The following is a 72,089-nucleotide window of genomic DNA, read 5'->3' as shown; positions in this document are numbered from 1 at the left end:
TACTTGTTTTTAATGGATCTAACACATGGCCTGGACACTGAGTATGCTCATCCCCCGAAGTTAGCAGAAACACATACATCAAATGTACGATATGCTGATGATGTCATTCTGATAAGCCAAACAAAGATAGGATCACAACGCCTTATGAACAAAATATCAAATTACTCCCTGGCAAATGGCATGGTAATAAATGAGACAAAAACAAAAGTGATTGAAGTCAATAATAAGACAGAGAAAATACAAATGGTTTCTACAAAACCATAAACTGGAGCAAGTAAAAATTTACAGGTACCTGGGAGCACTATTTGATTATGAAGGTTCATTTCAGCAACACAAGATTGACCTTCAAAGGAGAGCTAACACCTTACTTGTCGCATTCCATACCTTGCAGAGGTCCATGGGAGGACCTAAATATCTCCCCCTGTTAAATGTAATAAACCCAAAATGAATGCCTACTATTACCTACGGAAGTGAGGCACTTTGTTGTAGGGATTCAAGAACCTTAAACAATGTTACAAAAATATTTAAGTTTCTTCACCGTCTCCCTTGCAATGCATCGTCAGCCTAAATTGGGTTAGAATTTGGGACACTCAATCAGCTCATTGTATGGAAAGGTCAAGATATAAAGGTATGGAAAAGAATAAAAACAAATATTTCCAGCCCAATGTGTCAATCGCTAGTAAATCAAAATTCACATTTCTGGAAGTACCTACGAATAGCCCTAGAAGAGTTCGCAGCACATTCAATGTGGGACATGTCTGTTAAGCCAGCATCTTTCAAAAAAGCCATCAATAAAATGATCTTCAATGCTGAAAGACTAAGTCGCCTTTTGAAAAAGAGCGCACGCATGGATGGTGTTGAACGAGAACAAAACATCTAAATCATAGTCTTACTCAGAAACAACTTGGTCTCTAAATTTAAAAATGCTTTTATTTAAGCACTATTTGGCCTTCTTCCGGGATCACCTTATGTGGAGCCATGGCTGTACACAACAAAACCCATGTTATTTCGACTATGTAAAAAAGGAGAAGAAAACATTATCCATCTGATCTGTGTATGTCTAGAACTGATGAAAGAAAGAAGGGACCTATTAAGGAGGAAACATTTTAATATTCGGGGATGCGCTCCTGCAGACACTCACTTATATTTGTACTAGTTTGGGTCATGGAGAATTTGGAGTAGAGCACCTATGCACAGACTAGAAGGAACCTTTGGTCCTACCCAGCGTGTAAAAAAATCTCAGAAAAGGATTCCAGATTTCACTTGATGGCTTGGTTCATAATAGTGCTGTTGAATTAGATGTTGGTATTGTGCTTCATGTGGAGAGAAACGTTTCCAAAAGAAACAGGTTTACAGCCCCAATGGATTACTGCATTCTTTGAGGTGCTAGGTTTAAATGTCTCTTGCACATCTCAGGATTGTGAGTGAAAAAAATCTTTCACAATGATGTTTTTTTAGTTTGCCCATTTATCTGCGACAAGGGTCTTTGCAAATGATTTCATTGTGGTGTATATGAAATATTTCTTTACATTCATCAAAGAAGGGGGTGCCTTGAAGATGAGTGATACACAATCAAGAGTGTTTCTAAGCCCTTATTTGGCTGACTTGTGCATCCATTATGAGATGGTTTGTGTTAACAACAAGGATGATAGCGACTAATATGAGAACTTGAATCAGATTAATGGATGTTTTAGCCTTGTAATGAATATGAGGACCTAGGACTTGGATTCTGTGCTTGGTTGTCCCATTGATAAGCCCTTGCTGGTCAGCAAATGATCAAACATTCCCAGTGCATGAATTCTAGGTTATTTTTTTAACTATTTCTTAGACTCTTGAGATCCTTAGGTTTCGCTCCACAAGTATTTCAACGCATAACATTTCTTGGATTTTTTTTTAGAAACACGACCTTCAACAGGCCACAACGACAAGTATAATAATTTAAAATTAATGTTATCTGTAAATTACAGTTCCCCTCAAAGCATTTTAAGCAACTTTAATGAAAATGTCATAGAAGCAATTTTCAAAAAGGTTGCTTTGTTAGAAATGTCAAAGATTTTAAAAGAGACCCCCTGTCGTCGGGCTAGCAGAATACAGTGACCTGCTCTATGCTTAATGTATAATGTGTAGACTGTGTTCTGTGGCATTAGTCCATACTGGCTGATGGAAACTCAACCTTTTGCTACCTTACAAGAAATCACTGTCCTTAAAACTGGAGGTTATAATGTATGTAATGAATAGGCAGAAATGATATATAATTGAAAATAAAAAATAAGCACATGCCTGTAATATCACGGAACAAACTCAAGCCGATAATTCCAAACATTTGAATTATGAAAATGAATGAATATGTATTTGTGTTTTATACTGCTAGAACGGGTATAGCAGATGTAATTTTAGTGCTGTAGAAATTGTAGAATTTTGCAATATCAATATTACATCACAGAAAAACTCTTTTAAGTTAACATAAGTGCCAGAAACTGGGTTATTTAATTTGGGCATGGGTAACCCTATTAACATAATAAACACAATTTAACTATATAAAAACCCATCTCTAGGAGCCTCAACCCCTGGTAGCTATGGCAAAAAAAGATTATCACCATAGAGGTTTGCATTAAGTAGTACAATTCAATTCAAAAGCATTTCTTAAGCTCATGGTTACCTGGTGGTCTTCCCAGAGATAAAAGATCTGCCAGACTCCTAGGAAATTATGATTACACAAACAAGTATGTTTGACGCTGTTTGCTGAAATTGAGTGAATTGTCATTATGCCTGGGCACTAGGGGAAGGGAATTCCATAATTTGGAAACCAAGTGTGCAAACTAGTGCTGCCACTTTTGACTTTATTCGCCCTTGGGACGACCAGTAAATTTAGGTTCCTGGATCCTAAATCTCTCGTGGGACGGAAGGGGAGAATCAAATGATTTAGAATTTGCAGCCACTTCCTATAAAAAGCATGGTGAGCAAGGCACAACGCTTTAAACTGAATAATTTTTCTATTTGCATTCAATGTAGCAGGGCTGGTACAGGCAAAGCTTTCTGATGCTTTGGGATTCCCAAGGGACTCTGGGCAGCAGCATTTTGGATCACTTAGAGTTTCTTAATCACAGATTTTGGACAGCCTAAATATAGGGAGTTTCCATAGTCCAACATGATAGTATCGAGCCCTGAACAACTACTCTTCATACAGGACTTGGCAACCACGAGATCAGCTTCCTGAGGGTTCTCAGAAGACCAAAGCAGGCTGATGACAACTTTCTAGTCTGGGCTTCCATGTTAAGTTTGCTGTCAATGATGATGGTCAGACTTTTGATTTCCTTCGTGGAAGACAGGGAATCTCCTAAGGACTTGGGCCAGCTGAGGTCGCCCTCCCAAGGAGAGATTATTCCCAACTATTAGTACCTTTTCTTATCGCATTTAAGTTTTGGGCAACTGGCAGCCATCCAATCTGCACCTTCAGTTAGAAAGGAATTGAGTTGGTGTGATGTTGCCTTGGAATTGGGAGAGAAGAAAATAATGATCTGTGTGTCATATGCATATGACACCATTGAGAAACCATGGGAGCATATAATGTCTGCAAGTGGGCGGGTATAAAGATTAAAAAGTGTGGGACACAGTGAAGATCCCTGTGGAACCCCACATTTTAGGTGATGGGAGGCTGAATAAAAAGGTGCTTTAATGACTTGAAAACGTCTGGTGCTAAGTAAGGAGATGAGCCATTTGTGTGCTACACCAACAATTCCCACTTCTTCTAGTCTTTTAAGCAAAATTGGATGGGAAATCGTATCAAATGCTGCACTCAAGTCGATCAAATGATAGCAGCTGATCCCATTTGGTCGAGAATCCCTTTTAACTCCTCTGTGACCGTTAAAAGAACTGTTTCTGTGCTGCATCCAGGCCAAAAGCCTGTTTGAGTAGGGTGCAGTAGGTTGTGGGTTTCCATGAAACCGGAGAGAGGTTTATTAATACATTTCTCCAAAAATATACTGATGCCAGGAAGTAGTGATATTGGCCAGTAGTTCTCTGCAAACCCTAGGTCCATGGAAAGTTTCTTTAGCAGAGGTCTACTAATGGCATGTTTCCAGGCCTCCAGAACCATTCTACTCTCCAGGGCAGGGTTGTAAATATCAGTCAGCACTGGAAATATTATATCTCCTCCTTTCAATAGGACATCAGGAGGTGCCAGGTCAAGCGGGAAGCCTGATTTCACAAATTTAGCAAGGACAATTATGTCTTCCCTTCCTATTGGAGGGAACAAGGCTAATTCTGCTTTTGTCGGGACCGCCTGTGAGGATCTGCTGAGTGTGCCCCGGTGGCTTGGCTCCCATGCCAAGGGATCGTAGATGCTGCTAACCTTACCAAGAAAGTAGCCGACAAGCTATTGCAGCGGGACTCAGAAGGAGGAGGGCCAGAGCCCATGTTGGCTGGTTTCATAAAAGAGTTGACTATATTGTAAACCTCCTTATATTAACTGAATAAATTATCAATCCTCAAACTGAAGTCTTGGCATTTTTTAATTCCTTTCTTTTAAAATACTGTGCCACTAGTGTAATAGCTTTACATTGAAAAGTAGAGAAAAAGTACATGTGCAAAATGCCACCAAGGTCATCAAAATATGATAAGGGGAAAAGAGATATGAATTTTGTATGTTTCAAGGCAAAACGAGCTTAGAAAAATGTAAAGAGCTGTTGAAAAACACAAATTTGTGGTTGACTGAGACATTTGCAAGAGTTCACACCAACCATGATGGAATGGAGGTCAGACACAGCAAGCAGGTTGCAATGGATAACCTTTTAGCTCCTGACTCAGTCTTGAAATGAAAGTAAAAATCTTGCAGCTGGGCAATGTCCAAAGCTGTGGCCTGAGAAGGATATATTGCTATTGAATTGCTGCTGAATCTGTTGGTTTTGATGCCAGTAGCTCAGAGCAGGACTTTGTTGGATTTTATGTGGAGTGTGCAAAATTCGCATAATTTTCTTTTGTGGAATTACATGAATTAATAACACATTTATGTGTAACTACATAAAATGCAAATCCCTCAATTTGTGTTGTTATATTTTAGCACAAAATGGATTGCTGTGTCAATTTTTACTGTGAAGCTGGATTGAAACAAGAGCCTTACGAATAAAAGCCACTGGCGTTCTTTTATTCCAGTGTGTTTGCAGTAAATCTTTAATGTGACTTACCATGAATTGCACCATTTACTGTAAACTTTTACAGCAAATGGTAAATGTTTTCACAAAGTTGTGAAATGACTTAATTTTGGGAATTTCGCTTGACAAACATAACACAAAATTCCTGGAATTGTGCAATTAGAAACCACACAAATTGTACTTCACTCAAGTCTAATTTCATGGCTGCTGGGGGTGCTTTGTGTGTTGGACAGATTTTCTGTTAAATCCTCCAGTGGGGCAAGGCTGGAAGTTGTGGTCAAGCAGGGCTCTACCAAGCCAGGTATCTTTACAACAAGGTTCTGTTGAAACTCTTTTCTGCACACCGAAACACTCTGCATCTGGTTTTGTTGCCACCTTGGGTGTAACTTTTCTAGGCAAAACTCAGCACCCAGACTCCGTTTTCTAGAACTGGAAAAATTACTATGTGTGCCTTTTCTCAAACTGCTGGTGAGTCCTGCAGGCCTTAGCTCCTCAGGGGAGGCTTCAAAGCATCAGGTTTCTCTCCAGCCAGGTCTCCTGCAGGGCCTAGTCCTCTGTGGTCAGCTGTAGCCAGGGATCCCCTTACTTTGTGTGCCCCTCAAAGCAGGCACATTATATTGTATCCATTGACCCTTGTGTAGCAGTTCCAACACCTGCATGGCAGCAGGTGTAACAAGTCTTTGAGTCAATGACTCATCTTCCAGGAGGATTCTGGAGCCTTATTTCAGCAGGGCCTTTTTCTTCGGGTGAAGTCTTCCCAGGAATGTTCTGAGGAGTGGATGGTTGAGGTGCAAGATTTGCCCTGTGCAATAGCCAGTGATTGGAGAAATTCAGTCCCCCACTTGCAGCACTTCCTCTTTGTCTTAATTGTATCAATATGGCAGAACCTTTTGGTCATCAAGAAGGTCTATCTTCAGCTCCTTAGGCACTCCCCTATTTAGAGGATCTCTCCACCCACGTGACAGGTTCCAAACTAGTTCTCTTCCCCTCTGTATTCAGGCTTGGCTGTCTAGGAAGATTCTGAGAATGTATAGGAAAAGCCCTCCCTCACATTTACAAGTCAAAAATAGTTATTGCTAAGGTTGTCTTTCCTTTCTGTCAGCTCTTCTTATCTACTTCAAAATACCTAATTCCTGCTAAATTAGCACCGCTTCACCCTTCTTGATTTCAGAGTTAAGCAACTGTCTTCTGAGTCAGTGTTGTTATCTCTCCCAGCCAATGATGTGTATTCCCACTCTAGTCATGCAATGAGTGTTGGAACTGTTTTTAAGTTAGTTCTGACTCAGGTAGTCTAAAGTACATTTTTGTAAAGTTACTTTCCACTCATGTTACAAAAATTCTGATTTCACCATCAAATCAGATTTTGAGAGGTAAGTGGCAAATAAGTTTGAACTACTTTTCTAGCATTTTTCTAGGTAGAGTTGTTGAATGGAATATTCAAATCTCACCTATGCCTGTTCCACGGAAACTGTAGTTTAAACTAGAAATTGAAATAGCTTTTAGGCTTTTAGTCACGTTGATGGCATACTTTTAAAATATATGGTATGCCAATTTTTTATATACTAGGGTACCCGCCTTGTCAGTTTATAAGACACACTTAATAAATGGTTTTTTTTAAAATCACTTTATTGATTTTAATCAGCATATAGTCACCTTCCTTTTTCCCTTTCAAATCCCCAATTCATAAGCATACCTAACATTTGTCTAGTACTTTTTGTAACTTATTAGAACTTCAACAAGTCACCTTCTGTCCCCACTTATCATCATCCATGTTATGTTCCAGTGATTATTCATTATTTACCACTTTCACCTCACTGATCATATTGCTCATCCACGTCTGAAATTTTGTGTTATAAACTCTACTAATGTTGATTCGCAATCCAGCATACCTCCTGACATCCAATTTGGTATTGCATTCCCTTTTGCACTCCGAACTCTGCAGTGACCCATTTAATCATCTCCACTTCCCAATGCCTGACCATCAGATCCACATTCTCAATTGCAATACATTTTTTACTACTGCCAGGACAAACTCTACTCCTTTAGACTTTGTTCCATGTTCTCACTTTTTGGACCAATCCCAGCAACCAGATTTGTATGATTAGTTGTAAAGCTAGTGCCGTTGGCTTCTGCAACATACCCACTGCATAACTATATGTGTGTCTACACACAGCAATTTAAAATTTAGGGCATGCATCATTATACCTCGGATTTATTCTATAAAAAATTTGAGGAGTCATATATACTCTGTATATGCATTTGTAGTTGATCAACTTTAATCTAGCATTTCGGGTAATTGTTCTACAATTCCAAAATATCACAGCCGGATTGCTCCCCAAGCTCCTCCCCAATATCTCTACCCCATCATATTTTCATCTTTGCCAGTCTTTTATATTATTGTGGTAGTACTTACATCTGAATTCTGGAAATCAACTTCCCACCTTCCTGAAATCCCAATAAGGTGTAATTAACCATGTGCATCTAGAGTTTGTGGGGAACATCGGGCCAATTGTTCCGAACGATCACAGCCATACCAGAATAAGTGAGAACATTTGTGGTCTTAACCATCCACTTTTTACAGAATGCATTAAAACTCATCATCCTACCTTCTACATATAGGACCACAATGATTTGGTTTTCGTATCAGGTGGCCCCTCTTTCAAGAACACAGGATAGGTTGGTCACAGTGCTGCATGCCACTGTATTAATTGTGACATATAAATATATGTATATACCTATTGTTGGCTTGCAGCATGCTACACTACCACTATAGTCTATATGTGCAAAGGCATATTTTTTAGTGATTTCTGAGATAACAATGGTACCAATATCAGTTCAATAGGTTGTATCAGTTGCTGGAGAGTTTTGGTCACTGTGTTTCTCATCTCTCTGTCCAAACAAGGGATGATATACAGCTGCGTGGCTTGATAATATGCTCTAAAAATTTGAACCACTATTTCATCTTCCTCCAGTAGCAGTTTCAGTATATCCAGTGCCGTTCTTGGCTTTCCTTTTACCCAGCATAATAACCAAAGCAACTCATCCAGTTTACGGAAACGTGACTCTGGAATACATAGGCATGTGTGGATCACTTATAGTACTCTATGAATAATCATCCTTTTGCTTGGAGCATTGTGCCCACTCAGGGGCACTTGGTATTTCAACCACTTCTTTACGCTATGAGCATTGCCTCTAAAAAATACTTATATACTGTCCCCCAATTTTCACTCATTAGAATGAAATGGCTTGCATTTGCAGACGCACATCAAATTGATTCTCCAAATAAGCGCCAGTGTAGATAAACAATTGACTTGTCTAGATTCCGTTTAAAGCCTGACAGCCGTCAATATTCCGATAGTGTCTTCTTTATTTTGCCCCATGTTTCCTACTTGGTCCCTTATTGTTAATAATATGGCAGCAGCATATAATATTATCATCCTTTTAGTTCTAAGAAAGAGCCCATCTCCATATGCCTGGATTGGATTATGTGCATAATGGGTCAATTATCAACGCAAATGTCAGCAGGGAAAGGGGATCCCCTGCCTAGTTCTTCTCTGAACCCCTAATTTACCAGAAAGCCGTTTCCTGGTTTGCACATGGCCTGTGCTTATTTTGCATAGGAGGGTCACCCATCATAAGCTTCCCTTTTCTAATGCATTTTTCTCAAGCATTCTATGCATACATTTCCAGTCCACCATATCAAATGCTTTATGAGCATCTAAGATGGCCTCTGCACATCTCTTCCCTTTCTACTGTGCATTTTCTATAAACACAAATCCCTTCCTAATTTTAGTTGTGGCATTACGCCTCTCGCAAACCCCGCCTGGTCCGTATGAATCAGCATCACGGCTGCCCTAGCCAAGCACCTATCGCAGATAGTCTCAAATATTTTATTATCCCCATTATTCAGCTACAATGGCCGATATGACTCACATTCCAAAGGCTCTTACCTTGTCTTGGGTAGGACCAATATCAATGCTTTTCTTAGTGTTTCTGCAAGCATCTTTTGGACTATGGCCTTGTTGTACATTTCTAGTAGCAAGGATCCTGAATGTCCATGCATTCATGATAAAATCCAGGGTAGAGATTGTCATTTTCCAGTGTGTTGCTTGCCCTCATATCTCAGATCACTCCTTTTCTGTGTTCAATATATAATGGCATTAAATATATCTCTCATCTGTTAACGTAGAAAGGTGTGATTCCTTGAGAATTGCCACCAGTAATTTATAGTGACTATGAGTATGTCTAGAATATAATGTGGCATAAAACTCCTAAAATGCTAATTTATAGGTTCTTGACCAATAAGAAGATGCCCCATGTCATTTCTCACACTTACCACTGTTTTATTCCCTCATCTCCTAATTGGCAGGCAGGCCAAAGCAGACAGCCTTTTCTCCATACTCATGCTGCAAATCCATATGGACTCTGTAATCATGCTTGCCAAGTCACTCTCTGACCTGCTATAATGTCTGTCTGTCTGTCTGTCTGTCTGTCTGTCTGTCTGTCTGTCTGTCTGTCTGTCTGTCTGTCTGTCTGTCTGTCTGTCTGTCTGTCTGTCTGTCTGTCTGTCTGTCTGACAGACTGACAGACAGACAGACAGACAGACAGACAGACAGACAGACAGTCCGTCTGTCCGTCTGTCCGTCTGTCCGTCTGTCCGTCCGTCTGTCCGTCCGTCCGTCCGTCCGTCCGTCCGTCCGTCCGTCCGTCCGTCCGTCCGTCCGTCCGTCCGTCCGCCCATCTATCTATCTATCTATCTATCTATCTATCTATCTATCTATCTATCTATCTTATTCTCCTTTCAGCTTACTTATCATAGCCATGAGCATTATCCTGATTCTATATGTAGCAATCTTGCATGTCCCTCTGATCGCAATTTTTAAAACTTCCCAAAGCATCCTTGCTGATGTCACCACGCCTGTATTTGTACTTGAATGAAAATATTTTCTTATAGCTTCCCTGGTTTCCATGGGTGATCTTGGAGCGCCCTGCCATGCAGTCTCACTGGGGTTTCGGCGAGGAGTAGGTTTCACCAATCCCCTTAGCACGAAGTAGTGCATAAGCTGATAAGGTATCATCTCAATATTAAGCTACTCCAAATCACACTATTTGTTACAGATGAACTAGGGCAAAATCTATTTGGTGCATATCTACTCAGCAAAACTATTGGTTTCCCATTCAATGCTTCTGCTGCCCCTACAAATCAACCATTGACATCATGGAATGTTGCCTTTACATTAAATAGGACTGATGGCCCACAACGTCACACAACTTGAGGTTAACCCACTATGCCAAAGTGTTCCACTGAAGCCTGCCTGAAGCTTTTCATGCTCACCCATTATCAGATGAGCTGACTGCACCATTGTTATTTGACCTTTCTTGTGTTTCAAATAAGACAATTTTCTCTGTCTTTTAATGACACCATTCATCTCTGGACATTTTATGATATCAAGGCCATATCCTGTATGGTGGTTACCTCAAATTCCACACAGCCCTACTACGCATTCATCCAAGACCCAAGCGCTCCCATCCAAACAATGCTAGGGGTCCCACTTGTATAGCTGTCTGTTAATTTACCAATATCAGTCATGAACTCCCTCTGCTTCACAGTCATAGGGCATCCTCAGCACCAACTCTATACATCCACAACAAACTATTGACAACTCAGAAGTTCTGTTCTCTCAATGTCCAGAGTAATTCACAAGCTCTGCATTTGCACTCAATACTACAGCCTATATATACAGGCAATGCCTATCCCCACAACCATGTTGCACATCATAATTAGTGCCATCTTCGCTTCTCATTCAGTTATTTAGCAGTTGCTTGCCTCATTTTCAGGGGCTACTGAAGTAGTCAAATCACTCTGCACTCATGGGCGATTATCAGTAGGCGCACTGCAAGTCGACTCAATAACAGTAGAGAGGAGGTCACGAGTGCCTGGGCCTGTCGCCTTAATCGACCAGTTTCATCTGCACTTCCACAGATCTGTCTGGTAAGTACTACCAGCCTCTCATTTGCCTGGCTTGTGACATCAGGTTCACTTGTTGGGAGGATCCTTGCTCAGCGCACAGACACTGCCTCACACAAGGGCACAGCCTCCTTCTGGCCCCACCTCATCCTTGTAGTTGACAGAAGCCGGTAGTGGTGGGTCAGGGAAAATTGTCGCCACAGAAGAGAAACACACTGACCACCTACCCTGCCAGAAATGCACAGTATCAGCCCTGCACTCCCGCAGCTGATTGTCAGTTATTGGGAGCTGCCGGTCACCACCCCTCCCTTTCCCGTTTCTCCTTTTCTTCACAGGAGGAGCACAACAGATGCCAGCTAAGGGCCCAGGGCCTGGGGAGGCACATTTTGGGGATAAGGCATTCACTCCAGTAGAGACCAGCAGGCCCTATGCAGGTCCCTTTGCAGGTCCAGTGCAGCAGGTCAGATGGGCAGTTACAGGGAGGACTATGAAACTTGTTGTGTCCCTGCAGCTCTGAACAGGAGGTCAGGCACCTGACACTTGCAGTCATTCTGCCTGGGTTGAAGTGAACAGTTCCAGTCTTCCGTCTCAGAGATCAGGACAGCCCTCAAGCAGCAGAACAGTCCTCTGTCAGCATGGCAGTCTTTCTTCAAAAGTATCCACAGGTTCTGGAGTGCACTGAAAAGTGGGTCTGAGGGTCCTATTTTTATACCTGATGCCTGCTTTGATGTGGACGAAAGTTCTGAAGTGTTCCCCCCACAGATGGTCCCGGAATATCCTTCCTCACTGCCCTGGTTCCCATGATGTCGGGGGTGACAACGGGCTAGAGTAAAGTCCTTTGTGAATGTGCTGATGCTGCTCCTTTGAGATGTAAGTGGGGCTGTGCACAGCACCATCTTTCCCATCCTGGGCCATCCTGCCAACAATTAGTCCCCCTTTGTGTCACTGTCTGGGAGGAATGCACAGAGGCTCACTGCCAACACTACACCTAGCCATGTGTCCCAGGATACAGGCTGCAGGCACCAAATGGTTAGGATAAGAAAAGCGTCATTTTCAGAATTGTGGCTTAAAGTCCAAGTTTACCATTAAAGAAGGTTCAAAATTGCAGTTCATTGAAGTGTAAACATGAAATTTCTACCTGTTCCCATCCAAAGTTATCACTTATTAAATGTTATAACATTACCCAATGTTATCATATGGGAGAGTTAGGCCTTGGAGAAGTGAAAAATGGATTTGGAAGCTTTTTACTGCCCTGATGTATTAAACTTAAAATTACATGTCCAATATTTTAAATACACTGCACTCTGCCAGTAGGTTCTGTTGAGGGCCTACCCTAGGGGTGACTAATATGTATTAAAAAGGAGGTTAATGTCTGGCAAAAAGTTTATTTGCCAGGTCGAAATGGAAGTTTAAAACTGCACACAGGCTGTTATGGCTGACCTGAGACATGTTTTAAAAGAGGCTACTTATGTGGGTGGCACAATAATTGCTGCAGGCTCACTAGTTGTATTTATTTTTATTGGCTTAGGGTACATATAGTGCCACTTTATAAGGATCTTATAAATAAACTAAATGTGCCAAATGGGTGTAAGCCAGCTGTACCACGTTTAAAGTGAGCACAAGCACTTTAGCACTGATTAACAGTGGTAAAGTGCACAGGGTCCTAAAGCCAACAAAAAATATTTTTGGCAAAACAGGAGGGGAGAAGGAAAACATTTTGTGGTAAGACCACCCTAAGGCTGTACAGGCTAACACATACTTAGTAGTCAGACCCCTCAAATCCTAGACAACACTTCATATCCAAAAAAGTATTCTTTTTGCATACAAAATCTTCAAGATCTTCGTTTTACCCAATGTGCATGTGTTGACCATTTTGAGACTAGGATTCTGCACACTCACATTGCCTACTCCCGATTGCCTGAAAATTAGCAGGCACTCAACCCACTCCCGTTGTACCCTTTTCCCTGACATTTGCCAATTTTTAAATGTATATTACCTTCTATTCTGGTGTGCCTGTTTACAGGTGCAGTATTTTAAAATAATTTTTACATTGCATTTAAGTTACTTTTACAGTTTTTTTTTGTTTTCCACCCCCACATCCATTCCTCATGGCTGGCAAAGCAGAGTGCTCCAGCTCATTCCTCCTGGTAGTATCCATGTGAATCAGAAAGAACAATGTTTGCTCAATACAAAAATTGCTTTCACAAAATGTCTGACTAAAACTAGGCCTGGGCGGAGCTGGCGTAGTGCCTCTATGCATAGCTCCACGGAGTTTGAAAAAAAACTCTGTGGAGCTACGCGTAATTCCGCTCCCTCCATTTCCGCTCCCTCCCCACTCCCAAAAGCTTTAAAAGGATATAAAGAAGGCACTTACCTGTGATTCTGCCGCCTCCCCTGCCTGGCGGCTCTCCTTCCTGCTCCTCTCGCGTCCAAGAGGTCCTTCATAAAAAGAAACACTACTTTGGAAGTCTTGCGCTTGCACCAATATGGAGGGCTAAATTAAGGGATGCAATGAAGCTGTTACCCTATCAAGTTTGTCGACATGATTCAGCCCCAAAAATAAGGCCTATAAAGGTCTAGCGCTTTCATCAGGACAAAAAAGTATACTGTCAAAAATATTTCTATTGTCTTGTTACTTGTCCAGGTACGCTAATGGGGGGACAAACACACATGCAGCACACAAATCCATGCCTGTAAAGGCTTACTAGCCCACTTGATAAAGCAATGTTCAACCTTGATTCCTGCAAGAAAAAAAAAAACATAAATTCTTTCATCAAATACATACAATACTTAGAAACGCCTAATCTTACCCATAACATTTACTACATGATCATACCTACATGATTTTGTCTATACCAGAAATACCGTACCAAATCTATAGAGTGATCTACCTGAAAGCACCTGTCCTGAAAAGTACTAGATTCACCTGTTCTGATAAATAGCTGCTCTCACCTGTACCTAGTAAAGTTTGACTTTATCTGTATTGAGAATCTCCTGCATTCACCTACACTTAGCAATACCTGATGCCACCCAATCCTAGAAACATCAGGTCTAACCTAAACTGGAAAATATTTGATCCCACCTATACCTCAAAACCCCTGATCACATACATGCTGAAAAATATCTATCACCTATACCTAGAAATACCTGCTTTCGCCTATACCTACTAGTACCTGATCTCACCGACTCTGAGGAATACCTGATCGTATCTATAACTAGAAATGCTGGCACTCGCCTTTGCCTATAAATTCCTGATCTCCTCTATACTGAAAAATAGCCGCTCTCACCTATATCTAAAAATACTAGATCTCAATTATACTCAGAAATACCTGATCCCAACTATAATCATACATACCAGACCACAGCCACAGTGAGAGCTGTCTGTTCTGACACCCATGCTGAGTGATACCACCTTAAACTGAGAGTGAGAATCAAACTTCCCCTAACATAAAACTAATATTCTCCCCAGTCTGAACATACCGCTAACCCGCATGCTGATGCCAGCTTGCTGCACTGTAACACAAACCCGTGATTGCTCATTAACAGCACCATCATCGTTCATCAATTAGGCAATTGATCTGATTAACAATAAGACCAGATGCTGCTCACCATTACCTGTTCAGTGGAACCTTGACTTTGCTTTTGTGTCTTGGAGGTTGTCTTTTTTCCCACCCATGCAGGAGACAGACACCAATGTTTCAGAGCAGGCATTGAAATTTGAGTTTCCAAGATGCACCTGCGCTTAGAGTCATTAACCTTGTGAATGCTTCCAGCACCTAATCAGTAGAGTGATTTTTAGCACTGCTGGGAGCTGCCAGCGTTCCTGCCAAGTGCAGCAGGGAACTAAACTGTATCTTACAAACACAGCACCTGGGCTCAAGTTTGAGCAGACTTTCAAAGTTGCAATGAGCTTGTGACGTTTATTTAAGGCAAAGCTAAATTGTGTACGTGTCTCTGTATCCCTCTCCCATATGTGGCACTATTTAATGGGGAAAGCAGCTATACTACTTTTTGCGATTTTTTACAAAAAATACCACATTATCACAGTACATTGACTGGCGTATGATTATTTCGTACTTTTAGCTTTATTTCTGTTTCACCTTCGCTTTGGCAGCCTCCCTGGCTGAATCACATCAATGGGGCATTACTTGAAATACCCTACTTTTGATTGATGTTGCAGTCTAAAAAGCTGGGACCAAGGCTAGATGTTAAAAGCCCTTTCTCTGGTTGCAAACCCCGCAAATTCCAAATGCAGAGGGCTTGCAACAACAAAGGGCTTTTCTTAAGGTACAGAAGCCCTTTTATGAGTCAGAAAATTATTTTCAGCTTGTTATGCTGCTTTCCGGATCACAAATAGGAGATGGAATGAAAACGGTGTCAATTTCTATTTCTGATTGAGGAAGGAATGTATCAATTGTGTCTAGTTGCAAATATGGTTGCAACTCTTTAATGGGTTGTGGACCTCCGATATTGGGGGGAACTGAATCCCCAAGGGGAAGGAGTTCTTTTGGGACACCTTACCCGTGGTGAGTCATGCCATCAGCCTCATGGTAATCATCTCAGCAACCTTGGGGTAAGCAGGCAGGATGCCGACCAGAGGATCACTGACTGCTCACTCAGATTTTTTTAAAGCATCAATCGTGCCTTAAATGGTCACAGGCTGTTTAAAACAGACTTCCCATATGTTAGACCTGGCATCTTTTGGCATGTTTCCCCTGTCTTTTTGCTTTCTGGCCTCCTCGTTTTGACTCTGTTTACACTGGTTTAGTGTCGCTGCGCACTTTCTCACTGCTGTTCAGTGTTAAGGTGCAAATCCTCCCATTGTAAATTGTATTATGGGTTGGTGTTTCCATGATTGGCATATTTGAAATACTGGTAAGTCCCTCTTAAAGTTCACTGAGTGTGGCAGGGCCTATAAATCAAATGCTACATGTGGGCCTACAGCACTGATTATGCCACCCACACGAGCAGCCTTTCAAAAGGTTCTCAGACCTGTCACTGCAGTGTCTGCATGCAGTTTTTACTGCCATGTCGACTTGGCAAGTGCACCAACTTGCCATGCCCTAACCTTCCCTTTTAATACATGTGAGTCATCCCTAAGGTAGGCCCAAGGTACCTCTATGGGCAGGGTCCAGTGTATGTGAAAGGTAGGACATGTCCTGGTGTGTGTGCCATGTCAAGATAGTGAACTACAGTGTAATTTGCTTTTCACTGTTGAACGGCTATCTGTCCCATACGATAGAAAGGAGAATACGAATACTCTGCAACATTTTCCAAGTATATCTTCCCATTGGGACCAGATAGAGAAATGGAGTTTAGTATGCCTGAACTCAGAATGTAGAAATGCATCTTTTAGTAAAGATGATTTTTATGTTCTGTGTTGGGAAATACCACTTTTAGAAAGAAGATATTTTCTTGCTTAGCCACCCTGTGTGCCTCTGCTTGGTTGTGGATTGACTGTCTGGCTTTGGAGTGACAGGGGCTGGGTTGTGCATTCTCTTCAGACAGCCACTGGGGAGTCGAGGTGTGTTCTAACTTTCCTGGATGAGTCAGGGCTGGGCTGAATAGACCTGGGCTGCATTTAGAGTAGTGGGAGGAGATTTACTTGCACCTGAATGGGCCTGGTCTGCCTTGGACAATGCTGTCTCCACCACCTGCCAGGAAGCTTGGTCAGAGAGGACCAAACTGGTTTGGACTGAACACAGACACTCTCTGCCCAAGAGATCAAAGAGAAATGCAGTATCAATATTTGGGCCCAGACCCCTGAATTTTAGAATTCGCTTGGATCAAGGAACCTGCCTAGAAGAACTGCCAGGTGTAGAACTGCCCCTATGCTGTGTTGTTGCTTTGTTGGTTTGGCCTGAAGTTGCTGATTCTGCCTCGGGCAGTGAAAGGACTGGACTGAGCTTTCTCTACTTGTTGCTGAGTATCTCCAAGGGCTTGAAATAGAGCTTGCCTCCTGTTCACAAAGTTTCAGGGACAGCAAAGACTTCACGTACCTCTGGGTACCACCTCTGGAACTGTGGGTTTCAGTTGCTACAAAGGTGGAAGCAGCCGACACCATCACCGACACCTCTGCTGGCTCCGTGTCCTGAAGGCACCACAGAGGGCACCGCTGCACTTCGCCAGCTCCCATCAACCAGCACTGTCGCTTGCACCGTGACCTGTCAGCACCGCCACAAGCACCACCTCACTCCTCAGTACAGCCCTGGTCTCACCGATGCCACTGTACAACAGTCACCAAGCCGCTGCTGCAGCACAACTTGACTGTTCCCATGAGGCACAGGGTAAAGACTGATTTGCATATGGCCATGTCTAAACTGGGGTGGTGTAGTGGGCAAAAGAACGATGGACTTAACCCAGATCTCTTGACTGGGGGAGAATGTATGCATTGTCAGCATTCCGTCCATCATTTGTTTGTTGTAACGCTTTTCGCCCTAAGTGGGATGGGTATTCCCAGACGTGGGACCCGTGCTCACTACGCCACTGGAGTCAAGCTATCTTGGCTGATGACGGCTGATAGCCAGAAACCGGTCCTAGGATGCTTGATTCCGGTCCAGGGAAGACATGGTTTGGCAGTTCGGGCTGGACTGTTCCCATGAGGCACAGGGTCAAGACTGATTTGCATATGGCCATGTCTAAACTGGGGTGGTGTAGTGGGCAAAAGAACGATGGATTTAACCCAGATCTCTTGACTGCGGGAGAATGTATGCATTGTCAGCATTCCGTCCATCATTTGTTTGTTGTAACGCACAACTTGAAGGCACCGCATGCCGCACTGCTACGCTTCACATCGCAACCACGACGGTTACACGAACGTCCTGCACCGACGCGGTCAGCCGTAACTAAGGGTACTGTTTACGGATTTGCTGACACTACACCCGGTCCGCACCGATTCTGTTATTTTCAGCAACACGGTAGCTCCCCACGGAGTTACTGGCTTCAAGAAACTGCATATTAAAGTGATTTCTGCAAAGTGCCTATATTTGACAACTGCATGTTAGTCTCTTATCGTTTTGGTCTTGTTTGTACAGATAACTATTAGTTATTTTTCTAAAACTGGTGTGGTATCCTTTCGTAGTGTCTTCAGTTCACTCTATTACTGTTAGTTATGTGCAAATGCTTTTCACACTGCCTCTGAGATAAGGCTGACTGCTTGTGCCAAGGGGGTGAGCAGGGATTATTTCAGTAGTGTATCTCCCTTATGCTGACTAGAAGGATGGGTCCCTACTTGTACAAAGGTGCAAGCCATTGCCAACTATAGACCCCCATTTCTGACATTGGTGGCAGCGGTGGGATAGGAGTTGTGTTTTAACTTGACCTACAGTGATTGGTATACAATACTGCCATATTGCAGACCACTATGTACCACATAATGGTTCTTTTTGGGCTATTTTTGATCTTTTAAAAAAGAAAGATTGATGGATAGATTCTAGAACAACGTCATACATTCAACCCAGTACAGTTGTGTGTCTTTTGCTTGAGCCAGGTATGCCCAGATGTGGTTCCCGGGCTCACTGTGCCACTGGATTCAAGCTGTCCTGGCTGATGAGGGGTAAAACCCCAAAACTGGTCCTAGGATGCTTGTTTCTGGTCCAAGGAGGACCTGGCTTCGCAGTTCGGGCTGGACTGTTCCCATGAGGCACAGGGTCAAGACTGATTTGCATATGGCCAGGTCTAAACTGGGGTGGCATGGTGAGCAAAAGAATGCTGGATTTAACCCAGAACTCTTGACTGAGGGTGAATGTTGTGATTTGTTCTGCATTCCGTTCATCAATTGTGTGTCTTTTGCTTTCTCACCCTAAGTGTGCAGGGTATGCCCAGACGTGGGTCCCGGTCTCACTGTGAAACTGGATTCAAGCTATACTGGCTAATGAGGGGTGAAACCCTGAAACTGGCCCTAGGACGCTTGTTTCTGGTCCAGGGAGGACCTGGTTTGGCAGTTTGGGCTGGACTGTTCCCATGAGGCGCAGGGCCACGACTGATTTGCATATAGCCATGTCTAAACTGGGTTGTTTAAAAGAATAATGGATTTAACCTAGATCTCTTGACTGGGGGTGAATGTTTTTATTTGTTCTGCATTCCATCCATCAATTGAGTATCTTTTGCTATTTTTGATCTTGCCATTTGTTGAGAACTTGAACTTGCTATTGCATCATGCCTGAATCAAGAGCATCATCCTTTGCATGTTTGGAAGTGACCTTTGAGGAGGAGAGGTTGGAAACCTACAATGTGAAGGAGATGAAGGCTATCTGCAAGAACCTCAAAGTCCAAATCAGGGGCCTCATCAGGAAAGAGTGGCTCCAAAAGGTGCTGAGGGCCTGGGTAGCAGCCGGACATGCCAGAGGGCAGTCTAGACATCTCAGTGTGGAGGCAAAGGATCCTCTTCCTAGGATGGAGGTGCTTTTTGAAAGGGGGGAACCCTCCAGGCCAGGCAGCAGTGGCTTGTCCTCAGAGGAGCTGGAGGACAGGCGGGAGGCAAATAAATTTTAACTGGAAAAACTCTGGCTGGAGAATGAGTGGGAAGACAAAAGAATAGCCATGGAAGAAAGGAAGATGATCTTGGATCATTAGCGTGGTATTAAGGCGCTCGAGCTAAGAAGTTGGTTCAGCACAGATGGTGACAGCAACTGCTCAGTGTAAGCAGATAGAATTGTGTATATCCACAAGAATGTAGGCAAGTAATTCAAGAAGGGGAATGACATACAAAGGTGGTTTCATGGTTATGAGGCATCTATACACATGAATGGGGCCCCTGAGAAGCATTAGGGAGCAGGATTGTGGCCTCTTTTCCCAAAAGAGGGGAAGGACACTTTAGTGGCTGCGCCTAAGGGGTAGAGCCTCACCTAAACAGAGATGAAGGAAACCCTTCTCACCAGGTATGGTCTCGCTCCTGACAGGTTTAGGTCCAGTAGGAAGACTGATGCAAACACTTGGTTTGAATGTGTTAATTTTTTTTGCAGGTCACTGGATGGTTGGGTGAAGGGCAGGAATGTAACAGATATTCAGGGGCTCTATAATTTCATTGCATGGGAGCACTTGTCTATCTATGTTTTGCAGAGATGCGCCAGCACTTGACTGATAGTAAGCTGACTGACCCCAGGAAGCTTGCTATGGAGGCGGACCGGTGGGTGAGTACCGAGGTCCACAAGAAGGTGTATGGGCGAGACTCCACCATAGGTATGCAGGGTCCCCAGCAGAAGAGTGGGGGGACAAGGGTAAAGTACAGAAGTTCTCTAAGGAGCCCCAAACTAATACCCAGGTTAAAGGTTCCCACCCCCCAGGAGATATGAAACAAGGGGTCTTTTCAGGAAAGCCAGCGGAGACTGGCCTCCACAAGTGCTATGCCTGTGAGCAGGTGGGCCACTTGAAGGGGGACCCCAAGTGTCCCAAGAGGGCACAGCCACCCACCGGTGGGCAGTCCAAGGTGTTGGCTAGTGTACAGCTTGGGAAGGAGGGGTACCCACAGGATGGTGTGGATCCTGCAGAAATGACCCTCGTCCTACTAGTGGACAGTGAGATGGTCCCAGGAAAGAAGGTGCCTGCTAACATTAAGAAATACAGCACCTGGATTACCATTAATGGAGAATGGTAGAGGCTCACAGAGATACTAGAAACAGTGTTTCCTCAGTCCGGTATCACCTGGTCTCTGAGGAGCAAGGAGCCTCTGAGGCATTCCACCAAGTAGGTGCTGTGGGCAACTCAGGGTGCCAGTGTAAGGTGGCACAGGTTTCCTTTGAGTAGGGTGGGTCTCAGGTCCCTTGAGGGCGGTTGTGAGCCCTATCACACCAGTAGATTGTCTGCTAGGTAACGACCTGGAGCAGTCCTTGTGGAAGGATTTTGAGCTCAGGTCTAACTTGAAGATGTTTGGGTTGCCAGAGTGGGCATGCTTGACCACTCCGTCAATCGCAGCCGGAAAGAGTGATCAGAAGGACATGGAGCCCAAAATAGTGGCCCAGGTTCCTGCCAAGAGAAAGGGCAGGGTGCAGGAAACCTGCCCCTGAGGTTCCCACGGTCCGGGAGGAAACTGACCTTGAGGAAGACACCCCGGTACCTACAGGGGAGCAGGTAGCTGAACTGGGGGAACCTGTCTGAGCTGACCTATTGGCAGCAAGAGGGTGTTCTTACCAGGGAGGAATTCGGTAAGGACCAGAAGGAATGCCCTTTCCTGAAGGGTTTGCGGCAGCAAGCTGCAAACCGGGCAGTTGGTGATCAGTCTGGATCACACTGGATCTACTGGAAGAATGGTCTCCTAAACAACATGCCTAAGGTCACTGAGCATGGGTCAGCATGTGTGCTGGTTGTACCCCAGTGCTCCAAGACCTACCACTGGATCCAGCTCATGACGTGCCTTTAGCAGGACATTTGGGGCAGGAAAAAACCTTGGACAGGATTGTCACCCACTTCTTTTGGCCCCCAAATAAGATGGCAGTCAGATGGACATTGTAGGTCTTGCCAGACTTGCCAGGCAAGTAATAAGAGTTGGAAAAAGGGCAAGGCTCCTCTGCAAACTTTCCAGTTGCAGGATCCCCATTTGAAAGGGTTGGGATGGACATTGTGGGGCCACTGGATCCCAAGACAGCCATGGGCATCAGGTACATCCTGGTCTTGGTGGACCATGCCACCCGGTACCCGGAGTCTATCCCTTCCATGACAATGATGGCACCAGTGGTGGGCTGGGCATTAATGGGAATCTTTTCCCACGTGGGTTTCCCCAGAGAGGTGGTATTTGACTGTGAGACCAATTTTGTATCCAAGTATGTGACATCCCTGTAGAAGGAGTGCAGTCTAATCTACAAGTTCACTACTCCTTACCACCCACAAGGGAATGATTTTGTGGAGAGATTCAACCAAACCTTAAAAGGCATGATCAAGGGTCTAACAGAACCCATTAGGCGTAAGTGGGAGGTCCTCTTACTATGCCTTCTCTTTGCATACAGGGAGGTACTACAGAAGTCCTTAGGGTTCAGTCCCTTTGAGCTTTTGTATGGGCACCCTGTGAGAGGACCTCTCAGTTTGGTCAAGGAAGGCTGGGAGAGAGATCCCAGGAAAACTCCCCAGGATGTATGTAGCTACATGCTGGCCTTCAGGAACCAAACTTCATGCTTCACGAAACTCGCTCAGGTGAACCTGGAAGCAAGCCAGAAGGAGATGAAACACTGGTATGACCAGAATTCCCCTCTGGTGGTTTCAGCCTGGCCAGAAAGTGTGGGTCATGGCTCCAGTTGAACCTTGTGCCTTACAGCACAAGTGGACTGGGCCTTTTGAGGTGGTGGAGTGTAAAACTAATGTTACCTACCTGGTGAATTTGCAGACTCCCAGGAACCCTTTGAGGGCCCTACATGTGAACCGCCTCACTTTGAGAGGTCTGAAGTGAGCATGCTCTAGTCAAAAGATGATGGGGCGGAAGTGGAGAGTAAACCTCTGCCTGACCTTCGTCTACCAAGGAGCATGATGGATCAGTGAAAGGTGTGATCCTCTCCTCTACACTGACGCCAGAGCAGCTGGGTGACTTTCACCAGTTGTTGGGGCAGTTCGCCACATTGTTCTTTCTGACCCCAGGTGTTAAGGTGTCACTCAATAGTATACTCATGATGTGGACACAAGTGACAGCCCTCCTGTGAAACACAGGTTTTACAGGTTGCCTGACCAGGTCAGGGCCAGCATCAAAGAGTAAGTCTCTAAGATGTTGGCGTTAGGGGTGATAGAGCCATTCAACAGTCCTTGGGCCAGCCCAGTGGTCTTGTACAATTTATGCCCCAGTATTAGAAGACCCCAGTGTGTTTAACCTCCTGGCGGCTGAGCTCCCATTATGTCCAGGGCCTCTTGTCATTTGTGGGGATTTTAATTCAAATGGCTCAAGGGGAGGGCTATGTCATAATGTAGAAAGCTATGTGGGGCGCAAGCTGCTATTCTTTAAATCCTTGGGTCACCTATGGAAAGAATTGGGGTTGATTGACGTCTGGGCGTCGTTGAAAGCACCGGACCCAGGATATACTTACTATTCGGCTCCCCATGGCAGCTTAGCCAGGTTGGATTATTTTTACTTGTCACCCATATTGGTCAAGGGGGCACTGGTTGAATTATTCCCTAGAACTGTGTCCGATCATAACCCGGTTATTTTAGAGTTTGCCATTAAAGGACTGGCTCGTACACCTAGAAAGTGGACATTTGAGAGGGAGTTGCTGCTGGCTCCTGACGATGTCAAACATATGAAGTCCTGGATTGTGTTTTTTTTTAGTTAAATAAATGAAGTGCAGATGCAAGAATAGTCTGGGATTCATTTAACCAGGGGTAAGGGCTGAAACTCTGAGCTTTAGTATTTCTAAACAGAAGAATGAGTGTGAACGCAGTAGAGAGCTTTATCAAACGCTAAGCAGTCTGGAAACAGAATTAATTAAAGCTGTTGAAAGCAGGAAAGACTCAGCCTTGGTTTTAAACCTCATAGCTATCATTAATACATGCTTAAATTAACACTTTGCAGAGAAAACAACTGGGAAGCACCTGTCTAAAGAGCAGGACCGTTATGAGTACAATGAGGGCATGGGGCGGTTTTTGTCAGTATGGGCACATCAACAGAGCATGGTTGGCTGTATTAATAAAATTAAGAATCTGTGTGGAAATCTAGTTGCAGACCCCATCGAAAATACAGAGGCTTTTAGGGGTTTTTATGCTGATCTGTATAAAGGTCCTTCCAATCATGGACCCATGTTCTCAGAAAATGGTGTGGTAAATCAGGCCGGTAAAATTACAGACGAGGAGAGGCTGAGGCTAGGGGGAGTAATATTACCTGAGGAGTTACAGATGGCTTTGTTTACCATACCATTGGGGAAGGCTGTTGGGGTAGACTACATTCCTCTGGAATTTTACAGGATATTCTTTACAGAGATACAGCAGGAAATGGTATGTCTTATAAATAAAGTTAAAACCGGCGGGGGGTACAAGATGTCGAAGTGAGCGGTCGAGCTTACAACTCGCTCCGCCGTGACCGCCGAATTATCCTGTGACCAGCCACCGAAGATCTGCTATAGCTTACGGCTACTCTGGAGTTGTCCCGCTTGTTTGCAAATACCGTATTCGGAGCGATAGGACCCGCGGGAAGGCCGCGCACCGCAGTGAGGACTGGAGTTCGTGCTCGCGGCCCTCCCGCACTGGACCCTCGCTGGTGAAGTGCCAGATTGTAGAGGTTGGCCTTGTTCCCGGTGGGCTCTCCCTTGGCGGTACGTGTTGCTTGTGGGTCGTGCTGCCGAGGCGGGGACAGGTTGTGACAGGCCGCAGTCATATTGAGCCCCCCGTGTGCCAGACATCATCGGAGGAGCGCTGCAGTAACAAGTTGTAGGTGGGCTTGGCCGTGGCCATAGATCGGCTATCTGCGCTCCATTTTCACTGGGACTGCCATGCACCGCGTGGCCAGCAATAGACAGAATGGCTGGAAAACAGGTAGGCTGCCGAGCCCCCACCTAAACAAGCACCCAGCACATCTCCAATCACTGAGGGAGCACCAATACCACATATTGGACAGTGCAGGGCCGGGGACCCAGATAAGCCGCCTGTGTTGCGCATACAGTGGTTACACTCTGCCCACAATAGCGTGCACTGGCATATGGGGGCCCCAGAGCTTAAGACTGGGTTCCCTCGTTCGCCATATACGTGCAACGGAGGCCTGAGACGACATAGGACATATTGTGGGCCCAGCGCGGCTCAGTGGGACTACGCATGGATGGGCGCCCTCCGGCCCTGCTTCGGCCAGCCCCCCAGGAACCATACTGGGGGCTGCACAGTTGCAGGTCACTTTAATGTGGACGCCCCCACCCCAGGGTGCATACAGGCGCAGGACTTGATAATCTGAATCCGCCACATCAGTCTCCCCATTAACCTGCTGTGGTAAGTTGTACTTTTGGGGAGGGGGTTCCGCAAAGATTTAAACAGCCTTGGAGTGTGAATGCTATTCCTTTATGCAAGAATATTTGTACATAAAATGAAAGTAACAGTTTCTTGATGGATTTATCCTTCTCTTAGTCTCTTTGTCTCTCTTCCTTTCAGGGTCTTCTATGGTGCTCTCCTGGATGACGTCTTCCTGGCCAACAACCTCCCTCAGAAGGAAGAAAGGCTCAGGTAAGTGTTTCTGGTTGTTTCTTATCAGTTATCATGTAGGGAAGGGCGTTGGGGGCCACCAACACCAAACTCATATATATTCCAGAAAGAAATAAAGTTAGCCAACAAAAAAATATAAACAGTGAGAAGGGAGGGAAAAGTGACAGGAACCAAAAGTGGAAGGTGTAGTCACGCACAGGCACGAAAATGAACGTTTACGTATGCTTTCATGACCGTTCTGTTTCTACTCTGCACACTTCCCCCTTGCTCTCCCTGTCTTTCCCGACCTCTCCCCCACTTGCCAGTAACCTCATGGGCATCCACGCACCTGTGAGAGCCACGACCCTCCGGGCCATGGCAGGGCTCTTTGGCTCGGCTCTGTGATGACTAAAGTTCATCTGCTTCACTCGGTACAACGCTCGCTCTCCTCCTGCCGTCTTCTTTTCTCCACGTCGGAATATCGCCTCCTGTAGAAATCACCTCTCCGTCGTTTCCTCGACCCACCGGCGTTTTTAGTCCCGCCTCTCGTCTCTCCTTTCGTTGTTCACCTTCTGGTAGTAGTGCCCCCTCCTTCCCCATGTGACCTCTCCTGTGGGCGGTGATAGCGTTACTCTTAAAGGGTCCGCAGTCTTCGCTCTTGTCTCTCATGCCGCCTGAAGGGACGTTAGTCATTCCACTCCATATGGCTGCAAATAAAGGAGGGTGGAAATGGGAGGCGGAATACAGTCTTTTCCGTCTATTTCTGGACTCCCCTCATCCTGGCTAGTGTCTTCCTGACACCTGATTACTAGCCTGGGAGTGTTCACTGCAAGGGAAGAGAGATCTGAAGATTGACCCTCATTGCCCAGGTGTGCTATCAGTGCAGAGCAGGCACTGTTTCTCCTTCTCCTAGATCTCAGGAGCACTGCCGCAGAAATGGGCAAGACAAAGCCGAAGAAGTAGCCGCCACTGACCACGGATCCGAAGGGTCAACTGCTTGGGGCTGCAGAGCCCGACAAACAATCAACAGCCCAATCAATGCCACAAGGAGATGTTTCTCACCGCCTTGACGAACTTATGGCGGCGGTAATAGACATCAAATCCACCCTGGCCCCAAAACTAGATACGTTATGAGCAAAGTTCAGCCTCCTGCAAGATGACCATCAGAAGCTGAAGGACAAGATGTTGGTGGTGGAATTCACAATCACTGCAGTGAAGCCCTCTGTATCCTCCACGGAAGCCCAAATTAAGACACTGAAAGAAGAAGTGAATTATCTCCGAGACCGTGTTGATGTGCTGGCCTGGTATGGGATAGGCCCTAAATTTCTACATTGAGTGCAAATACTGTATACCAACCCATGGCTCAGAGGAAATAGGTCGAGCTATTTCGCCCCCCTTTAATATTGAACGTGGAACAAGGCAAGGGTGTCCACTCTCGCCTCTGCTGTTTGCCCTGGCCATGGAACCCTTGGCTTGTATGCTACGCAGCCATGTTATAGACTGAGGCATCCAAGTACAAACGCAGTGGCATTTGGTCTCCCTTTACGCGGACAATGCACTAATCTATCTCTGTAACCAGGAGGGGGCACTCCGAGGACTAATGGAATTCTTAGACACCCATACACAGTTGTAGGGCCTGAAAGTTAATTGGGATAAATCTGTTTTGTTCCCGATGATGCCTATCCCAGTTGAGCACAGGCAGAGGCAGCCTCATGCTTTACTTACTAGAGCGTATGACTCATTTAAATACTTGGGTGTCCAGGTCTACCATTCTAAGTCTGATCTGATGGACGGCAATCTGGGGGAGCGATTGCCAGGGTCAGAGCGAGTCTCCTGTTTTGGATTGCTCTCTCGTGGTCCCCTATGGGTTGGATAGCCATATCCAAGATGTTCCTTCTTCCTAGGCTCCTCTATTTTTTCGCCGTTCTCCCTTATAGACCGTCTCAAAAAATGATCCATGACTTACGCTCACTTTTAGTATCCCTGATCTGGGGTAATTTCAGGGCGAGAGTAACACTTTCAAAGCTCCAACTCCCTATATCAGAGGGGTGATTAGGGGCGCCCAACTACAAACTATACTATGCAGCCACCCAGCTCCAGTGGCCCATGCGATGGCTCGCAAAGCATAACCTAGTTGAACTAGACACCTGGGCAGTATCAATAGGGCGACCTGACCTGATTAAGTGGTTATCAGGCACCAGAACTCTGCTCCAAAGGATGGAGGGTTGCGCTTTACTACGGGCAGCCCGTAGCGCTTGGTCACATTACGTAATGCTTAAGTGCTGCCCTAACCTATAAGCCCTAGACCTCCCCATTGAAACGCTCCCAGGTTTGTACACCCACCTCAAGCGTCCAGAACTGGCTAACTGGCAGGCAGTGGGATTGTCAACGTGGGGAGATTTATTCGTAGACTCTGTTTTATCTGACTTTGACACCTTGAGGGACGACTACGGGGTGGCACACAGAACATTTCTTCTATATGCGACTCTGACACAACAGACAACACTTTCTTGGGGGGACATAAGCTCGGTTCCACTGACTGCTGAGGCTTCACAGATACTGCTGGCTGTCCCACGGATCAGGTGAAAGGCCATCACAGCTATATATACCTCACTCAGAATGGACATGACCCCCACTTAGTCCCCACTGCGCGAATACTGGTCAGCAGCGCTCTCCACTGACATCACTTACAAGCAGCGGCAACAATGCATCGGAAACCCCAAGACCTAATCAAAGAATGCCCGCTTGAAGTTCAGGCGATTCAATTATTTGCATCACACATGCCTATCTCCACACAGACTGGCACAAATGTATCTGACATCTATCGATATTTGCCCCAGGTGCCATGACACAAACGCTGATTTCCTGCATATGGTCTGCACGTGCTCCCATATTGCAGCATACTGGGGAGGATCTCCGACATACTAGCGGTGGCAACAGGAACCATATCTCCAATCCAGGGGCGCACTATCTGCTAGGTATCACCAACAGAAATGCGCGACAGAAGAACCTGAATAAATGTATTGATCTTGCACTGGTACTAGCCAAATGCTCTGTAGCTATGGCCTAGATTCCCCGACTGGCCCTTCCATTAGACACTGGCTGATGGCCCTTCAGCGCTCACTAGTGGCGAACATGTCACATTGTCAACGCAACTCCCACGCCCATCGGCCAGGATCCAACCCGTGGATTAGCAACATTATGTGACTGTTATAGAAACAAGACTTAGGAACACGAATGACCCTGGTTGATAAGCCATAAACACTACTTGCCCCTGCCTAAAGCAACTACGCGACACCTCGAGCACCCACATCCGGGGATGCTCATAACAGGGAAACGGGGACATATGCACATATATGCAGATACGACACCTCGGGACGATTGCCTCATGACTCCAACATGACTTGATCGCACCCACATATAATGCAACACTTGGGCAGCGTACTCTCCTCATTACTTTGCTCCCATAACCTTATCCAATATGACAGGGCCTCACCAGTCAGCACTCTACACGAGCAACATATTATGCAGATATATACATACAACATATATGGAATAGGCACACTTGCACGGTGGTATCAAGTTTGAAGGTTTTCTATGTTTCTTCTCTTTTCTTTTTCTCTTTTGGCATTGAGTTTCCAAATAGCTAAGTACAGTACTATTTGTTGCTAATCTTTGCTAATCTTTGAAGTTACTTAATGCTTCCAAAGTTTGGGAGAAAAATTGAATGTAGCAATTTCCCCCCCCACGTAGAGGGCACAACCATGCAAATGAAGATGTATTATGTTTTGCACTTCATAATGACGTATATACAGCTGCATGATGTGCTGAATAGAAAACGGATAAAGATTCTTAAAACAAAAAATGAAGTTAAAACCGGCAACCTTCCCCTCCCCCAGGTCACGGGGTGTTGCTAATATAATTATCTTTTTAAAGTAAGGTAAAGACTCCATAGGTATGTGTTGGACTTGGCCCTTCTGGCAGGTTCACCCCTGAACTTTTTTGATTTTTACTGGTGACTTGGTGTGGTGATTGTTTGGTTTCTGCGCACTTTCCCTGTGTCCCAGGGTAAAGTGCGTGCGTGCTCTGAGTGCATGTGGTGAGATAGGCCTGCCCTCCCATAGGAATGCATGGGGAATGTATGTGTCCCTAGTAGTTCCTGATGCGTGGGGTGTGCAGGCCCGAGTTTGGTATGTGCGGACTCGTGGGAGTGAATGCTGCGCGATGATGTGTGCGGCGTGTATGTACCTAGTGTGGAAGTGCCACTTCTAGAAGTGGGCACTTCTGTGTGCAGTGTGTCTGTCGCGTGATTGGCTGGTCATGTCATGTGACGGGCTAGGGATTCCCCAGTGTCAGGATGAGTCACCCAGTGGTGAATGGGGAGATCAGCAGCTAGATGGGTGGGAGGAGTCCACCTGGGTCCTGAATAGGACAGGGTTTTCCAAACACAATGCTGGCCCCGCCCCCTGTGGTGCGACTGACGACCCTAGCCCTTCCTGTGAATAGAGTGAGGGGCTGAGCACATCAAGGGTGCTCCCCAACCAGCTGCGACTGGTTTTCCCCCTCACCCTGAACCCAGAACAAAGGGTTTGCCTGTATAAAAATGGGGCTGTGTCCCCACAGAAACTGTTCTCTGCCAGGATCTTACCTGAGGGGGGCTGCTGCTGCTGCTGGACCAGAGGACCGCCACCTGGATTACCTCCCTGCCTGGAGGCCCAGTGAGCTGGCTCTGGGTCCAGCCTTGCCCCCCCCCACCCCTGCCTTGCTGCCTGCAAGGGAGAACTGTCCTGGACTTTGCTGTTATCCGCTTACTTAGGTGGTTGTTTTCTCCCTAGTACAGGTGGTGCTAGTGAGGTCCTGATTCCCTGCGCAATATTGTCCTAAGGTGGTTAGGGTTGCGTAGGTGGTACTGACCTGATACCAGTAGTTACTGGTTGTGTGCTACATATGTTATTTTATACTACAGTATTATTCCTATGTTCTAAAAAGTGCTAATTCCGGACAGCGGTCCATGTGGCCCTGTCCCCTGTACATATAATCCCTTGTAAATTCTGCCCGTGCCTGTTGGCACATTGTAGAGTGTGTGTTTTTATCTAATGTGTTGTGTATAATACAAAGGCTATTTTTATAGAATACCTTGTGTGGAGTTTCCTTTGTGGTGGGCCTTGGGTGTTGTTGCTGGGTGCGCGCGCAAACGCTTTACACATCGCCTCAGAGATAAGCCTGACTGCTCGTGCCAAGCTACCAAGGGGGTGAGCAGGGGTTATCTTTGGCGTGTAACTTCCTTGCCCTGACTAGAGTGGTGGTTTCTGCCTGACTTTGGCGCAAGCCTTAGCCAACCAGAAATCCCATTTCTAACAGTATGGTATCATATAGACCAATCACATTGCTTAACAGTGATGTGAAGGTATATTCTAAAATCTTTGCCACCCGATTAGCCGGTGTTATACACCGGCTGGTGTCTGAGCAGCCACATGGGTTCATCTCGAGCAGAGGGACCACTGATCACGTTCAGAGGGTCTTATCCCTATTTGACAGAACGGAAGTTCTGGCAAAACCAATGGGGGTGGCCTTACTGGATGCTGAAAAGGTCTTCGACCGTGTGTCGTGGGCCTTTTTGTGGAACATTTTGGAAGACAATGGTCTGGGATGTAACTTCCTTGGTGCAATTCGACCAATGTATTACAAGCCTATAGCCTATGTGCAAATAAGCATCTGAGCCCTTTTCTATAGAGAGGGGTATGAGACAGGGTGGTCCCATTTACCCTTTGCTATTCGCTTTATTTATTGACCCCTTTCTCAGGACGTTAGAGGCTTCACCGGATATTGTAGGCGTTAATTTACATAGTCACTAGTGAACCAGATAGGGCTCTGTGGGCGGTTAAGGAGTGTGCAGAGAACTTTGGGAGCAGATCTGGGATTCTGCTAAATAAGGTCAAAACCCAAGTCTTGATAAACAGTCACACATTCGCCTCGGACAGCCGGATAACGAGTGAAGGTACCTACCTAGGTATATGCATTACTCCTGAGGTGGGGCATATAATTGATTTGAACTTGGTTCCCGTTCTTGAGAAAGCCAAGGAGGATTTTAAAAGGTGGGACAATTTGAGATTATGTATAACGAGAAGATGCAACTTAGCCAAGATGATGATCCTCCCTAAATTGTTATATGTGTTTCGATCTGTCCCACTGGAATTCAACAGTGAATGGTTTAAGAAAATGGATGGACTGGTAGTAAGCTTTATCTGGGCCTAAGGGAAAACTATAAGAGCTAATACATTCATGTGTTTACTCAGAGAAAAGGGGGGGTGGGCGCTTCCTAACTTCAGACTATATTATCTTGCTGCTGCTATGCAGTGCTACAGTATATTGTTTAATAGTAAGGCTACAGAGCATCACCTAGGCGATTATGTACCTTCCATATATGAGCTATTGATAGGCAACGCAGCCTATGGATGCTTAATAAAGCTTTTTGAGCCAAGCTATTTTAAGACGTTGTACGCTGCATATAGAAACTGGGCGGTGGTTCGAAAGAAAATTGGGGTAGGCATGTATAGCAGATATACTCCTCCAATTCAGAATGAACAACTGCCCTGCATATTTCACAACAGTTGCTTCGATAGATGGGGCAGATGTGGTCTAGTCAGGTTCAGAGATCTCCTCCCTGGGAATATGTTCACACCCTTTGATGTGATCTGTAGAAAATGTAATGTTGGGATTTTTTTAAGTACTCACAGATCAGGGATTTTTTTATAAAAAAGGCTGGGGGAATAGCTGGCCTTGACCAAATACTGTTGATGGAAGCGATGGTAAAGAACTCTACCACTTCCATTTCTCAGCTACATGGATGTTTATTGGAACTGCTCCCCGATGATTTGGAGGAACACTGTGGGAAATAGCAGGATAAACTTGAGCTGGCTGATTCTGGCTTTCTGGAATCACTGGAGTTGGGAAGAACAATTATATTTGCATCAAATTTGCAGTCACAACACTATAAGATGCAGTTTGATCTTTATATAACTGCAGCAAAGATTGCAAAATGGGGTGGCGTGGCGGGGGCTAGGTGCCCCAGATGCCAAGCGATGGAGGTGGATCTGGTACATATATTTTATTCCTGCCCCAGCTTAACACAGTTAGAATTAGAAATCGCTGGCTTCTTAATAGAGATATTGAAAGGTAAAATCATCCCATCACCGCAACTTATGTAATTGGGGGTGGATAAGACATTATCGGATCCTGGGATGGAAATGCTTTTTATTGCAATGACAGTTTTTCGACTGTGTATTTCTTCATCATGCCTAGATACCTTACCTCTGACCTTTCAGCAATGGAAGGGGCTTTTTCCACATATATCAATTTGAAGTGGCTCTGTATGTGCGTAAGGGCATGCAGGCAAAACAGAAGGGGAGGAAGATATGGGGAGTTCTAACTACTTGGCTGGATATGTTTCATTTAGTATTTACTTTTGATCCCTGAGTATGCTTATGAACTGGACTGTAGAATGAATTATTGCTGCTACCACATTTTTTGTACATTGTTTATCCTGGTCAGCTTAGATCCTGCTAACAAACTTGACCGTATAATGAATGAGTGCTGCTACCGCATTTTTTGTATAATATTTATTATGGCTAGTTTATTAGATCCATATGTTAGATATTTATGTACACTCGCTGATATTGTTTCTATATTATTGGATAAGAAAAAATAAAACGATTTTATAAAAAGAAAATAAGAAAAAAAGAACAATGACCTAGTATGGCTAAAGAACTTCCCACCCCACCACCCTCCCACTCCCCAGACATCCATCAGCCAATATATTTGCTAAGAAACAGGAAGGTATCTGATCAATGATAACATTATACACTCTCCCATCACCACGACTGTCTTATACCTCCTTTTGTTTCTGACTCTCACTAACTCCCAGAATCTCCAGGGAGTAATACTGCATCCATCCACCAAACACCTTATGGAACTTACAGGGGCAGCCCCTGCCAATGTATGTGACTTTTCCTGCCACCATGTACATACCCATGCCCCTTTTTCATTCCTGAAGTGTCAGGCTCTCATCCACCCCCCAGTAGTGGGCTATATCCCTTTTGGCCACCACTAGTCCTAGGCCGCAGCTTAGTCCTTAGCAAATCAACATCATTAGGGATTCCAGGTAGGATACATTTGGGGTCTAGGGGATTACTACTGTGAGTACTTTACTAAACTCCCCAATTACTGCCGCCCAGCAGTATAAATATTGCCCCTTCTTTCTTGCCCAGCATTTTTCTATTCATGCACATTCCACTGATTCTTCTCCTGGGTTTTTACTCTCCAGAAATGAAACTGGGTCCCAGAGCATTGAGAGTTGTCCTCGTAGCTATATTGCTAGCGAGGAGGCAATGGGGTCCATTGTAAATCGACACAGAAATCGAAAGTAAAAATTGAGCGCTATATGGCGTATACTGATTCTGGAGCTCACGCTGCAGCCAGGGTCAGCTCCTCTGTAGTTGCAGAGAAGCGTGTCCCCACTGGTCAGAGTCAGTCACAGAAAAATAAAATGACAATAAAATCATAAATACCGTTTTATCTTTCTGTGACTGGCTCTGGCTGGCATGCCTGTGTAGGTTGGGCCATTACAGGGAGGAGTGGTGGGCACTTAGATGTGCACATGTTAGTTTCATAGGCCATCTTCAGCCAACCAAAGAGACATGCGCACTTCTATTTATCCAACCTGGAATGGAGATTAGCTGCAGGATCCCAGGCACTGTCTGAGCAGAAAACCAGAACGCTCAGAGCAATCCTGGCGGTGCTCTCATAGCATGCGAGCGGCGTCAGGATTGGGTGGGGAGCCTGTGTTTCCAGGGACTACGGGAGAGAAGCACTAAAGTGTCTGTTGGCGTTTGCGGCAGGAAACGGTAAATTTTTGTTATTATTTTTTCCCCTTGTTCCCTCCCCGTTCCCCCGCCCTCCACTGGTCTTTTGCAGCGCCCGCCACTGCCTGGAGCAGTGCATAAACACGCACAGAGAGCAATAATGCAAATTTTAAGTTTAAGCTGATTGACTAATACTATGACTTTTCTCTACACATTTCAGGTCTGTTGGAGTCACAAATTCTAGCACCCTAAATGTTTTTCTCCTCCAGCTCACGAGGCTTAAAAAATCTCATTTCTGACTAGATGCTTCAGACCACATTACCTGGATGACAAATCATCCAGTGAGCTCACTCATATGGTTCAATTAAAGAAAGGGACTTAAGCTCCACCATTTTCAAAATTCCCCAGCCACAACTACTTCCTACAGATTTGTTTAACATTTCCTTTACTTTTAGAGAACTGAATATACATAAAAAGCAACTCCGGACACTGGGTCAAGCTGCCAACCTCACCTAAAAGAGATGCAACCTCCCTGGGGTTATCTTAACATTTCTTTCACTCCGAGAATATTGGTGAGAAGCTCAAGGCAACAGTGGGACTGCAGAAACTCATGAGACCTCGTGAACCCTGCTTTACTCTAGCTTCTAGCTTTCTCAGGGTGAAGATCTCCAACTTCCAGAAATGTTCAGAGATGAAAGCTATATCTTTATCTTGCGGAACCACAAGCGTTTACCAAAGTCTACCACACCATATGAACCACTATTTTAAAGGAAACGTGTTAATTTTTGCTCCTGATTACAATGTGCAACTTTCTTCCTTTGTGCATCTTTGTATCTCCAAATGTATTATTTTCCCACAACGTGGTATGGAAATTTTAGGTTCTTTGCCTCTTGATTGTAGTTTTCTTAACTGCATTTTTCTGTATTTAAGCACAAATACCATGTGTTAAAAAAAATGAAAGCCTTGCTTGGAGAACCAAGCTATGAGGGCAGAGCTAGAGATTCCTCATGTAAATCAGTTCATCTTTCAAGTGTCAGACTTGGGGGATGTTAGTCGCTGTTCACATACCAAGCATTGGCAAAGCCAATAGCTCTGGCTTTGGCAGTGAACCTTTTGGCAATTTTTGTTTTGGTATGGTTTTTACAATACTTTATTGATTAGGAAGCTGCTGGGCCCTCATAAATCTAAGCAAAAATATAGGTTAATGGCAACAATGTTTTGGTCTCAAAAAAGAATACATTACCACAGTAATCCCGGGCACTGAAGGGAACAACTTTGTGTGTTTGTGAGAGAGTCGCAAGCCGTAACTCATAGTGAAGCCAGCCAATGGCTGAAGTGGGATGACACACTGCCCCTTGATGCATTCCGGAGTGGGTGGAAAAAAATGTGAATGACAGAACTACAGACCAGTGGACAAAGTCTGGCTTACACTTCTATAGGTAACTCCATTATAACATTTTTTAAAGGCCCAGGCTAACGCAGACTTAAAGAAGCCACCTGGTCTGACATTGACTGCCAGCCTCCTCCCATTGAGAGAGAGAAAGAAAGAAAGAAAGAAAGAAAGAAAGAAAGAAAGAAAGAAAGAAAGAAAGAAAGAAAGAAAGAAAGAAAGAAAGAAAGAACAAAAGAGGGAAGGAAGGAAGGAAGGGAGGGAGGGAGGGAGGGAGGGAGGGAGGGAGGGATGAAAAACAGACAAGTCTTGCAAAGATGGAGCATCCTCATGAGCTTATATTCAGAGTTTATGTGAGCTGCTGGTATCTTGTGAAAAAGCAGCATTCAGATAAACAAAAGCCACTTCAAAAGAAATTTACGCTTGCATTGGCAGGAGACAGGAAATTATAAAGCTGGATTGTGTCCTATGGTCTCATCTGTAAGACAGTTTCCTACTGTCACAGCAGCTTCTACGAACAAAGGTAGCAATGAAGTAATATAAAGTAAAAACAAAAACACAGCCACTGAAGTATACTACCTTGTGTGCGGATGTGATCATTGCAAATTTACTAAATGCAGTCACTCAGGTGAAGTTAGTGTCTAATGAAGGCTGACCCATTGCCCCACGCTATATTCTGCAGTGGGTGGAAGCAAAATGTGAATGACACTAGAACATATCAATGGATGAAGAGAGGTGGCTGAAAATTCCTTTATGTAGGTATGTTATACATACAATTTAAGTAAAATCAAAAGGTCTTTGCTAACACTATGACATCTATTCAAGCATAGGCTGATTTGGCAGGACTCCACAACAGAATATTTATTTAACTTTTTGTTAAATGTACAGTTTTCTGCAACCTAGCTCCTCACATAACCAGCAGTAACTGAAAAACATCAAACCCTACTACATTCTACACATACACACAAACAATGTCATTCCATAATAGAATAAAATTACATCATCACAAACACCAGACCTAAAAATGATGCCAATCTGTTTCCTGAACAGTCTCACCTTCAAAATGTACATTCTTAGGGCCAATTTTGACTGGGTCTGTTACAAGTGGTTGGTGGTAAGAAAGATAGTATTTGGAGCAAGCACCTTTTCTTAGAGTAATTTGAAAGCTAATTTGTGTAGTTGGTAATGTGTGATAAAAATATTGTACATAGGTATAGTGCTGCAATTTATTGTGGTGGTGATGTGTCGGGTTATTTTTTGTGCTGTTGTACGTTTCTGTTGCATCATTGCATCGTGTGGCTGTTGTGCTGTACCGTGGTTGTTGTGTTGTGATTTCTGTTATGTTTTGTGTGTCTTAACGTGTTTTCTGTGCCTTGTAGTTACTTAAAATACCTAAACAAAAGCTGCTACTTTTCAAACCCAAAGTAGCAAATGTATTTAAAGTTTGTTAGTGTTTTTTTTTCATCTGTGACATCAGTTGGTTGGAAGGATGTCCTTGTGTGTTCCTTTTTATTCAGTATAAGGTTTGTGATCTTAACTATATTTTACTGCATGGGGTTTGTAATTTTACCGACTTCCAAAATTGGTTTGGGAATGTTGACTGCCTGATAGGGTGTTTCTGGTCTTTCAAAGCCTGGGGTCACCTTAATAGATTCTACTTTGGCTTATTTTAACTTGACATTTTCAATTGTATTAGTTTTCTTCTTACTCATGCTGTTGAGAATATATATTTTCCCATGTATTTATTTGATCGTTTTATATTTATTTATTGTCTTTTTTTTTGTCTGCCGTGTTATTATGCACTTTTATGGCTCATTTGGGCTGAAATAAAGTTGGCTGATGATGATATTTAAAGTTCAAGTGACATACTTCTTTTAGCCAGCCTAAAACTGTGGCTGAGAACAAGGGCTACATCAAATTCTTACCGGCACTATTCCATGTCTGTGGCGGTAAGACCGTGCTGCGCCCAAAAGCAGTTGTTAAAGGCACCTGTTTGTCAATTTCAAGTATAAAGGATTTTTCCCCAAGGCCACCCTGCAGTCCCTTTTCGGTCCAAAAGCTTGTCCCACTGCTTATGCGACTAGTGCTACATATATTATTTCCATTGTGGCTTATGGATATTATTTATGAGCGATTGAACTGGGAGTGAAAGATTTGTCATAACTGAGGTTTAAAAAACCGATTTGTTCGTACTGTGGTCTTCCCTCTATATGTCAGTAAGACAAATGACCCTGTCCTCGGAAATTAGACTGGATCTAAATCTAACAATGTTTGGATGCAAAGATGAGTATATGCCGCTCATGTATTTTATCAGTAAATATGTAATCATACTGCAGGGTTTGGAAATTACTAACGCGTTGGGAGGTTGCTCTTGCCACTGAGTTAACCTTCCCCACGCATTATTGAGTCTTAAGCCAAAGAATAAAGATGTTTTTTTAAATTACATTTCGACAGTAATGATAACATCTAAATCCCTGTGACGCAGGTTGAAGTGGTTGTAGAATAAAAATAGGCGATCATCGAATTAACAAATCGAATTGTGCAGTTGTGATTAGCACTGGGTAAATAGTACAATGAGTTAATATTTTGACAGTATTTGTGTGGTATTATGACATCGGCGAATTTAAGCATCACTGGCTGGCACGTGCTAAAAATATCGAACATAGATACATTCTTAAACCTTTTGACACATATTTTAAAACACATGGTAACACTGCCTTGCTGGGAATAAGTGCTGCCATCCAATGAAAAGTATATCAGGACGAAATGATACTGATTCTGGTATACCTCAATGCTAACCAATCTTGTATGAGTGGTCACTGCTCTCTAAGGGCATGCAGGCTGCAAGTGAAACCAAGCATTGGCCAATAGGTCTCACCTATGGAAGAGCTATTGGCTTTGGAAATATGATTTTGCCATGTTGTACACCAGTGTGGCTGCTGTTCAGCATGGCTAAACGTTAGTATTGTGGAGTGTTGTAGACTGGATTCATGTTGTAGAGAGGAGTAGGGGAGTAGACTGTCGTAGACTGGATTCATCGGAGTAGTGTGTCGTAGAGTGGAGTAGGGGGAGTACAAACTCATAGAGTTGAATAGGGGGGAGTAGATTTCAGTGGTTTAGTGGCAGAGAGTGTTACAGAGTGCAGTGTCATAGATTGCAGGGCCCTAGAGTGGAGTGGGGTGGGGTTGAATTGGGTGGAGTGGGTTGGAGTCAATTGAGGTACTGTATTGGATTGGGGTAGAGTGGGATGGATTGAGGGGAGGCTGGTGGATCTGAGTGGGTGGACTGTATGGGGTGGATTTGTGTGGGATGGAGTAGATTGGGGTGGGGTGGATTGGATGAGAGAACGGGGGTTTAGATTGGTAGGAATATGAGTCGGGTGGAGGGGTGGATTGGATTGGAGTAGGGCGGATTGGAGTATAGTGAGCTGGATGGTTTGGATTGGGTGGGGTGGACTGAATTGGGGTGGATTGGATTGGGTAGAGTGGGTGGATTGTAGTAGAGTGGGGTGGATTGGACTCAAGTGGAGTGGGGTGGATTGGAATGGGGTGGACTGGAGAGGGGTGGGATGGAGTGGAGTGGGGTGGGGTGGACTGAAGTGGGGTGGACTGGAGTGGGAGGACTGGAGTGGGGTGATGTAAAGTGAGGTGAATTGGATTGATACGCAGTGGGGTGGATTGGAGTGAAGTATATTGGATTGCATTGGGGTTGATTGGATTGGAGTGGATTGAGAAGGAATATTTAGGGGTGAGGTGAGTTGGAGTTGAGTGGGGTGTATTGGATTTGACTGGATTGGTGTGGATTAGATTAGAGAGGAGCAGACTGGAGTGGGGTGGGTTGGAGAGGGAAAGATTATTTTGGATTGCAGTGGGGCAGATTGGAGTGAGCATGTTGTTTTGGATTGAGTGGGGTTAATTAGAGTGGAGGGGATTAGAGTTAGAAAGATTGTTTTGGATTGCAGTGGGGAAGATTGTTTTGGACGGATTGGTGCTGATTAGAGTAGGCACATTGTTTTGAAAAGGAGTGGGGCAGATTGTTTTTAGATTAGAGTGGAGTAGATTGTTCTGGATTGGAGTGGGGCAGATTGTTTGGATTGGAGTGTGGCAGATTGTTTAGGATTGGAGTGTGGCAGATTGTTTTGCATTGGAGTGGAGCAGTTTGTTTTGTATTGAAGTTGGGGAGATTGGTTTGGATTGAAGTGGGAGTGATTGTTTTGGACTTGAAGTGGGGCAGATTGTCTTGGATTGGTGTAGGGTGGATTGGATTGGAGTGGGTGTATTAGGTAGGTTGTATTTGGACAGGTGGATTGGGTTGGAGTGGGGTAGATTGAATTGGGCTGGATTGGGGTGGATTGGATTGGTGTGAGGTGGATTGGAGTGGGTGGTTTGTGGTGGATTGGAGTGGGGTGAATTGAGATGGACTGCATGGATTAGAATTTGGTGAATTGGATTCGAGTGAGGTAGATTGGAGTGGGGAGGATTGGAGTGGGGCAGATTGTTTTTGAGTTGAGCGGGGTAGAATGTTTTGGACTGGAGCAGTGCAGATTGTTTTGGATTGGAGTGGAGCAACAGTTTGTTTTGAATTGGAGTGGGGCAGATTGGAGGGGGTGCTTTGGGATGATGGAGCGGGGCATATTGGAGAGGTGCAGATTGTAGAAGGTCAGGTTGGAGTGGGGCAGATTGGAGTGGGCAGATTGGAGTAGGGCAGGTTGGAGTGTAGCAGAATGGAGTGAGGCAGATTGTTTTGGATTGGAGTGGGGATGATTGAAGGGGGTGGCTTGGGAGGATGGAGTGGGGAAGATTGGAGTGGATTGGATTGGGGTGAGTGGTTTGGATTGCAATGGGGTGTTTTGGATTGGTCTGGGGTGTATTGGATTGAGTGGAAAAAACTGCTACGCACAGGGAAAAGAGACCTTAAACCCAGTAGTGACTTTTTCCCCGAGGGTAGCAGCTTCTCAAATTTGTTACACAATGTGGATGCTAAAGGATGTCCTAGTAGCTGCTCCTTTTGTGAACTAAGACTGGTGATATAAAGTTTCGATAATTGCTGTTATGTATCACGCTTCATGTATTGTGTGTTATATTGCATTACTGCATCACAAAGTCTGAATGTTTTTGTTATTTTTTGCATAATGTATCATTTGTATTTGACTGAAACATATTCACACTTATCTGACCCATGATTAAATGTGGAGTAAAGTGTATAGAATGAAGTAGCAAATAAATGCTTAAAGTCCATATCAATTGAATTGATGGCCTTTAGTCTGTTAAATTGGCCTAGCAGCATTTGAATGTGATGGCTAGAACACCTCTTTCTCTTTGTTCACTATGGCCCGTCCAGCCGCCTAGGACCAAACCCCTTGTTTCTAATACACTATTAGAAAGTGGGCATGTTCTTGTTTAACAATTCTGTGTGCCTCTGCCTGCTTGTGGATTGACTGTCTGGTTTTGGAGTGACAGGGGATGGGGATGTGCATTCACTGTAGACAGTCACTGGGGGGTTGAGTTGTGCCTGGCCCTTCCTGGATGACCCAGAGCTGAGCTGACTAGACTTTGGCTGCATTTAAAGTAGTAGGAGGAGTTTTCTTTGTACCTAAATAGCGCAATGAATTATGGGCCATTGGTTTTTGGTACAGTTCTGTATAGATACCTCTTTGAGGTACAAGTTCTGGCCGAGAACGGGGAGTTCTTTCTTACTGTACTCACAAGTAAACTTCAAATGGATGCCACACAGAGAAAGCCTAAAAAGATACTTGGTCACCCTCCCAGATGACCAAAATATCATCAATATATCTCTTCCACAGTTTCAAGTTTGTCTGAAAAGGATTATCCATAGGGTAGATGTAGGTATTCTCAAACCTAAGATGAATAGCATGAATCAGGGATAGCACAATAATAATGAATAACTCAGCGATTAGAAATATTATCAAAGTAAAAAACATATAAATCACAAATGTTATTTATCACACACCCAAAGCCAATTAGTCTAGTGCCCCCTACTTGTCTTTATGTATTGTTTTATTATACTGCTTTTAGCTGAGTTATGTATTACTTACCACATAGATGTTGCCAACTGTAGGATCTTCAGTTAAATGTCCCAAGGCATGTCATGTTCCTAAGTGTAGGAAATGTGGTTACTGTTTGAGGGGGGTGAAACCCTCCTCAAGCTGCAACCACATTTCTTGTCGGGGTGAAATACAAGCAAATCCTATATTAATATGTGCTCTACCCTTTGGTAGCTTGGCACAAAAGCAGTCTGATTTTACTTAGTGGCAATGTATAAAGTATTTATATAGTTCACACAGTGATAAAGTAAAACCACAGCACAAGACAAATCCCACACAAAATTTGAGAAATAAGAGTTAAATTTAATGAATCATTTGAGATCAAAACAATAAAAATACAATCAGTAGAATCAGAGATATGGATCTTCAAAGTTTTAAGAAGAAATCGTGCCTAAAAGCGCAAAGCGCCAGCTGTGTTTATCCGGTTGCTCATGATTGGTGCACGGTTGCAAGTTCAGGCTAACCACGATTGAGCACTCGCTGTCTACAGGGACCAAGTTCGGCCTGCTAAACCAAGTAACTTAAATCCTAGTGCGCGGTCTGCACAGCATTGGTTTGCGAGGCTTTGTGTCATCCGGCGCTGGTTCCGAAGTGCTGCGAGTGCCATTATGCAAAGTCCTGCGTCAGGTTGTGTTTGCTTCCCATGAAGCTGAGCAGCGAAGCTTCGCATCGAGTTGCTCTCGGTTCTGATGAAGTGGTAGCTGAGCGGTGAGGTTTGGCGAGGGTTTGCGTCACTTGGCATTGATACCTTTGAGGCTGGTAGCTGTGTGTTGAGGCTCTGTGGGGTTCCACATCACTCAGCGTTGGTTCCAATAAAGTTTGTGACTGTACAGCGAGGCTTTACCTGGCTTGTCATTGCTTTTGCCGGGTTTGGTGAAGACCACATCTTTGCAGGCAAGGCACCACTATCCCTCAATCCAAGGGTCCAGGACTGGAGGCACACCACTTGGGGTAAAGGACTCGCAGCAGGCAGAGTTCAAGTTCAGCATTCAATAGACTTAGAACTTTTTCTGTCTCTTAGGATCTGATCAAGAGGCCAGTCAACTAGCCTTTGGAGTCACTCTGGTGGTTCAGCATTCAAGATGAAGGCCTGGTCTTTCTCACTCAGGAAGCAGGGCAGCAGGTCAGCAGAGTAGAAGGGTAGTGGAGTAGCAGAGTGCAGCAGCACAGCAGTGCTTTTGAGTCTCCCTCAGGTACAGAGGTGAACATAGGATTTGGTTCTGAGGGTCCTATATTTATACCTGGTGCCAACTTTGGAGTAGGAGAAGGTGTTGGAGGTTTCCACCTTCAGAGGTGTTTGGAATTTCCTGCCTCACTACCCTGGCTCTGGCTTCTTTAGTGTCACACAAAATACTAGTGTCAAACCCTTTGTGAGTGTGCTCAGGCAGAGCCTTTTTGATGATCAAGTGTGGTTGGTGGCAACCCTGCCCCCCATCAAGTCAGAGATGGCCCATTCTGGCAACACCTATTGTCCATTTGTATCATTGTCTGGGGGTGATATTCAGAGGCCAACTACCAGGAACACCTAGTCATATAACCCATGATACAGACAGCAGGCAGCAAATGCCAACTTTCTCAAAGTGCCATTTTCAGAATTGTGACTTAAAATCTGACTTAACTATTGAAGAGGGTTTTAAATTGCAGTTATTTAGACAACAATTGAAAGTTTTCACCTATTAAATGCAATAGGGTAACCCAAAGTTATCCTATGGGAGAGGTAGAAACTTGCAGTATTGATAAACAAATTTAAGAGTTTTCCACTACCAGGACATGTAAAAGTTAAAAAGTACATGTCAAGCATTTTAAACACACTGCACTATGCCCTCTGGGCTATTTAGGGCCTAACCCAGGGTTGACATATGTATATTAAAAAGGAAGGTTTAGACCTTGCAATAGGTTTCTTTTGCCAGGTTGAAATGGCAGTTCAAAGCTGCACACAGTCTGCAATGGCAGGCCTGAGAATTGTTTAAAAAGCTACTTAGGTGGGTGGCACAATCAGTGCTGCAGGCCCACTAGTAGCATTTAATTTATAGGACCTGGGTATATGTAGCACCACTTTACTAGGTAGTTTCAAGTAATTTAAATGTGCTAAATGAGTGTAAACCAATTTCATCCTGTTTATAGGAAAGCGCACAAGCACTTTAACATTGGTTAGAAGGGATGTAGTGGGCAAGGTCCAAAAAGCCACCAAAACTGGGTTATGAAAACAGAAGGGGGAAGGCAGACAGTTTGGGGATGGCCCTGAAGAGAGGGCCAAGTCCAACACTGAGAATATTATTTATCTCTGTATTCTTTCCTCATCATGTAGAGCCTCCGTACCTTTTCCTTTGATTCTCTATTGAGCAGGTGGGACCCCTTTCTATCGAAATCCCATTTTGAAATATCTGACTGAAAGCAATATTTTCATTAGAAGGATTCAAGAGCATTAGTATATGTTACATTCTATATCCTGTCTGGATACGTTGAGAGAGGGTGTTGAGGCCAGAGATAAACTACTTCAGAACTGTGTCAGAGAAACCCATGAGGATTTGTTGCTTGTTGATCAACTGTGTAGAAGGCTGTAGATATGTTAAGCAGAATTTGGAGTCATAGATGAAAGCTGTTGTTGCTGTGTGTTTCTTTATTGATTACTTGAAGGGAAACTGTGTCCAGATGGATTGATAGTCCTGTAGAAGGGTATTGTATTCAACGTGATTCTATAACTAACTGTAAACTGATTTTGCATGCATTTTCTAATGCAAGGTAGGTATTTTTAGGTGGTAGTTGGCAGTATCATCCAGATTATCTGTTGGTTTTTTCAGCAGGGAAGGTGATCTGTGCTGTTTCAAGTACTTCTGGAAAACTTCCTTGGAAGAGGGAGTAGTTGATGATGTGTGAAGGCATCACAGCAGTATTAGATCTTCTCCATGGATTGATTTCACAATGGATGATGGCAGAATGTCGTCTTAGCTGGTGTCAATAAGAGAGTGGTGGATATTGGAGATTGTATCGTGCCAGAGGAAGGTGAAAGTTCAAAGACATTGGACTTGTATGCTCATGGGATCGGTAGATCTGGGGTGGAAAGAAGCAGTGCTTCTGTTAGTTGCTTCATTCATTGTAGCAATATGAAAGTTGGATTTCTGGCTGTAGTGATGAGAGATCTTTGAGCAAAGCAGAGCATTTTGAATTGAAATATATCATTATGTACTTTGGTCAGTTGCCATTTCGTTTCTTGTCTGTTCATGGAGCACCTGTTCTCAGAGATTTTCGTGACTTACAATTGAGTCACAGTTATAGGCTCAGAATATTGTGTTATAATTCGTGCCCTCATGTTCACATTGTTTTTCAGAGAAGCATTGCAAACATTAATTCACTTATTAACTTCTGATGTGAACTGTCAGAAACTTGAGAGGTTGATGGGTTCTTGGGGGGAGCTCATTGGAGAAGTATTCAAAGAGATTAACATTTGTTTTTCTCTTTTTGTTTGACCAGAGTACATTGTTGGAGCATGAATGATGGAAAGTCACAGGAGATGGGAAATTGATTAGTCCAGTGCAGGGGTGTTCAGGTATTACTTTTATTAGAAGGGGAGTGTTAGAAATGTGGGTCTCTGGTTGACAGAGGTAGGTACCTTTGTCCAAATAGGGGCCCTTGCTTCTAGTCAGGGTAAGGGGGATACACTCTAAAATAACCCATGCTCACCTCCTTGGTAGCTTGGCATGAGCAGACAGGCTTACCTCTGAGGCAGTGTCTAAAGCATTTGTGAACACATACAGTAACACAGTGAAAACACTATGAATGGACACCGCACAGGTTTAGAAAAATAAGTAATTTTTATCTAAACCAAAACAAGACCAAACAACAAAAATCCACAATACAGTATCAAAAATTTCCTTGAAAATAGGTTATTCACTCACATATCGCTTGTAGCAACAAAAAACTCCACTTGGAGTTATAACAACGTTGTGACCGGTGAAAGATTTGGGGAGGCGATGCTTCATTGGCACCGTGCGGCGTTGGTTCCTTACGACCCCAGGGGAGGTGAAGCCTCTGTTCCTTACTGCAGCACAGGGAAGGCGAGATGACTTTCCTTACTGCGTCGGGGAGGTGACGTCCTGATGGTGCTGAAGCCTCTGTTCCTTACGATGGTGCGCTGTCGATGGATTCAGTTGTCACCCACGTTGAGGATCGACTCTGAGATGATGAAGTCGGCTTCGGAGTCAATGCGGCATGGCAGCAGGCATCAGGCCTACATCGCAAGTCGGAGCAGCGCTCACAGCTTCGGAGCAGGTTGCGGCGTCATTCGCCAGCGTCGGTGTTGCAATTTTCTTCTGTAGAAACTGAAACAGCAGTTCCAGATGCAGAGAGACAGGAGGGGTGAAGTCTCTGTGTCCCTGAGACTTCAGAACAGGAGGCAAGCTCAGTTTCAAGCCCTTGGAGATCTTTTTTCAAGCAGGTGACAAAGCAAAACAGCAAAGTCCTTTTTCTCCTTTCCTTGGCAGCAATTGCAGGCCCACCCCAGACAGCAAACAGCACAGGGGCAGTATTCCTCCTCAGCTTCTCCTTCTCCTTGGCAAAGGTTTCCTCTTGATTTCCCAGAAGTGATCTAAAAGTCTGGTGTCTGGCCCCTCTTTCTATACACAAAAATAATTTGTTCTCTGAAGGTAGAGAATGGCTATACCTGGCCAAATTCAGTTCTGTCCTCACTGGTGCAGCTTCCTGGCAGGAGGTGGAGACAGCATTGTTGAAAGCAAACCAGGCCCATTCAGGTGAAAAGGAAATCTACTCCCCCTACGCTAAATGCAACCCAGGTCCATTCAACCCAGCCCTGAGTCATCAGACTTCTGGAGACACAGCCCCTCTCCAGCCTCTGTCATCCAAAAGCCAGACATGCAATACACAAACCTAGCAGAGGCACACTGGATGGTTAGGCACGAAAATACCTACTTTCTAAAAGTGTTTTTTCAAACACAGAATGTAAAAATCACCCTCACTAAAAGATGCATTTTAACATTCTGAGTTCAGGCATATCAAACTTCATTTTTCCACCTTGTTACCAGGGGCAGATTTGTTTATAAGATGTTATAAACAAATGCCCCATTCTGTCCTATGGGAGCAGGTAGCCTTGCAATAGTGAAAAACGAAATTGGCAGTAATTCACTATCAGGACATGTTACACACATCAAAACATGTCCTACCTTTTACCTACAATGCCCCCTCCCAACAGGGGTACCTTGGGCCTACTTTAAGGGTAACTAATATGTAGAAAAGGTAAGGTTTAGGAACTGACAAATGTGTGCACTTGCCAAGTCGACATGGCAGAACCAGACTGCACACAGGCTCTGCCATGGCAGGCCTGAGTCGCATTTTACAAGCTGCTTCTGTGAGTGGCACAACCAGTGCTGCAAGCCCACCAGCAGCATTTGATTTACAGGCCCTGGGCACACATAGAAAACTGTACTAGGGTCTGACAAGTAAATCAAATAAGCCAATCATGGAATCACTAATCCATAACAATACTTTTTTTTTTTTTTTTAAAGTTTTATTGAAATTAGACAAAACAAATAAGACAAAGGTAGCGGCTGTGTGAACAACAGAAATCAAATAAGGAGCCACATTGTGACACTTCCGGCTCTTAGCTAAACAATACCATATCATCAATGCAATCGACAACAAGACCCCATCTATCAATCCATCATCAACATATGTCCGACCAGAACCTGGGGGATCTCTGTCCAGTGGTCTGTCCCTAGGGTACCAAAGCCACCCCCCTCCCCTTCTCCTAGCTCGGTCATGGATAGAACGCCATGTAGTACACATCACCTGACCCCAGGAGCTAAATATCCCAGCGTCCACACCCGCACATGACCACTACATCTGCGTAACCTTGGTATGGCATGACCTACCCCACCCCAGTGGGAGCCATTCCGGGATTTGAGGATGGCGGGGTCGAGCCAGGTAAGCCTGCAATGTATGTTTTATATGGGCCCCAGATGTCCCTAGGACGCGCTATCGTGGGGAGGAGACTAGAGTAGATCTCGCTGTTCGTGCTACAGAAAGCCATGGCTGTAAGCCATGTCTTGGAAGTCGGAGCTGTTTTCCTCCCCCAGTGCCTTGCAACCTCCCTCTTGGCCAGCAGCAGCCCCAGAGAGGCCAGCCTACGGACATTCTTAGGGAAATTGACGGTATAACCCAGCAGTGCGACCTCAGGAGTGGGAACCAGTGTAAGTCCGAGCATCTCTTCTAGGATCTTGTGAACCTGTGTCCAGAATGTCTGCAGTCTCGGACACGTCCAGGACATGTGTGCAAAATCGGCATGTGGTGTAGCGCATTTCCAGCATGTGTGCGGCCTCGCGGGATCAATGGAATGGAGTCTATCAGGGGTCATATACCAACGGCGCAGGAATTTATAGTGTATAAGTTTGTGATGACTGTTCAGTGATACCGTGTCGGTGACCTTGCAACACGCCGTCCATTGCTCGTCCGTGATAGGTCTACCCAGGTCCGCCCCCCATTCCTCCCGCGCCCGATCGTCCGCACAGGGGACCTGAGCTGCGCACGCCTTGTACAGCTTGGAAACAATATGTGCCCCTGTATCGTTGTCAATCAGGGTGGTGAGGGGTTCAAAGGAAGCCGGCTCGAGGGGAAATCCCTTGATCTCCACTCGCACGGCGCAATATAGCCGGCGAAGAACGAACCGGTCCATGAATGTAGCCTCGCTGAATCGCGCGTCCTCCGACGCCGAGAAAAAGTGCCCACCCGGGTATAAGTCCCCGATCTTGGTGAGGTCGAATTTCCTTAACGTTCGTTGCACCAGTGCCTCATCCGTGCCCGGCAGCAACCCAGGGTTGGGTATCGGGAGGGACGAGGAGTACAGTAAAGGATGAGCCAAGTAGCGTGAGAGCCTGCTCCAAGCCCAGCTGGTGGTAGATACCGTTTGGATGTCCATCGGGTCTCTGGGAACACCTTTGGGCAACACCGCCGACAAGCGACCCGGGAGGACAAAGTCCGCCTCTGGGCGAAGAAATGGGATCCGAGCGTCAGGGTGATACCAGGCATAGGCATGTGCACACTGAGCGACTAGGTAGTATAGATATAAATCAGGCACTCCAAGGCCTCCTCGATCCTGTGGGAGTATGAGAGTCACCCAGCGGATCCGGGGGCGCCTCCCACCCCAGACCAGTCTAATCAGGTGGGACCGCAGGGTGGAGAAAAAGGCTCGGGTAAGAGGAACAGGGATGTTGTTGAAAAGATACAAAAATTTAGGGAGCACTATCATTTTAAGAATGGCTATCCTAGCGGACATAGAGAGCGGGAGCCGCAGCCACCCATCTACCTGAGTCTCCAGTCGCGTAATCGCGCGGCCATAGTTTAGGCGGATAATTTCGTCCGTGTTCAAATGTATTTGTATGCCCAAGTACCGCACCGAGTCCGAGCACCATTCCAGAGGGAACTCACACTGCCATGGGGAGGTGCCACTAGTCAATGGAAAGATGATGGACTTATGCCAGTTTATGCCCAGGCCCGAGTGGCTACCGAAACGAAGGATCTCATGTATCAAGGGGGCAAGGTTGACCTGCGGCTCCCTGACATACAGGATTGTGTCATCGGCATAGAGTGAGGCCAGCAGTGGGCCCGTCCGAAACTGGAGACCCCTGTGGAGGTGCCGCTCCTGGAAATGCCGAATCAGGGGGTCCATTGCTAAAATGAACAAGAGTGGTGAGAGTGGGCAACCCTGCCGCGTACCGCGCGTGAGCGAGAATGGGCGAGATAGCGTGCCGTTGATACGCAAACGGGCCGTAGGGCGACTATAGAGGAGTCTAACAGTAGCTAGGAAGTTCGCAGGCATGCCCATGCACTCCATGACGGAAAGAAAGAAAGGCCATTCTAAGGAATCGAACGCTTTTTCGGTATCTAGGAGGAACGCTGCGGCCGGCGTGGTCGGGTTGATTCTGTGCAAAACCGTGAAGAGCGTACGCAAATTCAGCGAGGTCGAGCGGCGGGGGACAAAGCCAGACTGTGCGGGCGATATAATGAATTCCATCAGTTGGGAAAGCCTGTTGGCCACTATTTTGGCCAAGATCTTATAGTCAGTGTTTAAGAGGGAGAGGGGCCTGTACGACCCACACAACGTCGGGTCCTTATTTGGCTTTGGGAGCAGCACAATGACTGCCTCACTCAGAGTAGGCGGGAGGGAGCCACGCTCCAACGCTTCCGCATACACCTCTATTTGCTTGGGCGCCAGCAGATCAGAAAAGGCCTTGTAAAAGTCAGCGGAGAAGCCATCAAGGCCCGGGGCAGAAGAGCCCCGAAGCACTTTGATCGCCCCTCGCACTTCCGCTACCGTTATAGGTTCCGCCATGAACTCCTGCATGCCCCTATCCAGGAACACCAGAGCGATTTCCGCTAGATAGGCCGCACGAGCGGCCGTGGAGTCACCCAGCTTGGTGGTATATAGATCAGTGTAGTAGGCCAAGAATTCGTCCCGGATCTCAGCGGGCGTAGTGCGGAGCGCATCATCCGTGCCCCGCACTTCGGCGATCAGGGACTTGCTGTATGGTGGTCGCAAGGCCTGCGCTAGTGTGCGCCCCGGCCTGTCCCCCTCTCCGTACCTACGCGCAACCTCGTATTTCCCCAGATAAAGGATCTCCCGGCCCGCGGCTTCCCGGAAGTCGGACAACAGGCGTAAGCGCCTGGCAAATACCTCGTCCGAAGGTGTTCGTTGTGCCTCAGTGTCTAGCGCATCTAGCTGTGTCTCAAGTTGTGTTATTGTTGCGCGCAATACTTTCAGGACCCCTGCATGCTTGGCTATGCAAACCCCTCTGATGTATGATTTGAACCCATCCCAGAGTACTGCCCACGAGTCCACCGAGCCTGTATTTATGCTGAAGTAGTCCTCTATGGCCTCGGAAACCTTGTGTACAAAAAGGTCATCTAACAACGCCCTCCCAGGGAAACGCCACTGCTGCTCAAAACCCTCAGGCCGAGGAACGTCTAAGCCAAGTAGGACCGGGGAATGGTCCGAGTACGTTCTCGGGAACGTCCTCAAGGCGCGGAACCAGGGGGACAGGCCCGGGGAGAGGAGCCAGTAGTCAATTTTGGTCCAAGTATTGTGTTGTCCTGAAAAGTGTGTGTAGTCAGTAGTGTTCGGATTTCGCCTGCGCCATATATCCGTCAGCGAGAACCTACGGCAGAGGTCCAAGAACGCGCGCCGTGCCCTAGGCTTAGAATCTGTGGCCCCAGAGGTGCTATCCAGCCCCACATCCAGCAACATGTTGAGGTCGCCACCCAGCAGGACGCCGCCCGGCGCTAGGGTTACCAATTGGGCCGCAAGCGCATGGAAAAATTTCGGGGAATCGGTGTTGGGAGCATACACACAAACAAGAGTGACCGCATGGCCCATCAAAATCCCCTTTACAATACAGTAGCGCCCCTCCCTGTCCCCCAGAAACGTCTGGCACTGAAACGGGACTCTCTTATGGATCAGCACCGCAGTGCCTCTAGCGTAATTACTGAAAGTGGCAAAATATCGATGAGCGCCCCAGGAAGCTGCAAAGCGGGCGGTCATTGGATCGTGCAGATGAGTCTCTTGAAGAAAAGCAATGTCCACATGGTGCCGATTTAAGTAGTGCAGTATTGGTTTGCATTTACTCCGGTTGTTTAGGCCCCGGACATTCCAAGTCATTAACGATAGATTGAGAGGAGCTTCATTCAGACCTATATGGGCCATTGATGCCAGTCAGCAGGTGATGTGAGCAACAAAACCGGGATGTCACTGTGTATCAATAAAGTTCGTTCACACATAGCCATATCAGAAAAATCAAAATTGCTTACCCCTACTCCCCTCCCCCCACCCAGCCAAACCACGCAAACGTGAGGCAATCCCAATCCTGAAAAAAAAGAACATAGCTCTAGACAGTAATACCAAGTAGAACCAAGCAGTAAAAGACAGAGCATCGCAACCAAAAACGATCCCAACGGTTTCAACCAAAGGGGGGTGACAACGATCCGCAATCAACCCAGCGCTGCAGCACAAATAAACTCCAAATGTTAATACATCCCCAAATAGCCAAAGTCCAACAGTACAAAGTTAGGTGACGGGCGCCGCCTCAGCCGACACCGGAGGTCAAGAACAGGTCCTGGCTGCCCGCAGATCCACTACCAGGGGGAGACCGTCCACCCTCATCCCCCCCCTGCGGGCCTCTGCGCGGCTTGTAGTTACGGCAGAAATCCTGCACCGCAGCGGGATTGTCAAATAGCCGAGCTCGGCCGTCCACCTCGACCCGAAGCCGGGCTGGATAGAGCATGCCATATTTGAGGCCCAAGTTCCGGAGCGCCGCCTTCACCCCCGCATACTTACGCCTGGCCTCCTGGACCACGGCAGTAAAGTCTGGGTAGAGGGAGAGTCTTGAGCCCTGCCAGGTAATCTCGCCCTTCTCTCTGGCAAGCCGCAAGGCAGTGTCGCGGTCCCGGAAGTTCATAATGCGAGCAATCAGCGGGCGAGGCGGGAGCCCCGGGTTAGGCCTCGGACCCAGGGAGCGGTGCGCACGCTCCACTACGAAGCCAGGAGTGAAGGATTCTCTCCCAAAGATGTCGGCCAACAGTTGTTCCACGAAAACATCAAGCCTGCCCGTGGCTGTGGATTCCGGAACCCCAATAATTCGCACATTATTGCGCCGACTGCGCGATTCCAAATCTTCGTTTTTGCTGGCCACTTCCTTCAATATGCGCTCCAGTCTGTCCACCCTTTTGATCTCCTGCACCGATTTATCCTCTACTGCAGAGATCCGGGCCTCGGCCTCTCCCAGACGCTTGTCGTGGGCCTGGATTTTGGCCCCCATAGTTTCCAAAGTCTTATCTAGGGCATCAAAGCGACCATCCAGGGCCCTGAAGCCGGCACGCATCTCCTGCAGCCAGTCCGGGGACGGGGCACGGGCCGTCGAGCCGCCGGTCGCTCCACCAGCCGGGTCCGGCATGTCAGGGCGGGTTTCCGCGGGCTGCTCAGATAGTTTCTCGAACTGCAGCGTTTTCTGTTTCGGGTCCTTGCGACCCATGCCCGCAACCGCCAGACGGCTACCAGCCAGCCGTGTGAAGAGCAGGGGAGGCGCCGGTACGACGGAGCGTCAGTCCAATGGCGCAGGCCCAAACCTTAGCCAAGCTGCCCTGGACCCCGGGCGTTGTTGTGCCCACCGGGCACCGGACAGCACTCGACCTCACTGTGCAGTAGGCAAGGGCCACAACTCTATGGAGCCAGCAGGGTCCCAATGGAACATCCAGCGCACCAGCGCGATGTAGTCAGCAGCCGCGACTCGATGCCGCCGGAAGGGGCAAGGTAGGATCGCACAAACCAACCGCGGAGCACATGGTCAACCCAGGGAGGGCCCAAGGATCGAGGCAGAGACAACCCGGGTGCCAGGCCCAGCGCCGAGCCCCACCGCCCCCCCCACCGCTAGCAGGCCGTCACGCCACCCCTCCCAGGCTCCCCGACCAAATTAGCCCGGGCCCCCGGGAGGAGACAACGAGCGAGGCCGCGCCCGGAGCGCAGGGCAAGAGCCGAGCGCCCGGTCGGCCTCCGGACCGCAACGGCACCGGGAGAGAAGCAGGCCCCCACCAGACAGCACCGCGGTGCTCAATGCCCCCCCCTCTGAGCCCCCCGGGTACCTGTCTCTCGGCCGGCCGCCGTCCACGCACTCGTGACCCCAATCCCCGGATCAGCCCGCCATCTTAGGCCTCAGGATGGTGTGGTCGGCGCCGGGCGTCCCCGTGGCCCTGGAGGTCCGTTCAGCATCCCAGCGCACTCCTGGGCCGCGGTAGGGTCAGCGGCGGTGTCTGGCGTCTCGCGCCCGCATCAGGAGGGCGAGGAAAGCAGGGTTTGCGCCAGGTCGATGGCGGAGCTTCAACGCCACGCGGCCATCTTAGCCCGCGGCTTGGCCACGCCCCCCAATCCATAACAATACTTTACAAAGGTAGCACTTGCACTTTGGCACTGTGCCCAAAGCATCTAGACCAGCAAAAATGGAGTCCAACACACAGCAAAACACAGGAGGTAGAGGTAGAAAATTGAAAATGGAAGGGAGACCCACACCAATGATGCCCGTTCTAACAGGGAGGCAATGTTACCTTCAAGAAGTGTAGGTTCAGTGAAATGTTAAGGAATGTCCATGATTTTGAGCAATGTGTACAGGAATTCAATAATTGTCTCCAAGATTGAGAATTGCTAAAGCTTGACATATCCAAAGAATGTGGTTTGAGTGTGTTAGAGTGAGCCCAAGGTGATGATGAAAGTGATTTCTTTAGTGAATTTCTTGTTAGGTCTGTAAGCATTTGCAAATCATAACAAAGGAGACCATCCTTAATGCTGAGAGCTGGTAGTGGCAGGAAAGGTGCTTGGAGGTTAAGGGAGTTGTTGGTTCAGATAAGGTGGAGGGCCAAGTAGCTTTGTAAATGGTGTGAGTCTTCATCCTGGCTTATGAAAGCAGTCCAACTGCTGGATGTTGTAGAATTTGGTGATAGAGATTGTTAAGGTTCATGTGGAAGTGAATTAAGCCATAACCATGAAAAGAGAATTTAGACTGTGATGGTGGATGATGCTTTGATTCAAGCTAGACAACTATGCAAACTCTCTCACCTCTAGTTTAAGTGAAATGAACGTATGTATGTGTATGTGTAGTTATGGATGTTTGTGTATATGTATGTATATGGCATATTTAAAGTGTGAAACTAGTCAAACTGTAGTAGAGTGGTGTTTCATATCAAAGACAAACATAAAGTCAACAAGTAATACGAGAAGAAGCTAGGTTGTGGACGGTTAATGCATTGCAAAGCAGTGTTCTTTAATGAGGTGAGTCTTCAACTTTTTATTAAATTGGAGCAGCAGTAGGGTGTCCTGATGGACATGGAGATATTGTTCCAGATCCTAGGTGCATACATGGAAAAGACCTGCTGCCTTGTTTTTTCTTTTCTTTTACAAATCTTATTCTGCAGTCTGATGGTGTCCTGAATGCAGGCGTGCTGAGAACCACCAGAGATGTCTCAGCATAACCCAGAGTGCTAGTTGTGATGGCTTTGTAAATGATGTTATTCTTTGAGATGGTGTGGACCAGCACAGGGAGTGATGATGTTCTATAAGGATGGGGGTGATTGGATCATATGTCTTCAGGCTCTGGATGAGATATGCTACAGCTTGTAGGATGCTCTAGGGGATGCCAGTGCGGAGTCTTGGGGACCATGGAGTAGGGCATTAGCACCATCCAGATGGCAGAATACCAGGGCTTGAACATCAGTTCTGAAGTTACTTTCTATAAGAAGAAATGGTGTCTTTCTTTGGAAATGTGTTCCTTGAGGGTTGTTGTCCAGGGTGAATGCAATTGACTTGGCATGGCATGAAAGCTGTGGTTTGAAGCTGTCATGTTTCATGGTATTAAACCAGGTCTGTACTGCACTGTAAGCTCGCAAAATGATGCTGCTAGTTTTCTCATGGAGCTGTCAAGACCAATTTGTATCTTCCCAGTCCTTAGATCTCTTAAATGGCTCCTTACTCATAGCAAAATGCACTTCCAAACCCTGCAATTGTGTATAAAGTTTTTAAATCATGAAGATATTAGGGCCCCAGGTCCCTTGTCAACAAATTTGAATGTGACGTCCTTTCCCCTGGTGGTACTAAAATCTCAATTTGATGCTCAATTTTCTGTCTTTTTCAATTTTGAAAAACAAATACAGACTGGAAACACATTATTTCTGTCTGTATTTATCTGTAAAAATCAGTAAGAAGGGAAAACTGGGAGTCCAATTTGTAACCTTTAGCGACAGAGCCGTAGCTTCAGCAAACAGTTCTAAATCCCTACCCCTTTATTTAAGGGTTTAATCTAATTTATTACATTTCTGAAAGTCATCAAAGACTTGACTTTTTCAACCAATGACAGCTTTGCCTTTCTCTTTTTTGTATCAACGTAGTTTTATCCATCAAGGCTTGATTATCCCGTCGGCTTCCCGGCAGAGGATCGCCCTGGCTGCAGTAACTAATGGTACCCGGGGAATCCGCGTCAGCACACTACGGGAAAATACAGGGCGCGAGACGGACTCGTGTTTGAGAGCCGAGCAGAATGTTCCTTTATCGATTGGTGTGCCCAAGTGGGGCAAGGGGTGTCCTCATCGCTTTGATTGGAGGATGGCTGGCCGCGCTCTGAACGTGACGCCTGAGAATCCGGATGATGGGATGTACCATTGCTGCACTAGGGGGTTTCCAAATGGGATAAATGCTTAGCATTAAAGATACCGCAAGCACAACCTTTATGAGGCTATCGATTCTGTCAAATGTAATCTGGGTGCTGGGATCACTCCCAAGTTGGGTAGAACATATAGCAAGAGAGGAGTTGATGTACTTTAATGGCTATTTTTATGGCCATTAATTACATTAATCTATTTTGAGTCTTAAGCTGCTGCAGTGCGAAATCCCTGGAAAGGGCTAGTATCAATTACATTACTCACAGTTAATCATTGAACCGCAATTTCGTATTTTCCTCAATAAATGAGTATGCATCTGTTTCCTTTTTAGCTAATCGAAACAAAAAACTTGAGAACAAGTATTGGCAAAGGCAATAGTTTTCACATTTTTTAAAGCGGCAATAACATTCATATGTTCATACCTTTAAAAAGCTACATTGGTGCTTTACCGATGCAGGTTGTTGTACCTTAGGTCATTACTAGCGGTCCCTCAACACAAGGGCTTTTTCTATGGCAGGCTGAATTGCCTTAAACCCACTCTAGACTCCCACGTGCATAACAAAACCGTCATGTCCGGGCACGCGTAACAGATATGCACTGCAGTGGTTGAGGTAGGTTCAGTAAGGTAAATTACATAATGTGGGAAGGGTAGGTATGGTAAGGTAGCTTGAGTTGGTTATGCATGGTAGGGAGATAAGCAGGAGCGGCCCGTGCAGGTAAAATCGGTGCGGCCGGGTTAGGGGGATTCAACAGACACGAGGGAAAATTAAATAATCCCCTCCCACCCGGCCCCACCACCCCACCACCCCACCTCTCTTGCCTGCACAGGCCGCTCCTGGAGATTAGGAATGGTATGGTAGGTAGATTAAATATGGTTGCTTATATATGGGAGCTAGGATAGGTATAGCAAGTGAGTAGGTAACATATGGTAGGTAAGGTATTGCAGGTCTGGTAGATAGCGTTGGTAGTTATAGCATGTACCTATTATAGGTAAATATGTTAGGTTAGGTCAGGACAGTAGGTATAGTAGGCAGGATTATACATATGATAGGTCTTATAGATGTACAATGTACTAGGATAAGGTAACTTGGTAAGGTGCTAAGGAGAATAAGGTAGACTAGCTATTGTAGATATACTAGGTTAGGTAAAGTAGGTTAATTGTGGTTGGTATTGTGGCTTGGTATGGTAATTCTGTTATGTAATTAGTTATGATAGATAAGGAGGGATGGTAGTTAGGTTTGAAAAGTGTGGTAGGTAGCTGATAGGTTAGGCATGATACATTATGTATGTTAGGTTAGGTATGATAGAAAGGTACGGTAGTTATGAAAGGTATGGTACGGTAGTTATGAAAGGTATGGCAGGCTAGTTATGGCAGATATAGTTGATTAGATACGCAATGGCAAAACATGATAAACACATACGAACCAATGAGAGACAATGGCTGTCCTAAAGCCCCTTCTCTCAATACTTCTTCATATTCCTTTTTGATGGATTTATCAAAAGAGCTCAAGCAGCCTGTAGCAAGGAGAGTTCATTACCAAGTGTACAGTAAGTTAAACAGATGGATTATTGAGTTTGAAAAATAGACACTTTACTGCCAGGTCCTTGGAACATTAGTTCTCAATATGTGGTGCGAGAGTCCCCTGCTGATCAAATGCTGTCAAGTTGTATTAAAATTCAGCCATTTGAATATTTTAATATTTAGGAAATGATTTGATGTTAGATGGTGATGTATATTCCTCTGATATTGGGGTTAAGTTCCTAATCCTCCAATGAAAGATATTTTCTGGAGGACAATTTATCCACGAAATTAGGGCTCCATTTAAAATTTGGTGAAATCAGTGCTTAATTAGAGATGGTAGTTGCCTTTTGTGGCCACCAGCACTCATTTGTGTGGACCAGCACTTATATTTTCTCTTCAAATATTTCCTGAGAGCAAAAGAGGGAAATCGCACCAAGGAGAAAGAAAGAGGAAGAGACAGATGGAAAAGTGTCACAGAGAGTGGAAACAAGAACTCACAAGAGCGAGGTAAAGGGCAGGGAGTGTCTGGCAGAAGAAGACATAGGCCTGAGTTGGTTTCAACACTTTGCAGCCTTGGTGTACAGCAAGCCGACATTTAATAGTGGCAGCCACTATTTCTGAGTAGAGTTTTAGGCACCAGCACTCATTTGTTTACAAATTAACTACTAGGTGGAACTGTTCCCTTGCCCATTGAGAGATGAGGGAAATTCTGAGTGCTGGAAAGGGGGTTATTTGTTTGGGAAGGTGGCACTTCTGCAATCTCAATAAATCTACACTGGTTGAGGTCAACACACAGTTCTGAGAGAATCTCTGCTCAACCCCTTGAAGCTAAATCACAAGCAGCAGATAATCCCCAGAGTCTGGGTGTTAAATTCAAGCAGTGCCAACAATTCCAAGGTAAAGTATACAATGCAATAAAACTCCCCAAAAAATTTAGGAAAACAGAGAACAATTTAATAAGCGATAAGACACCAGGGGCCATATGTAGGAAGCCCAATACCGGTCGGTAACGGCCGATTTTCGGTAAATATCCCGTTACCGACCGGTATTCAGGCTTTTGGTATGTAGGGGGCACATTTCAGGATTCGGTAATTTACCGAATCTGTAAAATTATCTTATCGGTAATTTTACCGATTCGGTAAATACCGAATCCTGAAATGATATGTAGGGGGAGTGTGTGGTTGTTGTGGGGATTCGTTATTTACCACCAACTAAAAGTTGGTGGTAAATGACGAATAGCTGTAAAAAAGCATTTCTTTGCACTTTGAATTGTGCAATGTGGCAGACATACATGCCCTTAGGGCATGTATGTGTGCCACATGTGCACACATGCAGGAATCAGGGGTGCAACAGGGTGTCACTGTGACACCCTGCCACCCTTGATTGTGCTCCCCCCATTACCGAATCGGTATTTACCGATTCGGTAATGGTAACTGGCTTCCCATTGGTTCCTATGGGCCTCCTGGCCCATAGGAATCAATGGGAAGCCAGTTACCATTACCGAATTGGTAAATACCGATTCTAAATTACCGACCCATTCCGAATCGGTAAATATTACCGATGGATTACCTACATAGCATTTACCACTTCATAAATACCGAATCGGTAAAATTCGGTATTTATGAAGTGGTAAATGTTAGGCTACCTACATATGGCCCCAAATGATTAAAATAGATGAAAGGGAACCAGAACTTTGAATGACTAAATTTCTATAATAACAAAAAAAATGTCAAGATAATGCTGATGATTAACGGTCGTAAACTTAAAGGGGCGGCCCCGGGACTGCTAGGCATCTAACACGGTGCAGCGGGAGAGAGATCGGAGCACTCCAGTACTCCTCCTGCACGCCTCCCCAGGCCACACACGCTTGCGGCTCCTATCCGGAGTCCAAGTCTTACCTGGGGGTGCGCTGCCTCGCTCTCTCTTTCTCCCTGCTCGTCGGACGTCCTGCTGGGCGGTCCCGATGACGTTGCAGCTCCATTGCTAGGCGATGCTGTAGCTGGATGGGTTACGGCGCTGCCTTCTCCTTTGTTGACGATCTTGGGCAAATTCCGCTAGGCGAACAACGATCACGGTCCCTTTTGCCTTGCAGCTTCCTTAGCTTTAAGGAATCCTTTAGCACACTGGGCTCGGGCCGGCGGCTGCGATCCTATCTCACAGCCTCAGTTAGGATGTTGGCTCGAGCCGCAAACAGCAATGCAGCAGCATGGAGGATGTTTCACGCTGCGAGGGCAATGTGGTCACGGGGCACTTTGTGAACAGCACCCATGGACCACACGGCAGTCTTGGCGTGCAAAATGCACACGCATACAGCGTTGCTGATACACGGTCCTTAGTTTCAAGTAAGACTTTAGTACGCTGCGGCTCGGGCTGGTGGTGGCGATTTTCACTCACAGCCTCAGTTGCGATGACGGCTCGGGCCACAACAGCAATGCAGCAGCGTGGACGATGTTTCTTGCTGCGGGGGCAATGCGGTCACAGGGCACTTCGTAAACAGTGCCACGGACCACAAGGCAGTCTCAGGCGTGCAAGAAGCACACGCACACATCGTCGCTGAGACACACTTGGAAACTTTTATGTTCCTGAGTTTCCACAACAGGGACCCACCTCTCCTCGGCCCTTGGAGACAAGTTACTTCAGGACACAGCACACAGCAAAGTTCTATCAAGCAGGGGGAAACAGTACACAGCAAAGTCCCTTGTCCTCCCCTTAGTCAAATCAGCAAACTGCAGGCCAGCCCCAGAACACACAGCAAGGACAGTCCTTTCCTTCAGTCTCTTTAGGTGTTCTCCTTTGGGAGAGGTTCCTCTTGATCACAAAGTAGTTTCAATCCTGTTTCTGTCTGGATTGCAGTCTTGAGTTCAGGGGTTGCAGCTCTTACATTTATACCCCTAAATGCCTTTGAAGTCTTTGTGTTCAGGGGGCTCTGAGCCCGGTCTAAACCAGTTCTGGGTGTCTTTCTGCCAGTGCACACCTTCTTCCTTTGATAGTGGGGGTCTGGTCCCAGACACTCTGCAGGAGGTGGAGCCATTCCTTCGTGGCAAAAGCTTAGGCCTCTTTGCATCAAAGGGGCTACTCCTCCCCTACACCAAATGCAGGCCAGCATGTGTTGTCTCTCCTACTCTTCTCTAGTGTCAGGACACTCCCCAGACCCTGTCACATCCAAACCCAGACAGTTAATACACAACCAGGCAGAGACACGCAGGATGGTTAGGACAAGAAACCAGCCACTTTTAAAAGTGTGATTTCTGAACACACAATGTAAAAACCACCTTCATAGAAAGATGTGTTATCAAATTCTGAATTCAGGCACACTAAACTTCACCTCTCCATCGTATGCCTATGGGAAGATATGCTGGAAATATGTGGCACAGCATTCCCCATTCTGTCCTATGGGCAAATTTGGCCTTGCAACAGTGAAAAACGAATTTGGTAGTTTTTCACTGTCAGGACATGGTACACACCTCAGTACATGTCCTACCTTTCACATACACTGAACCCTGCCCAGGGGGGTTCCTTGTGCCTACTATAGGGGTGTCTGATGTGCATAAAAGGGAAGGGTAAGGCCTGGCAAGTGGGTGCACTTGTCAGGACAACAAGGCAGTTTAACAAACTGCACGCAGGCACTGCTGTAGCAGGCCTGAGACCTCTTTTTAGGGCTACTTATTTGGGTGGCACAACTAGTGCTGTAGGCCCACTAGTAGCATTTGTATTACCAGCCCTGGCACACATAGTGCACTTTACTAGGGACTTTACTTGTAAGACAAACATGCCAATTATGGACAACCAATTACCATAACACTTTATACAGGGAGCACTTGCACTTTGACACTGATCAGCAGTGGCAAAGTGCCCAAAGCATCTAAGTCGGCAACATAATGTCAGAATAAAGGCCTAGGAGGAAGGCAACAGTTTAACGAACTTTAGACAAAAAGGGCCAAGTCCAACACTTCCCTAAATGCTGGCTGAGCTAGGGTCCAAAATCCACAGCTAGGCACTTTGCGAAAAAAGCGTCAATTTTGATTGGAAAAAATGTGATCCGTCCACGCTCTGTTTTGGTCCGTTTCCCGTTGGGCCACTAGGCCTACCCACACTAGTGAGGTGCCATTTTTAACTGGAGTCTTAGGGAACACGGAGTAGTAGAATAAGTGTTAATTCCAATTGACTTTTTAGGCATTTGTGCCTTCCAAATGTAAGATACTGTATAAAAAAAGAAGTCATTTTCAAAAACGCCCTCTAATTCACATACAAGTATATGTACCCACATATTCAAAGTAGTGCAAATAACCACTGCTTTGAAACTCCATATGTTGTTCCCATTTCGGAAATGCATAGTTTTCCTTGATGCGTATTTTTTATTCTTTATATATTAGAAAGTGAATTGCTGTATACCCGGTGCACAATGAAAAACTATTGCAAGGTGCAGCTTAGTTTCTGGCTCTGGGCACCTTGGGTTATTGGAGAACCTACAAATCCTATTTACTCTATCTAATATATATATATAAACGTAACGATATATTGCTTTTAAACAACTGCCATACTTAGAAGAAGTTACAGATGAAAATGCAGGCATAAAATGCTGATTTTTTTCAACTTGTTTTCAATATTTGTTTATTTCAAATGTTACTTTCTGTAGTAAAACCTTGTAGGATCTACACAAATTACCCCTTGCTGAATTCAGAATTGCATCTGTTCTTGAGAAATGTATAGCTTTCCTGGATCCATTATTGGTTTCATATCAATTTCTACCACAAACTAGAAGGAGGTTGTAAGTAACCCTGGGCGTAGTTCGCGAAGTAGCGCTACGCGTAGCTACGCAAAGTGCACTTCGCACTACGCGAGCTACGCGTAGCACTTCGCGAACTGCATAGTACCCTGTTCGCACTGTGCAAGATGTCGTTTTCAATGATTGCACAGTGCGGACAAGCAACCGGCACTGTGCAATCATTGAAAACGGCATCTTGCACAGTGCGAGCTGTAGTTTTCTGCCGCTCGAGTAGATTTTTACTCGAGCGGCAGCTTTCTCAACGCGGACTGGTAGTTTCTCATCGCGAGCGGTCGCGAGCATGCGCGACCGCTCGCAATGAGAAACCTGACCTCCTCGCGTTGAGAATCTCGCCGGAAGGTTTATTTTCCACGCTCGCGATCGCCAACTTGATGTTGCTGATCGCGAACGAGGAAAAAGTCTCGCCGGGATGTCATTTTGCTTGCTCGCGGTTGGCAACTTGACGTTGAGGACCGCGAGCAAGCAAAAAATGACCGCTGCACTACGCAACACTACGCTACGCATGTTTGCACTGTTCTACGCGCAATTTGCATAGTGCGAAGTAGCGCAAACTTTGCAAACTACGCGAGCGTAGCATAGTACTTTGCCCAGGCTTAGTTGTAAGAACGAAAAATAGGCTATGTCCAATTTAAATGCCAAAACTGTGAAGAAACCTTTGGTTTTCTGACAAATGTCTGCCTGTTCCTGAAAGCTGGGAAAATGGTAATTTTAGCACAGCAAACCTTTTGTTGATACCATTTTCAGGAGAAAAAAACTGACGCTTTCTTCGGCACTTCTTTCCCATTTTTTCCCCCAAAAACAACATTTTGCTGGATTTTGGCTAATTGTTCTGTCCTTTCCATGGGAATCCATAAACCCTGGGCACCTTTAGAATTCCCAGAATTTTGGAAAAATTGGTGTAAATTTGGCATAGATAGCTTATGTGGAAAAAAAAGGTATGAAACCCTAAGCACAAACTACACCAAGTAGTAGCACTAGTAGTAGAAAAGGCCCAGCAGTTAAGGGTTTAATAAAGCCAACCTCAACCAGTGTGTTACTCTAAAATCCTGAGCTTGTGCTTCTTCAGACCAAGCACTCTTAAAATATAATGCCTAGCTGTATGGATGACAAATGACTCCTACACCTTTTAGTCACCTTTATCTTGTGCAACATTTCCTGTACACTGATTTAAACACATATGATTCATCGACTCTGTGTACTGCATGTGTGATGTAAGGTGCTCTAACACCCTGCAATTGTATGAGTAGCACTATAAACAAATAAAATACATGTGCGGCAAGTGCTATGAAGAAATTAGTGGTAGTTTTTATAGAAGCTTTGGGCACAACATAGGCCAAGACCGGAAGCTTGTATATGCTGATGTTTGGTGGGGTTTAGTCTCTCTCTCACAGCGCTAAGAGACCTGTCGGTGAACATGCGCTCTATAAATCCCAGTTAACAATAACATTAACAAGAACCCAGTTGAAGCAGTTTTGGAAGACCCCACTGGGAACTCACCAGCAAGTCAGGAAATAATGAAGCTCTGGTATATATATTTTTTTTAGAGTTTAATGTAGCGCAAACTGGACCCAAGACATCGGGTATCAGAGTGCTTTATATGAGCGCCATTTTGTTACTGATTTTATTAGGCAGGGGGAGATTAAGTGATTTGCCCAGAATCACAGGATGTTGAGCGTCATTGCCGAGACTCAAACCCAGTTCCCTACCTTCGAGTTTGACTGCTCTAGCCATAAGGATAAATCCTCTCCCCTCTCCATCGTCTATGACCTGAAGGCCACTCTCGCCAAGTTACAACCTGGTCAGGCGGTGTGGGTGATGTAGACCAGAGGAGCCTCAGGCCTTGCAGGACCGGTGGACTGGACCATATGAGGTAAATGAATGCAAGTGTGAGTTCACCTACCTGGTGGACCTCCAGACCCCAGGAACCCCTTTATGGGTCCTGTATGTTAACTGCCTCACCCCACACTTTGAGGGGTTTGAAGTCACTATGATCTTGGTGACAGATGGAGGTGAGGAAGAAGAGAGTAAACTTCTCCTGGATCTCATCTGCTCAAAAGATCATGATGGACCTGTAGAGGGAGTACACATCATGAGAGAGTCTGCCACCAGCTACTGGAACCCTTCTACCCCAGTTCTAACTAAGTCCTGGCTCAACCATTGGTGTACCCATGGCATTGACACAGGGGACAGCATACCTGTGATGAATAAGATATACAAGCTATATGACAAAATGAGGGCCAACAGTCCTTGGTCCAGCCCAGTGGTGGTGGTATCTAAGGCTGCCCCATCAGAGAGCACCCAAGAACGCCAATTTGATGTGGATTATAAAGTGCTCAATTTATTCACCAAGACTGATGCACACCCCATCCCCTGAACTGATGAGCTCATAGATCGGTTGAGAGCTGCCAAGTTCCTGAGTACCTTCCACTTGACATAAGAGTACTACCATATTGCCTTTATCAAGACGGCCAAGGAGAGGTCTTCATTCTCCACCCCAGATGGCCACTTCCAGTTTAGAGTGATGACCTTTCTGTTAAAGAATGCCCCAGAAACCATACAGATACTGGTAATCCTGGTCCTGACTGGGTTTGAGGACCTCACTGCCGCCTACTTTGATGACATTAGGGTCTTCAGCTCTAGCTGGAAAGACAACCTTAACCTTCTCTTAGCAGTGTTTCAGGCCCTGCAGAAGGCCAAGTTGGTGGAAGTAAGGTGCAGACTCTTCCACCCGAAATATAGACCATCCACAAAGTAGCCTTTTTTAAACATGTCTCGGGCTTGCCACTGCATCTCTTGGAGAGTTTTTAACTGCCATTTTGACCTAGAAAATTATAAGTTTTGCCAGGTCTAAAACCTCTTTTTTAATACAAATAAGTCACTCCTAAAAGAGGCCCTAAAAGCTCATAGATCAGGATGCATCTTACTTAAAAAGTAGGACGTTTGAGTTGTACATGACCTAGTAGTGAAAAACGCCTAAAGTCATTTCTCATTACTGCCAGGCCTATCTCTCCCATAGGATAACATTGGGTTACCTTATTACACCTAATAAGTGATAACATAAGGTTGTGAGCAGATAAGAAAATTATGTTCACACTCAAACGAATGGTAATTTAAAACCCGCTTTATTAGTAGAGTTGGATATTAAGGCACAATTCTAAAAATTCAATTTGAAGAAACTTGCCATTTTCTTGAACTCTGGTGCCTGCTGCCTCTGTCCTGGATCCAATGACTGTGAATAGTTTTCAGTTGGCCTTGGTGTTTTTCTCCCAGAGAGTGAGACAAAAGGGGACTAAATGTTGAGGTGGAGTTGTTCCCTGCCCCAATAACATTTCAAAGAGATGCCTCCATCACACACACACACTCAAAGTAACCTGACAGAAGCCTTTAGTTAACACAGACTACTTGGAGCCTTGAATGAGGAAGCGAGAAACTTTACAGAACCAGATATGAGGGTTGTATTGGGAGTCCATCCACTTCAAAGTCTGGCACTGGGTATAACTATTGGGCCTCTTAAACCACTCGTCAGATCACTTCTGGCAGACTCAGAAGAAGGACTGCCCTGCTGCCTAAAGCAGTAAACCTGGACCTGCTCCCTAAACCCAGGACTGCCAGAGTGACTCCAAGGGCCAGCTGACTGGCCTCCTGTTCTGAGCTGCAAGGACACAACAAGCTCAATACACCCCCTGCAAATGCCCAGCTGACCTGCTCCAACTGGACTTGCAACTGACCTTGCCTGAGCCCTGCTGGCCTCTGCTCAAGTAAATCTCTGATCCCAATAAGTGCCTTCCTAGGTCATGGACCCTTGGCTGGCATCAGAGTGCACTTTTCTGCCCAAAAATGTGAAATCCGGAAGTTTTAGGTTCTTTGTGACCGCAAATGGACCTGTTCACACTGAGGTTCTGCTGCCCAAGATGACTGCCAATAAGAAGCTCCAGTAAAGCCCGACTTTTCGTACTACAGAAACCCCCAACAACAACTGCCAACGCGAGAGCTGCACTTTGTACAGCAAAGACAACCCACAGTGACGCGCAATGCGGATCTCCAGCAATCACTGTCCACTATGCCCATCAAGATTTTCACATAACAGCACCGCCTGTAAGTGAAGCCAGACCTGCTCTTTGTGCTACAACTTATGCTCTCCCTGCTCCTCGCTTCCTCCTCCACCATGAACTGGACTCTTCTCATCGTACTTTGAGAAGGTACAGTTTTTATAGGAACTAACCTGGTCCCTGTATATGGCCCATACTCCATCGCGGGCAGCCTGAGATTGTGACTTTTGTCTTGACTAGAATGACCAGATGACTGTGAGGCACTGTACTTTCCTAAAGCTTTGAAATTCAATGTCTTCAGTTCTACTGACTGGACTTTTGTCATTATGGTATCATTGTATTAATTAAAACTTACTTTATGGTTCTAAATTGCTGTGGCATTTCTCTTGTGTTGTGTATTTACTTCATTTGCCTCTCAGTTAAGCCTGACTTCTTTTGTGCCAAGCTATAGAGGGTTAGTTAATTTAGTGCATTTTGTGGTTCACCTTGACAGGTATTTTGGTTGTTGCTTGACAAGGGTATTTATCCACCTCAATCAAAACTGCAATTTCCTACATTACTCAAAAGTGTTAACCTACTCAAAAGTAGAAGTTACCTTTGTAGCTCAGGCCCATTGTTTGAAAGTAGATAGCGAGGGAAGTACATAGTTCATAAGCAAATCATTCTAGATACATGTATAGCCTGATTCACAAAGGGAAAAGTAAGTGTGGAGATTTGAATAAACTTAGATTTTTGCCTAGGATTGTATTCACTGATTCCGGGTAGAAAAACTCCACTTGGTAGTAAGACTTCTGCATCTCCACCTCATCAGATGAAGGGTTGGAGCCACCTACAACAGAAATTACGATCCTATAGTTACTATAGTAAAGTTATGGTGAGATTTCTACAATACATCTGTTAGGGGAGTTTTTCACCCCCAAGGTTGAAATCTCCATCCTCCAGATGGAAGGGAATAGGGAAACATCATACACTTGACACACAATAATAGCCCTGCAGATACATAAATACACATTTGAAAAGTAACAACCTAGGCAATTCTTATAGGTAATAGCAAAAATTAATTTTGTATCCAAAAGTCAGAACAATATGAGCAGTGAAACAAAAAATGGGAATTGTTGTTGTGTTTTAATTATAATTGTTTAGTACATTCAAGAATAAAAACAGTTTTATTATATATAAACACATAGTAAAATCATTACAAACAATAAAATAGGTTGTGGTCTACATAGAAATGAGAAGTAAACAATGCTGTGGCACAACTGTATACTTTTCGACGCGCGTTTCGGCGTAATTAACGCCTTCGTCAGGAAAAAAGCCACAATTCCTGTAATTAAAAGAAAAAGAATCTAAACATTTCAACACTGCCTGTTTACATATATACATGATATATTTATCATTGTTTAACACATCTTTAGTCTGACCAGGATATATAATTCAATGTGTATAGGGTATGCCTTCATTCCAAAATAATGATAATACCTTCTTTGTTAGGGCAAATAGTTAACTGAATCATTAGAGGGGAAATGATAGAAAAGATATTAAAAAAAACACTGTTACATAGACATATTTAGACAATTAAACATTTAAAAAGATGCATTTAGTTATTATTCTAACTGTTCAGGTTTATAAGAAAGAAAAGAAAAGAAACAAGAAAAGTAGATATGTTCTAAGTCTTTCTATATCGCTGGGTATTACAAAAGTTCTATTCTCTGATTGTGTATCTACCTGTGCTCCAGGAGGGAAATGTTGGAGTTCCAGGAGGTTAAAAAGGTGTTTTTCTGGTAGATGAACACCTAACAATATAGAAAGCATGGTTATATCTATGTGCGTATAAAACAGTACATCTTATTGGTTTTATTTGAACACTAATGGTTAATACCTTGATGGGTGTTTATTCATTAAATTATGGTCGATTAATCAGCGAATGGATAACGCTTCTTTTATGTTTTTCGTACCAGGATGTCCATAGGAGTAGTAAATTCTGAAAAATCGGGATTAAAGGATATATATGTAGCTGATTGTTTATTGCTTATACATGGATCTAAATGAAAAAGTTTAACTCGATTTTTAGTTAGTACAGATCAAGCGTTACCTTTATTCGTTAGTGGACTCTTTTACGTGCCAATTCTTGGTAGAATGATGGATGTTTGGTACATTAACAACAGGAGCGTAGTAGGTATGATAGAACCTGAAAGTAAAAGGTTGCAGAGGTTGAATCGAATTAAGATAAGGGAAAGAGATAAATAAGGCCAACACTTTGTTGAAAAAAGCAAAGCTTACGTTTGTGCATTGTGGTAGATTTAAGAACTACATACCAATGAAGCTTGCTGTTATACTAGTAGTACATGAATCTAGTACTTTATTAGGTTCATGTATGTGGGGAAGACATCATTGTAGTGTTGTTATGAGGTACAGCGCTAATTGCTGTCGGTTGGAGCCCGGTAGCGGTGTATTTATTCAATAGATTTCTACAAGCCGTGTTAAAATCTGAAGTAGCTTACCTTAGTTTATGAACGCTTTCGATGTCGACCGGACTCTTTTGTTGATGGTTGAAACAATGTATCTCTATGTGTCTCACGGTTATATATTTTCTAGCCACCTGTAAGGTGTACTGTGATTGGCGCATTCAAAGAGCGTGACGCGTGAAGCAATGCTTACGTTGCTATAACGATATCGAAGGGTGTGTGACGCTTAATTCGAATAGCATATTACTATTGGTTGGAGTGGTTCACGTGTGAATAGGACGTTTCGATTTTAGAGTGGCATTTGGTTACAGCGTAAAAAGAGGGGACGAAAAAGAATCACCGACATGTGGTAATCTCTCCTCTGTCATGTCCTTTAGTTTAGCAGCCATAATCATACTTAAAAAGCATATAAACAATATGCAGGTGCTGCCAACGTATTATATGGTGAGCTACGTAATGTTTGCCACTAATCACAAAATATATGGTATTATATACATGAAAGTTTCTTATTGGCCAGTCACTGGGTGCATGGCGCCATGTATATGGAGCCTATTATTGTGTTGTGTTGTGTCACTCTTCACTGTGGGTTAAGGAATAAAAGCGCCTGACATATATTTGTAACTTTATTTATCTCGATGGCTATGTCAGAAAAGTCTAGAATAGTATTATAATTTCTAGTTAAGGGGTTATTTATCTCTAGATAGTTAAGTTCAAGTTAGGATGAACAGTAACTGTAGATTTGAAGATGCAAAATGAATCTATATGCCCAACGAATTCTCCAATAGGCTACTGGTCTATTGTGTTTTTAAGATCTTGGGATCATTACTTGGGCCTTATTATTTGTAGCCATGAAGATGTATCAGGGGGAAATTAGTTATCTTATACATATATATATCTTGCCGGGATGGTAACAGGCTAAAATATAATTAGGTAATTGCATTTTCCCATGGTAGTTCATTGTTAAGACCATTCTTAAATGTGTTCAATGAAAAAATCCAAAAAACTTCACGTTTCTTGCGGATTTTAGTTCCGTGTGTATCTTCTGGCATATTAATTTTCTCTAGGATGCGCCAGCGGATATCTTCTGGTTTGTGTTGGAATTCTAGAAAATGTTTTACTAGGGGAGCTGTTAGTTTTTTAGTTTTTATAGCTGAGATGTTCTGATATTCTGATTTGTATCGCCCTTGAAGTTTCTCCTACGTAGCCTAATTGGCACGGGCAGAGAATCAGATATATTACATTTTGTGTTTTACAGTTCCACATTTGCGTTGCCTGAATTGTAAATCCATTGTGTATTAGTGTCTCACCTGGATTAATGAGATCACATGATTTACAATTGGTGCATTTAAATGTTCCTTTAACTGGGCGCTTGCCATCAATAGATTTTTGAATGCAGGAGAATTTAATATTATCTTCTTCAAATCTGGAGAGTGCCATGATATCCTTGAGGTTTTTGTTTCTACGGTGGGCATATAGAGGTTTCTCTAGTTTGGTGGTATTTGTAGAGTTACAATTCAAAATATGCCAATTTTTAATTATGATATGTTTAATTTTAGCATTCAAGGTGGAGTGCCTTGTTACACATACCAATTGTTTTTGTTCTTGTGTTTTCTCTTTACGTAGTAAGTAATCTCGATCGTAGAATCTTGCTCTTTTGTAGGATTCTCTTATGAGTCGATGTGGGTAACCTCTTTCTAGGAATTTGGTTTTCATGATGGTGGCTTGTTTGTCAAAATCAGATAAGTTAGAACAATTACGTCTAACTCGTAGAAATTGTGAAAAAGGAATGCTTTGTTTCTGACTACGAGGATGATAACTTTGGAAGTGTAGCAGAGTATTTCTCGCAGTGGGTTTTGTATGAAGATCTACTTCTAGTAGTCCTGAACGATTTATAATGTTGATATCTAGAAATTCAACTTGATTGCTGCTACTGTTACTTGTGAATTTCAGATGGGGGTCCGTCAGATTAAGCCATTGAATGAATTCTGGGAGAGTGTCATCCCCACCAGTCCAGATAAAAAAGATGTCATCAATGTATCTGGACCAGTGGGTGACAGATTCGAAAAATGGGGCTAATTCATTGTGAATGAATTTAGATTCCCATCTTCCATGTAGATATTGGCTATAGACGGTGCTACAGATGCTCCCATGCTAACGCCTTTTGTTTGGCGAAAGAGATGGCTTCCAAATGAGAAGATATTTTCAGTTAGTATTATTTGTAAACATTCTTTTATGAATGGTTATGAATGGTTTTGAGCATGATATTTTAAATGTATCTATAAACCAATCAGTGGCATCTATGGCTTCCTGTTGTGGAATATTACTGTATAGTGACTCGATGTCAAGAGTCACTAATACATCATGGTTACAGTTGAAGGTTAACCCCTTCAGTGCCCATGACGAGATAGTCTCGTCATGGAGCGCGGTTGCGCTGTGCCCATGACGAGACTATCTCGTCATGAACCCCGCCCGCTAATTCAACGCCCGGCACAGGGCGGGGAAAGGGCGGGGCACTGAAGATGTTAAGTGTTCTACTTTACTTATTATATCTCTTGTGTTTTGGACATAAGATTCAATTTGAGAGATATATGGTCTCAACTGGTTATCTACAAATTTGGATAAAGGTTCTGTACATAAATACACACCACACCATAGGCTCCTACATCCTTCTCCTCCAACTGCCTTACTATGAGGACACTATACAACATCTACAGCCTCCAAGATATGGCCAGCCCCATTTAAGAGGAAGAGGAACAACACTAATGAGGAAACGGGACTTGAAGTTATCTTTGTAGTTGAACATTACAGGGAACATGGTGTGCCTGCAGACACCTTCATTGGAGCGGAGACGATGAGCACATTGCAAGAGTTAACAGAATAAGTCAATCCATCGTAGTGGAGGAATTCAGCAGCGGGCAACCTAAAAAAAGTGGCAGGAAGCAGGTGCAGGGGAACCTTTCAAAGATACAGGAGACAAATGTTGTTTTTGGAGATGGTCATAGATTCTGTGTCTGTCTCATGCTTCACTAAGTATGCTTCCTCATCACTTTGTACTTTGGCCTGCTATATGGCCTGCCTGTTTAGGAAAACCCCAATGTCAAGGCTCAGAACCCCTCTAGCTCAACTAGCTCTACCAACAGCAGCCATGCTACTTTATCCTCCCCCACAATTCACAAATAGGTAGACATCACACACATGTCCATCCTACACAGCCTCTATCACCCCTGTTTTCCAGAAAGTAAAATGTTTAAATGGGCGTAAATGCACGTTAACTTCATGCCATCCAATCCCCAGATCTAGTGCTTTTCTGTCAATACCAGAAACTGGAGTTAATGGGTCTACTCTGCTGGTGATGTAGCAGTCACAAGCATCAGGAGCCTATGAGATGCCTACAGTGTCTCTACTGACCCTCTAAAGAAATCCAGGGGGCCAAGTTGGTGAAGTGAAGCCATTATTGTTCAGGTATAACCTGAGAACGGACTGTAGATGAAAATATGCTCCTGCTCCCAGTCTATTACCATGTCAAGGGTCATAGCAGGTGAGAAGCAGTATCTAGCAA

The sequence above is a fragment of the Triturus cristatus genome, chromosome 12 (genome assembly GCF_964204655.1).
Source record: "Triturus cristatus chromosome 12, aTriCri1.1, whole genome shotgun sequence".
NCBI lineage: Eukaryota > Metazoa > Chordata > Amphibia > Caudata > Salamandridae > Triturus > Triturus cristatus.
Note: the sequence above shows the minus strand (reverse complement) of the source record.